At 46.8% G+C, this 70676-nt stretch overlaps 3 protein-coding genes and 1 long non-coding RNA gene across 6 annotated transcripts in view; 1 reads left to right on the top strand and 3 right to left on the bottom strand.

Annotated features, from left to right (window-relative positions):
* The window catches only part of LOC147255119 (uncharacterized), a 20214-nt gene extending 9059 nt beyond the window's left edge, over window positions 1–11155 (bottom strand). Inside the window, exons 1-3 of the mRNA XM_086216818.1 lie at window positions 10817–11155; window positions 6817–9313; window positions 2238–2431 (exon numbers count right to left, since the gene is read on the bottom strand). Of these exons, the coding sequence (XP_086072944.1) occupies window positions 2238–2431; window positions 6817–8842 (2220 nt within the window). The 5' untranslated portion in view covers window positions 8843–9313; window positions 10817–11155. The remainder of the gene's footprint in view (window positions 1–2237; window positions 2432–6816; window positions 9314–10816) is intronic.
* A 2017-nt stretch (window positions 11156–13172) lies between these two features.
* On the bottom strand, window positions 13173–46421 carry prx (periaxin). 2 transcript variants are annotated; one of them, XM_086216815.1, is made up of 9 exons: window positions 46237–46421; window positions 35792–35847; window positions 33539–33646; window positions 32118–32243; window positions 31314–31473; window positions 30483–30676; window positions 30019–30254; window positions 16599–29920; window positions 13173–15406 (listed from the first exon to the last, which is right to left on the bottom strand). In XM_086216815.1, the coding sequence occupies exons 4-9, from the start codon at window positions 32145–32147 to the stop codon at window positions 15126–15128; spliced, it is 14223 nt and encodes a 4740-aa protein (XP_086072941.1). In that variant the 5' UTR covers window positions 32148–32243; window positions 33539–33646; window positions 35792–35847; window positions 46237–46421; the 3' UTR covers window positions 13173–15125. The 2 variants fall into 2 exon arrangements, with proteins under 2 accessions (XP_086072941.1, XP_086072942.1); XM_086216816.1 differs by having other exon boundaries at window positions 15259–15500.
* Window positions 46422–56625: 10204 nt separating this feature from the next.
* pld3 (phospholipase D family member 3) lies at window positions 56626–66448 on the bottom strand. 2 transcript variants are annotated; one of them, XM_086216813.1, is made up of 12 exons: window positions 66269–66448; window positions 63216–63305; window positions 62159–62209; window positions 61857–62014; window positions 61155–61335; window positions 60959–61076; window positions 60475–60602; window positions 60055–60252; window positions 59541–59680; window positions 58853–59018; window positions 58650–58749; window positions 56626–58516 (listed from the first exon to the last, which is right to left on the bottom strand). In XM_086216813.1, exons 2-12 carry the CDS (start codon window positions 63240–63242, stop codon window positions 58329–58331), a joined length of 1455 nt encoding a protein of 484 aa, XP_086072939.1. In that variant the 5' UTR covers window positions 63243–63305; window positions 66269–66448; the 3' UTR covers window positions 56626–58328. The 2 variants fall into 2 exon arrangements, with proteins under 2 accessions (XP_086072939.1, XP_086072940.1); XM_086216814.1 differs by lacking the exon at window positions 66269–66448 and adding an exon at window positions 64563–64619.
* Window positions 66449–66554: 106 nt separating this feature from the next.
* LOC147255116 (uncharacterized) overlaps window positions 66555–70676 on the top strand; it is a 6160-nt gene continuing 2038 nt past the window's right edge. Inside the window, exons 1-2 of the long non-coding RNA XR_015118081.1 lie at window positions 66555–66792; window positions 68541–68635. This is a non-coding gene — a long non-coding RNA (uncharacterized LOC147255116). The remainder of the gene's footprint in view (window positions 66793–68540; window positions 68636–70676) is intronic.

Here is a 70676-nt window from a genome sequence, read left to right as displayed (position 1 = left end):
TTTGGAAAAAACATCCCCAGGACCTGAGACGGTTCAATTTTAGCTGAACAGGCATTCTGGGTGTCTTTGTTAAATCTAAGAGTCGCTCCCAGAGGTCGCACAGCGAAAATCCTTATTAACTCCAGGAACTCATGAGCAGCAGCCACATCCTGGTCCTCTGGGTGGCGACTACCCTGGTAAATACGGCCTGAACTTAACGTGGGTTATTAACTTAGTCCTTTGTTGTGTTTATTGGTTTGCTCAGGGAGCCTCAGGGGCCGGCCTGAGTCATCAGCACATCCATCTAAGCCTGCAGCCGGAGGTGAAGCAAGGACGGGGCAGCGGGTTGTCACCTGAGTTGCCTCAAAAAGCTTGAAGTGGATGGTTTGATTCCAACGCTCAGCATCTTCCCTCCGGAGATATCAAGTCGGAGCTGAGCTGCTAGTTAAGCCTGGAAACTGTTGTTTGTGAGACATAAATCTAGTTTTTAATCCGTCTAAGCTCTGGCGCAGACACAAGTGATATTAAAACCATCTCCAAGCCATATTTCTCTTTAACTAGATTCATGAGCAGTCTCGCTGCAGGTGTTGCTGGCATTTGGGGATTTTCAGATTTCTCAATATGGATGTAAACAATTTGGTCTGACTTGTATTGTAGGAAATTCTCTCAAACAAAGCTTGAGGAAGGAAAACTCTCGGAAAGTTTCCATCGAGTGGGGCCGTAAAACAGCCAGGTGATCTCGGGGGATTGACGGCTCTTAATCACCAAAGTGATGCATTTATACATTTTTGGATCATTAATTTTTCTTCATGAAGGCTGCAGTACATCATCTTTATAAAGCTGAACATCCCGCCCACTCTCACGAGCTCTCTCAGCGAGCTCAGCGCCGCCAGGTGAAGCTCTACACTGATGACGCACACTGTGGAGACGCTGCTCAGCATAGCTACTTCCTGTTAGCCCTACGCTAACATCGGCGCGGATGAATAATTCAGCTGAAGCTCTTCAAGATGTTCCAGATGTTTTAACAGCAAATGGATCGAATTCAGGCGGTGAAACGTTGCAGTGGCTCGTGCTGCTCTCAAAGATTCAGCCCCCGTGTTACAGCTGAGGCGGCAGCCATGGAGTCGACAGCAGTTTGTAGTGACGCTCACCACCAGAGGATGAAGACAGAAGTACTGCACTAAATCTTTTAAGTGATACTTCAATCAAAACGTGTATTTTACCTTTCAAGTACTCACTAATAGATGTTTTGAGCTCATAAAGATGTTTTTTTTCCCTTCTGCATTCCTTTTTGTGAATCTGGAGGTGGAAAAACCACCAGCCACACCTATTTAGCTCCAAGCTAATGGTGACTTATTGCTAATAACAGACAAAATGTCCTTAAACGTTTGTATAGAAGTTCTACAGCGCATCATCTGGTAGAATCCACACCTTCTTTACCAAACTGTACGCTCAATAACCTCCAAATACTCCGATCTGAGCTACGACGCGTGAACGAGCGAGTTCAAGGTCATTTTAGCTCAGAAGTGCGTTTAGCTTCAAGCTGAGTCTACGTAGCTGGCTCCTTCTCCAATCTGGAGCCACAAAGACAGCGGGGAAAAAAAACCTCTTTGTCACTCACCTGTCAGTGAGTACTTGAATGGTAAAATACACTTTTCTGGATGAAGTTTCACTTTAAACTTTTTCCAAACAACTCCTGCTCCAACAACGCAGCTCTCAGGAAGGTCGCACGGCGTCGTGTGCGATTCATTCATGGCGTAACACAAAATGACGACTAGACACCGACAACTCACAACCGTATATCACAGTCATTTGGAAATTTGGGGGTTTTTAGGTGATTTTTGCTCTGCTGGCGGGACCTGGTTCGCCCTCCTGTATTCGAAAATTGACGTCATATTGATTAAAATCATGTTTTTCGATTTCCTTCTCTCCTCATCTTCTGAGCCAACGTCCAGACTAACAGATATCAAAGTCCTTCGTTTTATTCACAATAAATCTGAAGGTCTTTCACTGAGGGGTCTGTTCAGCTTTCATCCATAGCCTGATGTTTGCGCCTAAAACCACGAGGAAAATGCATTTCCACGGCTGCAGCTTGTGATTGATGGATTGAGCCTCCTTCTCGTGTCAAAATCCTTTTTTTGTAGCGAAGCTCAAACATCAAACTGAACTCTGAGCAAACACATTGTTCTGTTTGGTGGCTTTGGCTGCAATCTGAAGAGATGTGAAATCACTAAAGCAGCTTTGAGAAACGGCCGTACCAGAGGCTGCTTCGCCGAGTCCCTCCTCTCCTCCTCGGCGCCGGCTGGCCACCACTGTCCCGCTGAGTCCCGCCCTTCATCTGACAAGTCCTGAGGAAAGGCTGCCCAGGTGTCGTCCGATTGGTGGAACGAGCTTTCCGTCCAGCTTGGTGTCCAGTTAGTCGACTCCCCAGCGACGCCGTGGTTTCCCAGTGCTGTTTCAAAGACACAGAGTTAGTTGGCGGCAGAGTCGAGGCCCCTGCAGAGGCCTTCTAGGCTGGAGGGACCACCAACCAACCCTGCAGGGCTGATATACAGCCTGGAGGCCAGTGCAGGAAGTCAAATGTCATTATTTTACACCATAAACCAGAACGCTGTTCTTGAAATGAGCTCAAGCTCACCAGGTTTATTCACTGAACTTTTTTCCCCCTGATATTTTAAAAACTACTTCCAGCAACCTCTAAACATCGGCCAACGAGTCCATTCATCAATTCAATCTGTTTTCAAGCAAAAATGGCAGAATTGTGTTGATTCCAGTTTCTCGTGTGTGAGGATTTGCTGGTTTTGTCTGTTTTGCATTGTAACTGGTATGGATTTGTTTTGGTCTTTCTGGTCAGAAGTTGCAGCCGAGTCTGGGAAACGAGGCTGGGAGTCGTTACGTCGTCAAACCACTGGTAGTTTCTCTTCAAAACAACAATATTAACTTTTGACAGACAGAGCAGAAGTGAGTGACCGATCAAACCCAAACTCCCTTTGGAAAGCTCTCATTTAAAAAGTTGTATGTTTGTGTTCTCCTGGTGCAACCTGACAAAACATGTCTGCCGCATTTGTTCAAACCAGCATCATGACTGCGGCACTATTTTGATCAGTTCATTGAGATTAAACCGACATAAACCGAAGCGGGAAGCTGCAGTCGTTCAGCTGTGAGACCCGGCGGGTGGCGTGGACCTCACACCGTCTCTGCCGCTGCTCACTGTGCATTTCTAGTGTTGACGATCCGCTCAAACCGTCTCAAACATCAAGCGGCTGATGGCGATCAACAGGTTGCTTCAATAACGGGGCTGCAAAGTTGATCAGCATCAAAATATCTCAATTTCCAAACAGCGGGAGGGCAGCTAATTAAACACGGCGGCGCTGCAGAGGCGTTCTGCTCCACAACATCCACTGCAGACTGTTTTGATGGAGAGCTGCACAAAAAACACACAATTCACATTTTAACAGGTTCTTTTCCTGACTGAGGAGAATGACGGTGGCACTGTTAACATTCCCTCTGATATCAACAAATCACTCAACATAATCAGTCCAAAATCAGTGAAATTCATTTCATTTTTTTTAAATCGCACAGCCCCCATGACCTTTGACCTCACGTTCGGCGTGAGTAGCTGCAGCTCTTCTCAAGATCATTAACACATTAAAGGCCTCACAAGTGTGAGCCCAGTCAGGGAGTACGAACGTCTGCTGCCTCCAGCGGTGCTGAGAGGCCACCTGCTGTGTCAGGCGTGCTGGACTCTCAGGACACTCCCCCTGACATCACGCAAACATCCTGGTGAACATTTGGTCCTCGGTTTGATGCCTGCTGCCTTCATGACTGTGTTATTCTTATGTTGCTGCCGGGAGCTTTAAAGTCCGAGCCCAGCGTTCCCCGTCCTCCCTCCGCTTCGCTCCACGTCACTGAATGATTAATACCACGCAGACGAATCCAGGTCAGACCAGACGAGAGCCTCATTTCCTCGGCAGGGCCAAGCGGTGCTAACCAGGCCACGGAGCAACTAGACATCCGGCGTCGCTCGCTCACTCCAGAGCTCCAGCTACGACTGATCATCATTTCAATTTGAGCCGGACTCTATTGTGAAAAATGCAACAACTCTTTTTTCCACAAGGCCTAAAAAGACAATAGAAACTGCTGAGAAGGTCAAACCAGTTAAAGGGCACACAAGCACGGACAAAGCACGACTGTGGCCAAACAAAGCCTCTGTCCAGACGTCTCCTTCATGGAGAAATTCGACAAACATGATACTTTTTCTCTGGTAAATGGCAGCAGCATTCCTCAGGATCACGGCGCCTTTTAGCTGCCTGGCTTTTTATTCTCCTACAGAAAACAGTTCAGTCACTGAATCAATCCACTCGCAGTTCCAGTGTACTACACAACCACAGCGGTCCAAATGAATACTGCAAACTCACTGAGTGCTACACTTGATTGTTAAATAATAAAAATAAAAACCTGCTTCTGGGACTTTCCTGTTACGACAAAAATCTAAATCTCAAGCAGTTTTGACCACATTCTTTACGGCTGTTCAGATCGACTTGTCCCTGAAATATTGTTGTACATCCTCCAAATGATATGAACGTTTGAGTCCTGCAGTACTGCGCTGCTGGACTGCTGCTATGTTTCAACATTATTTGCAGTTTTCCAGACGAACAGCAACATTTTCTGTTTTGCGGTACTGCATTCCACATTCAAGAGGTTCCAGGGCCGATGAAAATCAATCAAGGCATCCGCAGTTGCGCTTCATTAGCAGTTTTCATCCAAACTTATAATGAAGGCACATCCGGCATTCGTGGTCAAAATAAACAGCGGAAAGCACTGAAAACTCACAGAATGTTTTTGGCGGATAAACCGAGGGGATGTAAACAATGACTTATATTCTTCTTTGACCTCGTATTGGACACAACTGATAACCTAGGAACATCACGAGGGACCATACAGGCTGATGAGTGCAGCCTGGTGGAGCAGTGGTCCTCCCCGTGGCCCCCATCAAGAGGGTTGTGGGTGGAGCCCCTGCTGCAGCACGGGGTCTTTCTGTGTGAGTCTCCATGTTCTCCCTGTTCCTGCTGGGTTCTCTCTGGTACTCCAGCTTCCTCCACAGTCCAAAGACATCAAGAGGGACCAGGTTAATCCAGACTCTAAATTGACCGTAGGCGTGGCTGGGAGAGCCAATGGTTGTCTGTCTCTATGTGTTGGCCCTGCCATGGACTGGTGACCTGTCCAGGGGGAAGGCTGCTGGGATAGGCTCCACCCCCACCACCCTCAACAGGAGAAGCAGTAGAAGATGGAACGGATGCGAGCTGATTAACAGCGGCTGGCTCTCAGAGACGTCAACCCAGCTGCTTGTGTGTCTCCATCACTCTCGACTTCCTAACCCTCACTCACATCATCACCCACGGTCCATCGAGCTCTGGGGCTCCACTCACATTCGACATTTATGCTTTTTAAGCATTAATGTGTGTATTCTGAATTTGCCTCACCCTCACCTGGAGGGTTTTAGACATGTATGTTCAAGTGGCATTCAGGGTTTTGTTTCCATTGGTTTCCCAACCAGAAAATCTTCATCCATCCGTTTCGGTTTATTGGTTTACAGATTTACATTTGATCGAAGATGTCTGAGAGAACAAAGAGGTTTTTGGTGTCCCCCCTTACGTTACTATCGGTATTACGTTACCGAATTACAAGGGTTGTAGCCGTTTTTAGCTCGAATCAAAGTGTTGGTGGACTACGGAGTATATAGTAAGACAGAAGACATGGACTGTCCAGGACAACCTGCCTCAGGGTTCGTAAACCCATATTTCTGCTGGTGTTTGTAGTCAGTAGCTACGGGGTGCAATTAGCATCAAGCTAAGTAAATGTGGTTGACTCCTTCTGCATTCTGGAGCCAAAAAACAACAAAACAACAACCTACTTTTGAGGTGAAGTAGTGCTGTAAATGAATGGAAACCAATGAATGTCTGAACCAGCAGGAAATGAGCACTGAAATGTTTGGTGCCCAGCGGCAGCACTGCCACGTGAAACGGAACAAAGCGGAACTCAGCTTGAGCGCCGCTGCTTCACACGTCAGTCCAAAATCTCCCACAGGTGCTCAAATGAGACCTGGTGACTGCGAGGGGCGTAAGATGTCATCAGCCTCACCGAGCCGACCATTTCTGCACGGAAATATTTGTTATGTTTCTACACTGGATAATTTTTTCCTTTCATTTGTCACATGCCATGTGGGATTTCTAGACTACGCGCTACAACTGCTAGCTACTGACCCCTCACATTAGCTTGTGTACATTCCTTGTCACTGATGAGATCCACAGCGCCTCCACACCGACTTCAGCATCTCGTTTTTGTGTTTGCGCATTGAAATAAGCTGGTTAAGCTGGTGGGATCTTACCTTCGAACAGAGCTGACAGTGGTTCGACCCCGAGGGCTCATTTAGCAACACCAGCGTGCGCAGTAAACACGGCAGGTGCCAGTGCACATAGCATGGAGCCCTCAAAACAAATCCTACACAGGACATGAGTGTCTATGGTGTGTGAGAAACCAGATGTGTCGGTGTTCCATGTAAACACCACATCCCCGAGCCGGGATGAGCCTCCTAACCTGGATACCAAACCCTCCGGACACTCAGTCGGTGGGAGTCCTGGGCAACAAGGAGAATAACTGTGTCTGAATGCCTTTGAAGCGCTGAAATATTTGAGGCTCCTCGCTACTTCTGGAGGCCTTCAGTATCAAATTGACCTCCGGATCCTCAGTCACATGACTACAGTGACCAGAGAGGAAAACTTCCCACAGCTCCTGAAGGGTGAAAGAATGCCAGAAGGAAGAGAAAGCCACACTCACCAACACTCCCTCTGCTCCCACAAGGCACCGAGGCAGACATGGTGAAGCCCTCGCTCCAGGCCGGCTCGCCCTCTGCTTGTATGAACACTCCGAACTCATCCTCCCCCTCCCCCTCTTTCCTCCCCTCCTGACCCTGCGTCTCCAGCTCTCCCCCGTGCCTCCTTGCCCCTTCTCGGCCTCCTTCGTCTCTGATCCTCCCCTCCTCTGCCTCCACACAGGGCAGGCTGGTTTCCATGGTTCCCAGGGAGGGCAGGGAGGGGGCAGGATTAGCCAGGGAGAGTGCAAGGGAGGTGGAGGGATTAGCGCATGCAACATTAGTGACGTTAGCGCCGGCCACTCTATTCACACTCTTCTCGTCACAGGTGTCCCCACAGTCTTTGATGCTGCATCCGGACTCCTGTGGCCTGCAGGTGGCTGTTAGTCCACAACGGTCCTCCTCCACAGCAGCAGCACCACCATCACCACCTTTGCCATCAACACCGTCCAGATCACCGCCGGTTTCCTCAAGCTCCTCTCTCGTCTCTGCATTGTTTAGATCATGTTCACTCTTGTCCACGTTATCTGATGTGGCCCCTCCCCCTCTCTCAGGAGCTCTGTGTCTCAGACCTGGAGGGGAGGCGCCGCGCTCATCCTCCTGGTTGCTCTGGTCACAGTTTGCTTCATCCTCTCCCGCGTGCCCTGCACCTCCGTTCCCCTCCAGGTGAATGCAAGACTCGTGTTTATCTCCACAAGTGCTTCCCTCTACTGGAGAGGAGGACCTAGTGACTCGCTGCTCTAAGACACTGGACGCCACTGAGGATTCAGAGGGACTGACACTCCCTTCCTCCTCTTCACAATACACACTCTCCAGTTCAGCGTCTGACTCTTGATCATGATCAGAAAATCCATTTACCACTGATTCTGTACATGGACTCTCCGGGAGGCTGCGAGGGAAGCTTCCTGTGTCTATAATCCTGGAGTTTTCTTTCTCAGAGCTCTGAGTGGTTCGCCTCCCCGGCTCCTCATTGTTCGCAGCTTCTCTTTCTTCTTTTGATTCCAGGTTGGGGTTTGGTACAGGCAAAATAGATTTAAAATACTCCCCCTCATTCCTTTGCCACTCCTTTTTCATGCTCTTCATGTCACTGGTCGGGACGCCTCCTCCTCTGTCCTCATGCTCCTCCTGGCCTTCCCTTCTCTGCGCTCTCCTTCCACACTGGGTCTTAGGAGAATCACTGTGGCAGCATCTTGGACTTCTGCTTTCTCGTTCCTGTCTGGCTCTCCTGTCGTCCTGCTGCAGGCTGGGAGGTTGTTTACTGTCCAGGCCTCCTTTGTCTCCCTCTTCCTGTCTTTCTTCAGCAGGATCCTCCCCGCGTCCCCGCTGCCTCTCTCTGCTCACGCCTGCTTTCTCTCGGCCTGCTGCATTACCGGACTTCCTCCATCTCCGGCCTGATCGCACTCTAACCCGGTTTGCTCCGGTCTGCGCTTGCAGATCCGGCCCAGAGCCTCCTCCTGTCTTCCCTCTCAGCCATCCTCCGGCCACGCTGGAGGCTGCGCTGGTGGTCAGACCAGAACCGGGTTTAGCTGTTGAATACAAACAGCTTCCTTTCTCAGTCCTGAGAAAGAGACATTGGGTCTGCGTCTTCCCGTTACCCTCTGAGGTCTTCAGAGTGGCAACCGTTACCAACGCTCCAATCCCAGCCTGTCTGGCATCCACGCCCAAGGGAAGCCCGTACCCCATACGGCCCCACTCTCCAATCAGGCACACATCTGCAGGTCTAGGACAGGAAGTCCCCCGACTCGCAGGCGGGGTCATGGGTGCTTGCACTGCACCCAGTGGACCACCAGCCTTCCGGCGGTTCTTGGAGCACAGGGCCCAGGCTCGGAGGCCTCGGATCAGAGGCAAATCCCCCAGTTCTAGTCGGCTGGGGAAGGGCAGGGATGCTCTGGAACACTTGTGGAGCATCTCCCGGGTGGAGCCCGGCACATCCAGGCAGGGGTAGTTGTTGTTGTTATTCTGCTGCAGCATGTTGCTTACTGTTGGCCTCATCTAGAATTTATTGGCTTGACCTCGCGTGTCCTTTGAGAAGATGCCGTCAGTTCGGTGGTGGTGAATTCTCATTTATGTGCGGAAACACCGCAATTATCAAGGGTCTGTTGACAAATCAGTGTGTAGCAGCAACAAAGGTAGAAGGATCATAGCTGGAGAAAATACTCAGAGCGTTCTGGAGGAGTTCTTACCAGCGTCTCGAGGGAGAACTGGCTCCTGGTAACCTGGTGTAACAGCTCAGTCCACCAGAAGCAAAAACAACCCATCAGTTATCATCACGACAGCTTCTCATCTTTCCTAAAGTCGCTGATCCTCCCGACCGGCCCGGTCCGACCGCCAGCGCTGACGTAGGCGATGACAATGAGAAGCTGGTTTTCTTCCAGACTCGTGTTCGGTGATCCAGGGCCTCGCCGCCCTCCTGGTTGGCTGCACGCTGGCTACTGACGACTGACTCAGCCAACACCAAACAACCTGCAGGAGAGAAAAATGAAGAAAATGAGGACATGAGAGAGAATGTGAGCTTTTCATGGTGAAAGCTCAGAGATGCAACCATCCATGGTTGTTCAGTTCCGATCCAATTCAGAGACATTTTTCAGGTTCAGGTCTGAGTTTGATACATGTGCTGATTCTGATCCCAGAGTATTATCACTATTATTATCACTATCGTTGGCGTAGAGTTACATCATCAGGCCGTAAGCCACACATCACGGCATGAAAATACACACAAATGTATTAAAGAGATATTCCAAAGCCACGTATTTCTCTCAGCCTCCTCTGTGCTGTCACGGCTTCATAGGTGCACATCTTCGGAAGTCGGAGGCCAGCAGCTGCGCACAGACAGAGGTGGACCGTAACAAATACCAGTACTTTGTAACTGTAACTAATTACATTTTCCCTCTATCTTTTCATTTTTCTGACAGCTTTTTGCATTTACATCCTACATTTTACACCAACATCTGTACTTTTCCCTCTTACATTTTTTAAAAATTGTTTGGTTTTTGATGCATGAATGACAAAAATGACATGAAGGGACATCATAACAGAGCCAGAGATTTACGTGTGGCCGCAAAGACCTCGTTCACACGAGCGGCGCTCATGGATGTAGACGTCGGTTGGTCGCCACACATCAAGAACCACGAAGCCACCTGCAGTGTCTTCTCAGGAAGAGAGACGTTCTCAACCACATCATCTTCAGAGGCTTTGAATATCAACAACGAAAAAGTGAAAAAAGACTGATTTTGGGGTTCTTTTTGTACCAGAGCCTCTCTCTGTCTTTCTTTTGCACCTGCGCTTCTTCTTGTGCAGGGTCCATTTGAAGGCAACATCTGGACTGCAGACTCATCTCCTGCTACTTTCCAGAGTTCTCACAGTCAGGGCTCAAGTGATGGAACAAAGATTTCTAATCAGCTGCTGGGTTGATTCCTCCTCCGATCAGAAAGACAGAGGAGAGTCTGACATTCCTGGTCCCACATCCCCTCGGACCATCTCTGATTCTAGAGAAGCGACGGCAGCACGCCAACAACTCAACGGTCACCGGGTTAACGACTGAATTGGAGATGCAATCTGAATGTAAACCAGAAATGAGGAGTTAATTGTTTTTGTTTGCTGCTGAAGTGCAGAAACTACAGAGGAGAGGACAGCTAATCTGCCTGTGTGGGTGCGCGGCTGTCAAAGGTCGCGGATGATGTCTTCCTACACACCGAGGCCTCACCGAGTCCAGCATTTTGATGTCACGTCACATCAGGAGACTCGCTGTTTTAATGTTTGGAGCAAAGAAGAAACGCAGTTGACCATCAGGAGGGAGGCTGAGCGATCCTCCGCACTCAAGGCAAATAAAATCAAATAAAGGAGCCCTGAGCCTCCTCACAGCAGCGGGCTGGTGGAACCGAGCCACGTCGAACCGCCGCGCACCAGCAGAACCAGCGCACCTGCCGACAGTTCCTCAAAGACACGGAGAGGCGGCGATGATCTCACCTGCTTGTTGGCGTCTCAGACCGGGACAGAAGCTTCCCCTGTTGTCCCTCTACTCCGCTTGTGGTTCCAGCCTCCTTCAGAGGGACCACCGCATCCCTCCAGTCGGCCTTCGCTGATGCTGCGGGGCTGCAAATCAGTGGACGCTGCGTGTGGTCACCGCACCGTCAAACGGAGCCGAACAGCACAAAGGACGCTCCCTCAGTCCTGCCCCCGCCGCTCGCTCGGCCACTGCGCATCACCGCATCCACGTCGTGCGCCGCCGCATCTTACCGCAGTCGCCTCCGGTGGGTTCAGCGAGCAGGATGACGGAGAGCGAACTTGACTTGCAGCCCACTCACTAGTATGAGGAGTGATCCGTGCCCCGGAGAGCGGCGGAAAGCGGAAATACGGGGTATGGTTAATGCCACGTCACGCCAGGAACGGGTAGGTGGGGGGGCGCGATCATTTAATTCTATAAAACAAAGACCACTCCTGCTGAGAGAAATAAGTCCCTGAGCGTGGAAGATGGCGTGGACTCTGTGAGATCCGTCTCCCGCCTGCTTCCTCCTCCGGTTTCAGTTCAGCCACATGGAACTGGACCTCCTCTGCAGCGGAACCTGCTGACTGGAAAACTCCAGATCCTGAAATGACCCGTCAGTGGCAGAGATGACAAGATGAACAACCTCACCCCAGAGACACGGAGGACAGATCCGGTCCAGGTGGCTCTTAGTATGTCAGGAAGAAACATTTCCCCACAGTGAGTTGTCCTCCACAGTTGAATCTCATTGACGCTTCTTTAACAAACTGAGTGAACTGATATTTCAGGACTCAGGCGCAGGGCCTGGGGCCGGCTGGCTGCTCCCACCACTTTCACTACCCTGCTACAGTGTGACAGGGTTTACTCCTCATACACCTTAATCTTTCCTCACACACACACACACACACACACACACACACACACACACACACACACACACACACCCTCACCCTCATTGCCTACGTTGCACAGCATCATCAGTGTATACACACACACACACACACTCGCCCTCATTGCCTACGTTGCACAGCATCATCAGTGTATACACACACACACACACACACACACTCGCCCTCATTGCCCACGTTGCACAGCATCATCAGTGTACACACACACACACACACACACACACACACACACACACACACACACACACAGGGAAGATGTCATGCACATAGTTTATCTCATCCATGTGCTTCTCCATCTGAGACACGAATCAATCCGTCACTTCCAAAGTGAAGAAATAATCAATCTCAGTTTCTTTTTTTGGTGACTGATTCAGGCTCGCAGGTCTCTGTGCTTTTGCTTCAGCAGTGGGGTTTGTTTGTTTTTCTTGGTGACGAGGAGAAACTGAATGGCCTTAAGAGTTTTGTGAGCTTGTGTGTGTGTGTGTGTGTGCTTTATTGTTTGTTTAATTGGTTCTTTTGTTTTAAACGTTCACACTGTTCCACCAAAGTGTGTCATGGATCAATCCTAGCAAAGGTACATGTGTGTTGCACTCATACCCCCCCCCCCCCCCCCGCCAGCTGACGGTAGCCAGCTAGATCCAGTCCTGTTTCCTATCTTGATGATGTTCAGTGGTGTGTCAGTGCTAGGTTGAGGTCTGGTTAGGTTTAAGATCCATCCATTAAGGGTCGCGGGGGGTGGAGCCTATCCCAGCAGCCTTCCCCCTGGACAGGTCACCAGTCCATGGCAGGGCCAACACAGAGAGACAGACAACCATTGGCTCTCCCAGCCACGCCTACGGTCAATTTAGAGTCTGGATTAACCTGGTCCCTCTTGATGTCTTTGGACTGTGGAGGAAGCTGGAGTACCAGAGAGAACCCAGCAGGAACAGGGAGAACATGGAGACTCACACAGAAAGACCCCGTGCTGCAGCCGGGGCTCCACCCACAACCTTCTTGCTGGGGGGCCACAGTGAGGACCACTGCTCCACCGTGCCGCCCTCGTTAGAGTTAGGATTATTTTTAAAAAAACAACAAAAAAACAGGAAAAGGTCAAGGTTTGACTTCATTGGAGCAGAATTGCATTTTTTGCCAACCCAGAAGTTGGCATCATAACAGCTTCCCTCCACCATCCCTCCATTTTCCTGAGGTCGTGCTGTAGAGGGAACAGTTCAGCGGGAACCCTGAACTTCCCTTTCCCTGGATCTGCTTGGAGGCAATAAAAAATGATGTGACATTAAGTTTTTACTTTCTGCACAAACAATTTACTTAAAATGATGATCGCTGCAATTATGAGAGTTGAAGTGAGCGTTTAATGTCTGCGCTGAAAACCTCGAGGAACGAACTGCAGGTCAGAATGACACCAGGAAATAGGAACAATTTTTTTTGTGTGAATATGATTTATTTATTGAACATCTTAACCAACAGTCCCTCCAATGCAGCTTTGACAAAACACGTGGCACTGAAACCCTGATAAACTAAAGGAAACAGAAATCGATTAAACCAGAAAGGTCAAATTCTCTAAGCACAGATACTCCTCCTCGGTGGGTGTTCCCTTGACGTACTCTCATCGCAGCGTTTTAAAAACCTACTCCTCACCTGCCAGTGTTAAAATGGTTAATGGAAAGAAACTCAAGGGAGTGGATGTGTTAGGACTTCTCGATGTATGTAATCACACGTTTTCATTCCATCTACAAACCACAAAAACTCAACCAAGTCAAAATATAAATGTTCATCCTCAAATGCTTTGCATGCGCTTGAAATTCTGGTTAGGAAACATTCAATGTGTGAGATTTGTAAGTGGCAGGAAAGGTGACACCTGCAAAACTCTGGAGTAGCCACGGAGAGAGAAATACAGAAATGTAGAAATATAGAAAAAGTAATGAATTAAGGCGAAGGAACCAGTGAGCGTTTGCGTCCATGAACTCATCAAACTGTAGATCGTAGATTGTCTCTCAGCCCTCATGATGGGGGAACAACTTGTACTTTTTGGCCTCAAAATCTATTTCCCTCTGGGACTGCGTAGCAATCAGTGGCGTTCAAATGTAACTCTTAACGTCATGGCATCATAAACAGAGATGGAAATTTCTGCATTTGAGAATGAAAATTCTGTCAAGACATTGAAGTAAAATACCTTAAAAACAGCAAAAGGTATTTAATCTTGAAATGGATTTCACACTTTAAAAAAAAAATACAGGGTGACGGCATTCAGAAATGCCTCTATTGATCTGATGTTGATTTTTTTTAATGTACGTTTCTTATAATATCTTGAGAATATTTATATATTAAAGAGAACAATATCAGCCCATCAAAAAAAAAAAGAATATAACCAAAGGTGCCTTTGTCCTCTTGGTGATCAAAGCCTGCCACTCTAGCCAGCGTGTCATTGTAGCAGACTTGAGGTCAAATACTTTGTAGAGGTTAAATCCCCAAAAGGTTTGCAACTCAACACATTTCACAGCTGAATCTCAGTCAGGAACTTCAACCTGCAGCTTCAGCATGAGCGAGATATCAGAGAGGACACACGGAGGAGTAGTTTTCAGGCAGCGGACAGTAAAAACAGAGAAATAAATCTGATTAGCAGCAGTTCAGCCTAAATGTCTGAGGGCAACCTGTAACCAGAGAGTCGCAGGTTCGATTCCCACAGCAGGAAACCATAAAGAGTTTCCTTCATCAAGACTCTCTTCCTCTCGGTAACAGCACCTGCTAAATGCTTCAAGTACAAAACTAAATGGATGAAAATGAAAAAGCCCATAATCTCAAAAACAAAAAAAAGCGCACACTTTTTCTCCTAGACCCACAAAACCTGCGGAAAAAATAAACTCCTGAATATGAAAATAATATTACATTTTGTATTGAAGGGATACTGCACCTATATAGTGGTATTTACATTGATTTTACTCCGGTGTGTATTATAGTGGTTCAAGATTTTACTAATTATAAAATCACAATCCTTGATGCTGATGAAAAACAAAATTCCAGCGCAATTTGAACACAACAATAAATAATGAATGAATCTGACACGTTCACATTTAGAGTGAAGTCCCTCAAATCAAACAAAATCTGATAAATAATGAGGACTAAACTAACAAAACTCAAGAGCAGTAACAAAAATAGTCACATTTAAATGAAAAAAGAAATATATATTACTCTGCTGTCGCGATATTTGACGATAATGCTGGTTGATTGCTTTTCATCACATTCATACCTCACCTATCAAAATATAACACTGAAACTCTGACCCAGTGATTGCGGGCCCTGTTGCAGGCTCGACTTCACACTGCAACCTCTCCGAAGACAAACAAACAAACTAAACATGAAAAACGCTTAAGATGTCAATGCAGCATCTTCAGAAGTCTGACACCTTGGGAGTTGTTGCTGAAGTTGGCGATGATTCACTTGTTCGCGTTTCGGTGGTAACCACGTGTCGCGTGACCCTTGTGGTCTTGGTCACCATGGTGACAGATCCTTCCTCACAGGAGGAGACTTGCTGCTCTCTGGACATTTCCCGGCTGGTGAAGTCGAGCCCTGAGGTGTGGAGGCAGAACGACCCAGTGACATCTACCTCGCCTCCCACCTCTCCCTTCCGCAGGGCCTGGGGAGACCCCTCAGGCGTTATCTGGAGGAAACCTTGGAGGAAAGGAGGCCAAAAGAGGAAAGGAAGAGGAGGATAGGTGGGACAGTCAAGAGGGGAGAGTGTAAGAATGGAAGTCGGAAACTTAGTCTTTGGTAGCAGAAACAAAACAGGAAGTGATAAATCAAAAACCTTTAGAACCAAAAGTGGGCAAACACCAAATTTTCCCATTTCTAGTGAGTCTACCAAGATGTTTCTGCCTTGTCTGGTAAATGTCACACTGGTGTCAGAAGTAAAGTAACATTCTGACTTCCACACCAGCCAGGGGCTAGCTTAGCATTAGCTTCAGTGAGTTAGCTAGTGGGCAAGGATGGACAGCACCAGTGAGTGAAGGAGGAGGAGGAGGAGAAGGAGGGAAATGGTGAAGAGGAAGGAACACGAGAAGAAACAGATTATGTGACCAAGGAGTTCTGGAGAGTTCTGGAGGGAAGTTAGCGGCCCGAGCTGGCAGGCTCTGTGGTCTCTGTCATTGGTGCGACCAGGCTCAAGATGTAAACAAACATGGCGGTGCCCATGAAGCAACATCAGCTACTACATTAAGACTCCAATGAACTCAAATGGGTCAGACTAGTAGGTATTCCATGCCCAGTTTTTTTCTTTTTTGCTGTAGGGGGAAATACTGAAGTCAGGGTCAAAAATGAGAATATGGGTCACTGAGATAAAAAAAAACAACAACATGATTTGACAATCAGTCGATGACAGGAAACACTTGACCAATTAGATATGACTTTCTTGGTTGGGGACTTCCCTAATTAGTAGAAGTAGTCACACTTCAACTTGTCAACTAATGTTTTGTTGGTCAAATTACTGATGTGTTGAGTCAAATCCTTACGCCAAGTCAGGAAAGTAGTTCCATCTGATTTTAGAATCACATATATCTATCCAAAATTTTTGTGTCATAGTAAACGTTATGCGATGCTGTTGTGTTATGCACAACCCAAGGCAAAGACCATTTGCAGGATAAGAGTATTTGATGTCTTTTGATGGAGGTATACTAACCAGCCCACCACTACCTTTCATTGCTCTAAGCTAACTATTATTGTCCAGGAGTATTATTCGTTACAAGCAAGGAATTATGCAATTATTTTGATAAGTACTGCAGGAAATAAAATATTTTACATGGCCCTCTGAGTGTGTGACCTGTTTCATGTATCTCATGTCAGTTTGTGGAGATGATCTTTATCATACCTGTTGAGTGTGGCTTCAGGCTGACCTTGGGCACCTTGAACCAGGGGGAGGACTCTCTTTCCTCAGACACTCCTTTGCTCTCCACCTCACTCCACGTCTGAACCTTTTTTGCGCTGAACTCCATGGTAAATCCAGTGGGGGACTCTGAGCTGTCCCTGTCCAGCATATCTGTTCTGGCATGAGATGACACAACGTCCCTCGAGGACTCTCCACTGAAACCTGCAACCTGCATCTTGCTTGATTTTTCTTTAATCCCTTTTGCATCTCCAACCAGGCCCCCTGGCAACGAATCCTTTCCCAGTTTTGTACTCATTTCTGTGTTTTCCTCCCTTGCAACCATTTTTCCATATGGAGAAGTAAGCTCCACCTTTGGAACTTTGATCTGGCCACTGAATGTCCCTTTGTCGTCCTTTGAGCCCCTGTAAGGACTTACATCCTTTTCATAGTTGGAGCTTGAGCTTTTGTCCTTGACATCAGATGACCCTGATTTGCCTGGAGAGAATGATACTTTGGGCATGCCCATCTTCCCCTCCTCACCCTCTTTGTCTGTGCTCAAGGCAACAGATTTATCTTTGGACTTTCCAAAACTTGGCTTCATTTGGATTTTCGGCATCTTAACCCGAACATCCCTTGTTTCAGACTCATCTGTTGTCTCTTCTTGGAGGCCAGTGCACACAGCGGATTCATCTGTTTGTGGAGGATTTAATAATACAAAAACAGCTTTTTTCACTTTCGGCATTTTAGGACCCTCATACCGTATTTCTTGTCCATAGATATCCATTCTTCCTTCAGGAGAGGAAATGGAGGGTAACGGGACACCAAACTTGGGGATTTTTATTTCTTTGCCCTTCTCTTTTTTTTCATCGTCTTCATCCTGGGATGTACCAATATCAAATTCTATGTCTGGAATCCTAGGGACTTTGGTTGCTGTGCTGGATAACGACAGGCCACCTTCCCCCTCGGTTCCTAAGGTTGCTGAGCCAGGTTTGGTTTTCAAACTTGTATTTGGTAAATTAATGTCTGGAAGTGGGATTTTAATATGATCATTGTTCTCCGAATGTCCATTGTGAGCTGAGGTTGTGGGACCAGAGATTTCTGGTTTGCTAAAATCAGTTTCATGCTCCGCTGTTGTATCTCTGCCAGTTTTCTTCTTTGGCATACCAATCTTGAATTTCGTTCCTTTGACTTTTGGACCTTTTAGTTTGCTGTTAGTTCCTGCTGTTTTGAGGTCCAAGTCAGGGAGTTCAACTTTTTTCCCATCCTTCTTGCCCTCTCCTCGATGAAGTCCCATATCAAGCTCCAGTTCACCTTTTGGACCCCTGATATCTATTGTCGGCATCTTGAGTTTCAGACCTTTGTGGTCTCCCTCAACATGTAAATCTTCTTTCTCATGAGCTACTGTGTCCTGTTTGGGTTTATTGAGTGTCACATCAAAGCTCAGATCTTTGGATGTCGCTTGATTTTTCACTCCTACTTCAGTGGTAACATTTGATGCAGTTATATTCCCCTTTAGAAGTTCCATTTCTATAGCAGGTGCATTGATATCCTTACTGTCATCTTTAGGAAGTATAATATCAACCTTTGGCATTTTTATTTGTGGTGATATTATGGTTCCTCCCACTACCCCCACATCTACCTGTGGAGTGTCAATATTTTCCCTTCCTTTGGGAATTGATAAGTCAACATTGGGCATCCTGAACTGTCCTCCATCACTCCTAATATCTAGCTCTGGACCTTTGATTGATGGTTTTCCTTTAGGAAGAGAGAGACCAACTTTTGGCAACTTGAACTTTCCTCCTTCACCCTGAATTTCAACTTCAGGACCTGCAGTGTCTGCTTTAGGTAGGGAAATATCTATTGAGGGCATTGTCATATATGATACTTCAAATTTGCCCCCTTCCCCCTCTATCTCTATACCTGCTCCCTCAAGTCTACCAGGTTTTCCTTTGGGCAGTGAGATATCAAGATTTGGCATTTTCATGTGAGGCATTTTGAGCTTTCCTCCTTTTCCCCCTTCTAACTCAACTTCAGGACTTTCAATTTTCCCTTTGGGAAGGGAAACATCCAGTGAGGGCATGCCAATATGTGGCATCTTGAATTTCCCACCTTCGCCTTTGAGCTCCATCTCTGGTCCTTCAGTCTTTCCTTTGGGTAGAGAAAGATCAATGTCTGGCATTTTCATGTGTGGCATTTTGAATTTTCCTCCTTTGCCCCCTTCTACTTCAACTTCAGGACCTTCAATTTTCCCTTTGGGGAGGGAAACATCCAGTGAGGGCATGCCAATATGTGGCATCTTGAATTTCCCACCTTCGCCTTTGAGCTCCATCTCTGGTCCTTCAGTCTTTCCTTTGGGTAGAGAAAGATCAATGTCTGGCATTTTCATGTGTGGCATTTTGAATTTTCCTCCTTTGCCCCCTTCTACTTCAACTTCAGGACCTTCAATTTTCCCTTTGGGGAGGGAAACATCCAGTGAGGGCATGCCAATATGTGGCATCTTGAATTTCCCACCTTCACCTTTGAGTTCCACCTCTGGTCCTTCAATCTTTCCCTTAGACAGCGAAAGATCAATATCTGGCATTTTCATGTGTGGCATTTTGAATTTTCCTCCTTTGCCCCCTTCTACTTCAACTTCAGGACCTTCAATTTTCCCTTTGGGAAGGGAAACATCCAGTGAGGGCATACCAATATGTGGCATCTTGAATTTCCCACCTTCACCTTTGAGTTCCACCTCTGGTCCTTCAATCTTTCCCTTAGGCAGCGAAAGATCAATATCTGGCATTTTCATGTGTGGCATTTTGAATTTTCCTCCTTTGCCCCCCTGTACCTCAACTTCAGGACCTTCAATTTTCCCTTTGGGGAGGGAAACATCCAGTGAGGGCATACCAATATGTGGCATCTTGAATTTCCCACCTTCACCTTTGAGTTCCACCTCTGGTCCTTCAATCTTTCCCTTAGGCAGCGAAAGATCAATGTCTGGCATTTTCATGTGTGGCATTTTGAATTTTCCTCCTTTGCCCCCTTCTACTTCAACTTCAGGACCTTCAATTTTCCCTTTGGGGAGGGAAACATCCAGTGAGGGCATACCAATATGTGGCATCTTGAATTTCCCACCTTCGCCTTTGAGTTCCACCTCTGGTCCTTCAATCTTTCCCTTAGGCAGCGAAAGATCAATATCTGGCATTTTCATGTGTGGCATTTTGAATTTTCCTCCTTTGCCCCCTTCTACTTCAACTTCAGGACCTTCAATTTTCCCTTTGGGAAGGGAAACATCCAGTGAGGGCATACCAATATGTGGCATCTTGAATTTCCCACCTTCGCCTTTGAGTTCCACCTCTGGTCCTTCAATCTTTCCCTTAGGCAGCGAAAGATCAATATCTGGCATTTTCATGTGTGGCATTTTGAATTTTCCTCCTTTGCCCCCTTCTACTTCAACTTCAGGACCTTCAATTTTCCCTTTGGGGAGGGAAACATCCAGTGAGGGCATACCAATATGTGGCATCTTGAATTTCCCACCTTCGCCTTTGAGTTCCACCTCTGGTCCTTCAATCTTTCCCTTAGGCAGCGAAAGATCAATATCTGGCATTTTCATGTGTGGCATTTTGAATTTTCCTCCTTTGCCCCCCTGTACCTCAACTTCAGGACCTTCAATTTTCCCTTTGGGGAGGGAAACATCCAGTGAGGGCATGCCAATATGTGGCATCTTGAATTTCCCACCTTCACCTTTGAGTTCCACCTCTGGTCCTTCAATCTTTCCCTTAGGTAGAGAAAGATCAATATCTGGCATTTTCATGTGAGGCATTTTGAATTTTCCTCCTTTGCCCCCCTGTACCTCAACTTCAGGACCTTCAATTTTCCCTTTGGGGAGGGAAACATCCAGTGAGGGCATGTCAATATGTGGCATCTTGAATTTCCCACCTTCGCCTTTGAGTTCCACCTCTGGTCCTTCAAACTTTCCCTTTGGTAGAGAAAGATCAATGTCTGGCATTTTCATGTGAGGCATTTTCAATTTTCCTCCTTTGCCTCCCTCGACCTCCACTTCAAGACTTTCAATATTTCCTTTGGGGAGGGAAACATCCATTGAGGGCATGCCAATATGTGGCATCTTGAATTTCCCACCTTTGCCTTTGAGCTCCATCTCTGGTCCTTCAGTCTTTCCCATGGGTAGAGATATATCAATGTCTGGCATTTTCATGTGAGGCATTTTGAATTTTCCTCCTTTGCCCCCCTCTACTTCAACTTCAGGACCTTCAATTTTCCCTTTGGGAAGGGAAACATCCAGTGAGGGCATACGAATATGTGGCATCTTGAATTTCCCACCTTCGCCTTTGAGTTCAACCTCTGGTCCTTCAATCTTTCCCTTAGGCAGCGAAAGATCAATATCAGGCATTTTCATGTGTGGCATTTTGAATTTTCCTCCTTTGCCCCCCTGTACCTCAACTTCAGGACCTTCAATTTTCCCTTTGGGAAGGGAAACATCCAGTGAGGGCATGCCAATATGTGGCATCTTGAATTCCCCACCTTCGCCTTTGAGTTCCACCTCTGGTCCTTCAATCTTTCCCTTTGGCAGAGAAAGATCAATGTCTGGCATTTTTATGTGTGGCATTTTGAATTTTCCTCGTTTGCCCCCCTCTATCTCCACTTCAGGACCTTCAATTTTCCCTTTGGGGAGGGAAACATCCAGTGAGGGCATGCCAATATGTGGCATCTTGAATTTCCCACCTTCGCCTTTGAGTTCCACCTCTGGTCCTTCAATCTTTCCCTTAGGTAGAGAAAGATCAATGTCTGGCATTTTCATGTGAGGCATTTTGAATTTTCCTCCTTTGTCCCCCTCTACCTCAAATTCAGGACCTTCGAGTTTCCCTTTGGGGAGGGAAACATCCAGTGAGGGCATGCCAATATGTGGCATCTTGAATTTCCCACCTTCGCCTTTGAGTTCCACCTCTGGTCCTTCAATCTTTCCCTTTGGCAGAGAAAAATCAATGTCTGGCATTTTCATGTGTGGCATTTTGAATTTTCCTCCTTTGCCTCCCTCTATCTCCACTTCAGGACCTTCAATTTTCCCTTTGGGGAGGGAAACATCCAGTGACGGCATGCCAATATGTGGCATCTTGAATTTCCCACCTTCTCTTTTGAGTTCAATCTCTGGTCCTTCAGTCTTTCCCTTGGGTAGAGATATGTCAACATCTGGCATTTTCATGTGAGGCATTTTGAATTTTCCTCCTTTATCCCCCTCTACCTCAAATTCAGGACCTTCGATTTTCCCTTTGGGAAGGGAAACATCCAGTGAGGGCATGCCAATATGCGGCATCTTGAATTTCCCACCTTTGCCTTTGAGTTCCACCTCTGGTCCTTCAATCTTTCCCTTTGGCAGAGAAAGGTCAATGTCTGGCATTTTCATGTGAGGCATTTTGAATTTTCCTCCTTTGCCCCCCTGTACCTCAAATTCAGGACCTTCGATTTTCCCTTTGGGGAGAGAAACATCCAGTGAGGGCATGCCAATATGCGGCATCTTGAATTTCCCACCTTCACCTTTGAGTTCCACCTCTGGTCCTTCAATCTTTCCCTGAGGCAGCGAAAGATCAATGTCTGGCATTTTCATGTGTGGCATTTTGAATTTTCCTCCTTTGCCCCCCTCTATTTCCACTTCAGGACCTTCAATTTTGCCTTTGGGGAGGGAAACATCCAGTGAGGGCATACCAATATGTGGCATCTTGAATTTCCCACCTTCGCCTTTGAGTTCCACCTCTGGTCCTTCAATCTTTCCCTGAGGCAGCGAAAGATCAATGTCTGGCATTTTCATGTGTGGCATTTTGAATTTTCCTCCTTTGCCCCCCTCTATTTCCAATTCAGGACCTTCAATTTTGCCTTTGGGGAGGGAAACATCCAGTGAGGGCATACCAATATGTGGCATCTTGAATTTCCCACCTTCGCCTTTCAGTTCCACCTCTGGTCCTTCAATCTTTCCCTTAGGCAGAGAAAGATCAATGTCTGGCATTTTCATGTGAGGCATTTTGAATTTTCCTCCTTTGCCCCCCTGTACCTCAACTTCAGGACCTTCAATTTTCCCTTTGGGAAGGGAAACATCCAGTGAGGGCATGCCAATATGTGGCATCTTGAATTTCCCACCTTCGCCTTTGAGTTCCACCTCTGGTCCTTCAACCTTTCCCTTAGGCAGCGAAAGATCGATATCTGGCATTTTCATGTGTGGCATTTTGAATTTTCCTCCTTTGTCCCCCTGTACCTCAAATTCAGGACCTTCAATTTTCCCTTTGGGGAGGGAAACATCCAGTGAGGGCATGCCAATATGTGGCATCTTGAATTTCCCACCTTCACCTTTGAGTTCCACCTCTGGTCCTTCAATCTTTCCCTTAGGCAGAGAAAGATCAATGTCTGGCATTTTCATGTGAGGCATTTTGAATTTTCCTCCTTTGCCCCCCTGTACCTCAACTTCAGGACCTTCAATTTTCCCTTTGGGGAGGGAAACATCCAGTGAGGGCATGCCAATATGTGGCATCTTGAATTTCCCACTTTCGCCCTTGAGTTCCACCTCTGGTCCTTCAATCTTTCCCTTAGGCAGCGAAAGATCGATATCTGGCATTTTCATGTGTGGCATTTTGAATTTTCCTCCTTTGTCCCCCTCTACCTCAAATTCAGGACCTTCGATTTTCCCTTTGGGGAGGGAAACATCCAGTGAGGGCATGCCAATATGTGGCATCTTGAATTTCCCACCTTCGCCTTTGAGTTCAACCTCTGGTCCTTCAATCTTTCCCTTAGGCAGAGAAAGATCAATGTCTGGCATTTTCATGTGGGGCATTTTGAATTTTCCTCCTTTGCTCCCCTGTACCTCAACTTCAGGACCTTCAATTTTCCCTTTGGGAAGGGAAACATCCAGTGAGGGCATGCCAATATGTGGCATCCTAAATTTGCTTCCTTCTCTCTCATTGTTTGAATCAAGCTTTACTTTCGGAAGGGACATATCCAGGTCTACTTTGGGGATGGACACATCAATTGTTGGCATTTGGGGTATCTTGAGGTTTCCTTCATAGCCTCTGATATCAGCCTCTGAGACATCCACCTCTGCTTTGGGGAGAAGAACCTCTGTCTCTGGTGTTTTAGCGGCTGGCAGTGAAAGCTCAACAGAAGGCACCTTGACCTTGGCCTTACCTTCAAGTTCACCACTGAACTTTCCTATATCTTTTTCTTTCAAGCCAAATCCTGGCATGGAAAACTTGGGTAGTTTAATAGTGACATCAGGTGCATGGAAGCCACCTTTCCCTTCCAAATCAGCTTCCATTTTAACATCAACATCTCTGCTTGAAAGCTGACCCTTTGGTGATATTTTAAATTTGGGGAATTTCCCTTTGTATTTCACTTTATCATCTGGCATATCAATATTCACTTCTGGTTTTGGAATGGCAATTTCCCCCTTTTTCATTTTGACATCCACATCTGGAAGAGACACTGACACATCTGCATCTTTTTTGGATAATCTGAATGAGGGTATTTTGATTTTAGGTTTTTTCATCTTGACTTTTCCATCCCCATCGAACTCTACTGATGGGGCCCTTATCTCCCCCTCCACATGTGGTGGGGTGAGGGAAATGTCACCCTTAGGACCTTGCCCTGATATCTGCAAATCACCACTCTTGGACTTTCCACCAAATCTCGGAAGAGTGAAACTGGGAACTTTTAAGGAGATATTGGGTAGATCAAAACTGCCTCCTGAAGAGGGCCTGCCCCCCTCTGCTTTCAGAAGCTCAACCTCCACATCATCCCCTTTAGGTTTGGTCAGGCCAAAGTCTAGATCCACCTTTGGAGCTGAGATGTCAACTGTTGGTAGTTTGACAGTGGGAAGTTTAAGGGATCCACTTGGAGCTTCTACATAACCTGCCTCGACATCAACACCCTTAACTTTCAACTTGGTTGGTTTAACATCTCCTTTGAGTCCAGACATTTCCAGATTTCCAGATGCATGGGGACCACTGGTCTCCACATTGAGCTTTTTGTCCTTCACACCAGAGGGAAGGCTGAGGTCGAGATCAAATTTAGGGAAATTTATGTCAAGACTGGGGATTTGGAGCCCACCTCCCTTCTTAACAGATAGGTCTAGATCTCCCTCCACCTTTCCGACTGGCATCGCAATTGTTCCTCCTTTTATCTCTGGTCTTTCCACTCTTATATCACCCTCTGAGAGATCCAGGTTTGGAAGTGACACATCCACTTTGGGCATTTCAAATGTTCCTCCTTTCATCTCAGGTCCCTCAAGATTGAGGTTGGCCTCAGCTTTCCCTTTGGGGAGTGACAGGTCGATGTTTGGCATGTTGATGTTTCCTCCCTTGATATCAGGGCCTTCTATGTTGACCTCGGGTCCCTTAGCTTTCATTTTAGGAAGTGAGATATCAACTGAGGGCATATGGAACTTTCCTCCCCTGCCACCATGTGCATCAATTCCAATTTCCCCTTCTGCTTTTCCTTTGGGGAGTGAAATATCAATGTCTGGCATCTCAATCTTCCTCCCCTTTAGATCTGGTCCTTTTATTCTGATATCATCCTCAGGGACATTCACTTTTGGTAGAGTCACATTAAATTTAGGCATTTTGAATTTGCCTCCCTTTAACTCTGGACCCTCAACATCAAGGTCACCCTCAAGGTTCCCTTTTGGGAGGGAGATATCAACATTTGGCATTTCAAGCTTTCCTTTGATATCTGGTCCTTCCACATTTATATCAGTCTTTGGTAGATTCACATTTGGTAAAGAAACATCAAATGTAGGCATTTTGAACTTTGTTCCTTTCACCTCAGGGCCTTCAACATTTATGCCTCCTTCAATGCTTCCTTTGGGAAGCGAAACATCAGCAGTTGGTAAGTTGATCTTTCCACCTTTTATATCTGGACCCTCGAGGCTGATATCTACTTCTGGAGAAGTGACTTTGGGCAGAGAAGCATCAACTGATGGCAAGTTAAGTTTTCCACCTTTAATGTCAGGACATTCTATATCCACCTCAGGGCCCTTAGCTTTCATTTTAGGTAGAGAGATATCAACAGTAGGCATATGGAACTTTCCTCCTTTTCCAGCATGTCCCTCTACTTCAATTTGCCCTCCTGCTTTTCCTCTGGGAAGTGAAATATCAATGTCTGGCATTTCTACATTTCCCTCAATCTGTGGTCCTTCCACTTTGACATCTCCCCCTGGAAGATTCATCTTTGGAAGTGAAACATCAAATTTTGGAATCTTGCCTTTGCCTCCTTTAATTTCAGGACCCCTGATATTGAGATCAGCTTCAGCTTTCCCTTTGGGGAGTGACAGGTCGATGTTTGGCATGTTGATGTTTCCTCCCTTGATATCAGGGCCTTCTATGTTGACCTCGGGTCCCTTAGCTTTCATTTTAGGAAGTGAGATATCAACTGAGGGCATATGGAACTTTCCTCCCCTGCCACCATGTGCATCAATTCCAATTTCCCCTTCTGCTTTTCCTTTGGGGAGTGAAATATCAATGTCTGGCATCTCAATCTTCCTCCCCTTTAGATCTGGTCCTTTCATTTTGATATCATCCTCAGGGACATTCACTTTTGGTAGAGTCACATTAAATTTAGGCATTTTGAATTTGCCTCCCTTTAACTCTGGACCCTCAACATCAAGGTCACCCTCAAGGTTCCCTTTTGGGAGGGAGATATCAACATTTGGCATTTCAAGCTTTCCTTTGATATCTGGTCCTTCCACATTTATATCAGTCTTTGGTAGATTCACATTTGGTAAAGAAACATCAAATGTAGGCATTTTGAACTTTGTTCCTTTCACCTCAGGGCCTTCAACATTTATGCCTCCTTCAATGCTTCCTTTGGGAAGCGAAACATCAGCAGTTGGTAAGTTGATCTTTCCACCTTTTATATCTGGACCCTCGAGGCTGATATCTACTTCTGGAGAAGTGACTTTGGGCAGAGAAGCATCAACTGATGGCAAGTTAAGTTTTCCACCTTTAATGTCAGGACATTCTATATCCACCTCAGGGCCCTTAGCTTTCATTTTAGGTAGAGAGATATCAACAGTGGGCATATGGAACTTTCCTCCTTTTCCAGCAAGTCTTTCTACCTCAATTTCTCCTCTTCCTTTGGGAAGTGAAATATCAATGTCTGGCATCTCAATTTTCTTGCCCTTGATCTCAGGCCCTTTTAATTTGACATCTCCTTCTGGAAAATTCACTTTTGGTAATGAAAGGTCAAATTTTGGCATTTTCATTTTACCCCCTTTCACCTCAGGACATTCAACATTTATGTCAACATCACCTTTTGCTTTTGGAAGTGAAATGTCTACATTTGGAATATTAAAATTTCTACCTTTAACACCTGCACCCTCAAGGCTCACATCTATCTCTGGAGATTTGATTTTAGGCACTGAAACATCAAATGAAGGCATATTGACTTTTCCACCTTGAATTTCTGGTCCTTCAATATCTACATCAACCCCTCCCCCTATTTTTCCTTTGGGAAGTGAAACATCAACTGCTGGCACCTTTCCTTTCATCTCTGGTCCTTCCACTTTGACATTTGGAAGTGAAATGTCAAACTTTGGCACTGTGAATTTACCCATTTTCCCCTTGGGACCTTCAATGTTCATATCACCTTTGAGTTTTCCTTCAGGAAGTCCAAAATCACAGTCTGGTATTTCAATATTTCCATCTTTTCCAGAGTAGATGTCAATATTAATATCACCCTGTGATTTTCCTTTAGGAAGTGAGAGGTCAATTTTTGGCATGTCAAACTTTGCACCTTTAACTCTTGGCCCTTGAAAGTTAAAATTGCCTTCAGGGAATTTCACTGCAGGGACGGTTATGTCTGTAGACGGAAAAAATCCTTGGACACTGATATCACCTTCTAATGTTTTCTGAGGGGTCGATATGTCAATAGTTGGCATTTTAATTTCTCCACCTTTGAATTCTGGTCCCTCCATGTCGATGCCCTTTTGCTTTGATTTAATTTTAGGGAGAGAAACATCGATTGAGGGAATATGGAAATGTCCTCCTTTACGTTTACTTTCCATGTCACCTTTTAACTTCCCCTTTGGAAGAGAGATATCAAGAGAGGGTCCGTCAAGGCCAATATTTCCCTCAGGCGCCTTCATCTTTGGTAGTGATACATCAAATGTTGGCATTTTAAACTTGCCATCTTTTCCTGATGGTCCTTCAATATCTATTTTACCTTCTGCTTTTGCTTTTGGAAGAGAGATATCAATTGATTTGTCACCTACCTGTGATTTAATCTCTGGTAGGGTCACATCTAAAGAAGGCATGTGGAACTTTGCTCCTCCTTTCATGTCAGGTGCCTCGATATTAACCTCTCCCTCATTGGATTTCATCTTTGGCAGTGAGAGGTCAAAAGTAGGCATCTTGAACTTGCCTCTGTTGCCGCCACTACCCTGGATCTCCACACCATCCTCCACATTAGCCTTAGGAATTGACAAATCAACATTTGGAAGTTCGGGGCATTCTAGTTTTACCCCTCCTTCAGGTAGCTTCAGTTTTGGGAGAGAGATGTCTACCGAAGGTGTGTTGAATTTAGCTCCTTTTCCATCACTGCCATCAATGTTGAAATCTCCCTCCATCTTTCCTTGGGGAGCAGGGATATCAATGGAAGGCATCTTGAGCTTGCCACCTTTGATTTCAGGTCCCTCAAAAGAAATATCTCCCTCGGGCAGCTTCATTTTTGGAGGAGATATATCAATTGCCCCTCCTTTAATCTCAGGACCATTCAAGTCCACCTCAGCCCCAGTTGTCCCTATCTTGGGGAGTTTGACATCAAGTGAGGGCATTTTAAACTTCCCTCCTTTGCCAGATGGCCCCTCTAATTCAATACCACTCTTCATCTTTCCTTTTGGCAGAGAAATATCAAGAGAAGGCATCTTGACTCCACCCTCAAACTCAGGCCCCTCTAAGCTCACATGGCCCTCTGGCTGTTTCACATTTGGTAAAGAAACATCAAAAGTAGGCATTTTGAATTTCCCTCCCTTCCCAGTAGGCCTCTCTACCTCAAAGTCTCCTTCCAGTTTTCCTTTGGGTAGAGAAGGGTCAAAGGTTGGCATTTCAATTTCACCACCTTCCACACCTGGACCTTCAAAACTGACTACCACTGCATCTGTTTTCATTTTAGGGACAGAGATGTCAAGTGATGGTAATTTTCCTCCTCCTTCAATGTCCGGCATTGCTGCTTTGCCTTTGGGAAGAGTCAAGTCCACCTTGGGCAACTTGATGCCCCCTTTCACATCTTGTCCTTCTAAATGTACTTCTCCTTCAGGACACTTCGGTTTTGGTAGAGATATGTCAAAATTAGGCATTTTGAACTTCCCATCTCCGCCAATGTAATGATCCATATGCACATCTCCGCCTTCAGCTTTTACCTTTGGGGGAGAGATGTCAACTGCTGGAAGACTGAATTTCCCTCCTCTTGCCTCACCTACAATATTCACTTCAGGTGATCCCATCTTAGGTAATGAGATATCCACCTCGGGCATTGAGATTTTCGGTCCTTTAAAAGTGCCCTCCACCTCATCAGGAATTCTCCGTCCAGTGTCCAGTTCTAAGTTAACATCAGGCATAGAGATGTCGATGCCAGGCATTTGAATGGAGGGTTTCCCAGTTGTGTCATACTCAGGGATTGAGACTTCCATGTCAGAATTTTGCTTTAACTCTGGTAAAGAAATATCAACAGAAGGCATTTTAACAGTCCCTGAGATATCTCCCTCCATCTTTGGTTTGGTGATATGAGCCTCAGGGAGATGAATTTCCCTACCTCCTTTGATATCAGCTTTTGGAGGTGTCACTTTGATGTCACCATCTATTTCATCTGAATGGCGTGAGAGTCTAACTTTGGGTAGTTTCAGCTTTGGCATTCTGAGCTTTCCCTCTCCTTTTCCAGTGTCTACATCAACTTTTCCCTTAACTGCCTCTGCATCAACTCCTCCTTTGACTTCGATTTTAGGAGCCTTAATTTCTGCTTTCCCCTTCACATCAGGCAAAGATGCCTCAGCTTTTCCAGAAGGTAGTGCAAACTCCACATCAGGTGAATTCAGGTCAGCCCCCCCCTTCACCACATCCATATTGAATTCCACTGTGGGCGACTGGATGTTCACGTTGGGCTTCTTCAGCTCCACATTTGGGCCTGAGTGTGTGTGTTTGGTCATAGGAAAGCCAACTCCAAACTTGAGTCCTTTTCCTTTGGTTTTAGCTTTAGCTCCAGGTATCTCAGCTGGAGAGATATTCACCTGTCCCTCAAGCTGTTCAGTGTCCTCTTTTCCTCCAGTGTAACCCTTTGTCTTAATCCGTGGAAACCTGGGAAAAGATTACGAAACGGAGACGTTTAAAAAGTGGTAAAAGAACATGCACAATAAATGCAGACAAGACTGAAAAACATGACAAGCCAGGCCAACCTGATCTTCCTCTTTGCCTTCGCTGCAGCTCCTCCAGCTCCGTCAGATTCGACCCGACCACTCCTTCTCTGCTTGAACTTGGGAAGGGAAAACTCCACATCCACATCACTCATCTCCAGCCTGGGGGGTGTACCCTCTATCACCAGCTCCTCTCTGCGCTTCTCTTTCAGCCTTTTCAGACCAAAGCGGCCACCTCTCTTCTTCTTGGTCTTGAATGGTTTGGTGCCCTTCACACTCTGAGACACAAGAGTATCGGTTGTTAACATTGGAAGGCCTCCAATGTAGTTTGAGGTACTGCTATGATAACTGTAAGTGCACAGTGTAAATTGATACTTCTCTCAAAAAATGTTTGCCTTAAAGCTTAATTTCTGTTCATAACAAACAAAAATTGCTAGTTAATTACAAAACCCACTTTAGTTGGGAGACTACCACAAATACATGAAGAATATACCATAGCATCTTACCATTTTGGCCATCTTGGCTTTGGGACCTTTGACCTCCACACTTGGCACTCGAGGCCGCATGCTGACCTCTGCTCCGGGGAGGGTCCTCTTCACCAGGAAGCTGACCTTATATGGCTCTGCGCACTGAAGGATCTTGAGAGCGTCTTCATATTTCACGTTGTCAAAGTAGACCTTGGCACTCAGCAGCTGGTCACCTACCATGAAAACATGAACAAAGGTATCCAATCTTGGCCGTCATATCTTCCAAGCCAGTCAATCTAAATCAGGTTTTTTTATGTTCCATCCCTGTTGATTTGCATGCTTGTGACATAGAAAGAAAGTGAAGAATTACTCCTCTAAGAGCAACAATGGATGAGTCATTGCTTGAGGGGAAATGGTTGGAAGCGTTTTGTTGATATGAGATTTTATGGCCCTCTAGTGGTCAGAGCAGGACACTGCAACATAAATAATTTATGGATAACAATGTGAAATGTTATTGACATGAAAATACAGGTAATTTTAGTGTGATGATTCGTGTTGAAAATGACAACAACTGCTTTACAAATACTCTCATGAGTTTTCCTTTGGTAACAGTTCTTTAGGTCTGGAGCTCTTACTATCATGTCTGTCTGGAAATTGGCAGAGTTGAGTGACACCCAAAAGTATGCTAGCTAATCACTGGTTCTATAACAATTTTCAGAAAAAGTACACTTCTTGAAGTTTCTCTTTTTTTTATTATTAAGATAATTTTTTTGTCATACTGATGAACAAAAGAGCCGTGGCCCTAGCGCTTAAAGTCAGAGAGACGTCGAGGGTGTGAAGCATGTTTGCTAGGGCACGTGAGCGGCGTACCTTGCTGCAGACTGAGATGTTTAGCAGCCGGAGAGTCTTTGAGAACATCTTTAACAAAAATCCCTCGCTCTCCTCCACCCGTCACGCTGTAGCCGCTGGCTCCGGCCTCTGCCTCCGTCTCCACTACGATTTCCACCGGCTTAGAGGCTTCCTCCACACACTGACACACACACACACACACACACACACACACACACACACACACACACACACATATGTAAAAACCTTTGAAATGTCTCCATGAGACTTCAGGAACATCATCTGACCCAAGATTGAAAGAAAAAAGTTTTTTCTCTCAGTTGTGGTTTTGTTTCATTCATCCTGACCGACGCTGGGGATTTCCTCTGAGTGTCTGAATAATGTGTGACGAACTAAGTCAGACCATTGTGCAAAGTGCGTCATACAACTTCAGATGCAAAATCCTCATCCATAACATCAGAAAACCCTTTGCTGGGCCGGTGTCTCGCTTCTCCGCTGTGTTCTATCTCCTCTCACTTGCCTTGGTGAGTGCAAATGTACTGCGCTGTTCTGTTATTGTCACCTCATCATCTTTTCCAGCCCTTGACCAAGTGAAATAACCTGGAGATGACTCATGAATTCTCAACACAGACACTTCAGCAACCACGGAGCACTCAAGTGTACGTCTTTATCAATTCCCTTTTAATCCCGTTAATCATAAATTCATAAAAAACAAACAAACTATGCAATAATTCTTCTTTTTTTCAGGCCATTTATTGCTTAAAACCTTCCTCAATAAAGTTTTAGGCCGTAAAAATGACATGATCTCATCTGACTCCTGCTTACGGTCTGCTCATCCGTGGGTTCTTGATCCATCTCTGGTTGGGCCAGCTGGCAGGTGGACTCCCTCAGGTGACTTCGTTTCTGGCTCAGCACCTGCTTCAGTTCAGCATGGAGCTTCTCCTTCTGGACCTGCAGGAAGGGAGGCATCAACCACACAGGTACCAGTTTTACTTCTTTGCTGACGATGAACTAATAAAAAAATAGATAAACTTTTTAAAAACAATTCATAAGTAATTTGTTCTAATTGCTTGTAACTGGAATATGTTAAAATATAATCGATCAGACGCGTTTTCAGGTCATTAATGACAGACACGCCTGATATCTGCAGCTGGTTGCAGATCTGCAACATTCAGATGTTTTTTTTGTCAACCTTGCGTCCAGCTGGTACGCTCAAAGGCCGTGGCTGGCATCTGTGCTGAGCTGGGACAAATGAAAGCTTGTTGATGTGGCTGAGCTGGACTATTGTGGTCCACAATAGTCTGTATGGGTCTGGCGGCTGCTGGGGTCATGAGGTCAACCACAATGCTGAGTTCACTCCCCAAATAAATGACAGGAACAATGCAGCGCATAAATATTTCAACATTTTGTTATTTTTTTCTTATGTTTGCCTGCTGCCCTTTGGGTCAAGAGGTCAACACAGTCGATGGTCGGGTGCAGGAAATCTCAGCAGCAGCTTTTATGTGCAAGAATCATGCAGGTAGGTGAGTTACACCTGGCGAAGCCTTCACGGCCATGTTGTTGGTTCCTCAACCAGGTTCCAGAGTTCCCATCAAAACTCTGCTCCTGTTGGATTATTTTCCATCTTTTTTTTTTTCCAAGTAAAGACGTTGGTGTTCAGTTCAGATGTGAGATCGTAACAAAAGCGTCTACAACGTCGCTGATTTCAGAAACAGTCCAGACCGGCGCGAGAGACAGAGGTCGTCCACGCGGTCACTGAAGGACGGCTGCCACAAATGAGACCGCAGGATTCAAAGGAAGCAGAACAATCTGGGCTCTGTGCTCTGGCCTGCTAAATTGGACGTGAGCTGTTGGGAACTGCTGGTCTGATGGATGATGATTAACAACATGATTCTGAGATAAGAATAAAAAGAAACGTATTTTTTTGTGTTTGAGTTTGGGAATCACGGCTCTGGACCGTAGTGGGCTGACCGACTTTAGATTCCTAACAAGAAGAACCGGCACTTTTCATTTACTCTGGCCTCTCAGACTGAACTTCCAACAAACCCTCATTTTAAAAAAAAAAAAAGTCAGAAAATATGTTTTATAGTGCCACGTCCTTTTTTTAGGATCCATGGAATGTACGTTTTGATTCTTTTACTTTGTGTTGGCAGCACTGAGACGCTCTAATAATCAGGTATTTTTCAGTGTGTTCCTAAGAGTGTGTTTCACCGTCTGGTAGGTGTGTGTGTGTGTGTGTGTCTCACCACTCTCTCCGGGCTCTCCTGTTCGTCTGCAGAGCCGCTGTGGTGGGGGTTGCGTTGCGGGGCGGAGGGGGATCTGCTGGAGGGGGGGGACCGCCTCTTATCTTTTACCTGTGCAGAGTAGAAAACAGCGTTGAGTTTCTAAGCAACAGCAGATTTATGGTTGAGTCTTTGTTTTTATTTAGGTTGTAACTCAGCAGAGTGATGCAGGAATGAGCCCTAAAACCCAGATCCTGCACAAATTAGCATTGTTGAAATGATCTTCAGCTCATAGCCTGAGAGCAGGCCTGCGGTTGACGCAAGTGCACAATCATGTAAAGTTTGATATTAAAAACACATCAGTAAATCCCATACTTGGAATTATTTTTTTCTCAAACCACTGACATTTTTGGTTTTCAACCTCTGGCTGCTTGAGTGAAGCTGCTCCGCAGAGGGAAGCTAAAGACGAGGGGCTCAGTCAGGATTGTCTGCATGAACAAAGAGGGAAATGATAAAGCGGCGGGTTTGTACGCTGAGCCACGCTTCGCTACGATCATCCTCTTCCTTTGCAGTGAACGCTTCGTTGCCCGCCACAAATCTAAAACTGTTCTCCAAAACAAACTGAATGTCAGTCAGAGCACGGAGGTCATTTCTAAAACTGAAACCGTGAGATGAGCTGCTGAGCACCAGGAGGCAAAACACAGATGTACTTCTCCTCTGGTGGATCTGGATGCTCAGACACGTTCACATTTACGACCATTAAACCGCTTTTCATTTTATTTCTATTAAACCTGCTCTTGACTGAAGACATCCTCTGGAATTATTCAGATAGACTGAATCCAACTGAACTGGGTCCAGCTTGTTTTCCTTCTTAGCTCCGCTCATGCCGCTGCTGCCCAGAGCTTCCTCCTGTTCGTGCCTCAAACCCCTCATTTTAAGAAGCACCCCGTCGCGCTTGAGCGCCATCAGGATGTTGACACTTGAACCGGCAACCAGACTCCAATGAATGATGTCATATAAACTCCTGAAACTGACTCAAACCCATTCACTGAGACTGTACGACAATCTGTTTCGCTGTTTGCGTGTTTATATTGTTTTTGCTGTTCACATGTTCCCTTTTGGATGTTGCTGATGTTTATTTTTTTGATTTCCTGATGCGTGTACTGTTTCTGTTCATACGCTGGCTCATGTTTATATTGTAAATAGTTGATTCCTCCCCACTGTTGACTGTTTATTATGTTTGATGCTTTATTTGGTCAGTGTTTTTACCTCTGAAACACCAGGAATTCCTCTGACTGTTGGACTGCTAGCTTTATCTCATCTCACCTCATCTCATCTCATCATTTGGCAAGAGAACATGGCGGCACCTCAAAAACTATGTAAATCAATATGGATCCGCATTTTGTGCTGAACACACAAGTTCCCCGGTTCAGTGACGTCACACAGTGGGCGGTGTCTCGTGCCTTGTCACCAACACACTCGGCAGCAGGACACGGGTGTTCAAGTCCCGTCCAAATATGTGTTTCACAACATGAGTACGATTTTTAAACCTTAATAATGAGGATTTTTTTTTTATCTTACTTCTGTAATTTGACCAATAATATGTTGAAAAAAACGTTACCTTTGCCACAGAGTTTGGGTAAAGGCGCTAACGGGCTACCAGCGAGCTACACAACAGGCCCCTGCTGCCTGTGCAGCATTGGTGAGGACATCCCACACATCTGAGCGTCAAAAACCAGCCAAACAGGCCTCTCAAGCAAAATTTCGATCTTCTGCTGGAGTCGACATGAATGGACCTACAAGCAAGCATCAGTCGAACCCTTGTGTGATTGTTTGTGGGCTTGTAGAAAGAGCTACAGACTAGAACAACCGGCCGAGCTACACAACCTTGAGGGACAACACAGCGCAACCCTGATCCGGCGCCGGCGCAGGAACCAAACCGTACGGGACTGTGGGTCATTGTCGCATTGAAACTGTTCAGACTTAAATCCAATATTTCCTCGACAACAGGACAAAGAGTTTACACTAACAACCCTAAATTCTTGAGCAATTAGAGGGAATTTCATGAGCACATTTCCTCCTACACGCTCACCAGCAAAGCCACGGCCGCTGACCGGATGACCCTACTTTCCTTTTTTGTTCTCATAATTTCAATAGATATCCTGCCGTGACGATGGGATGTTGAGAAGTCGAGGTCATCGCACGCTTCCCCAAAGACAATCAGGCTGTTTCATTGTTTTTATGGTCAGACGTGAGAGGAGGAGTGTGCTGACTTACAGCTGGATCTCTGGTCTGGCTGAAAACATGGCCGTCCTCTTGGTCTCTGTCAGAGTCTGAAACAGATGACACGACTCAGGTTATGTGGCTGTTACAGTCATTCACTGCTTTTTTCACATTTTATTCATGAAGCAGAAAAAAGAAAAATGCAATTACGTGGATCATCTTTTACTTTTTCTTTGTCAGAGTGACGAATAAGAATTGAATAAAACACCATCATCAATAAAATTAGCATCTTTACAGAAATCTTGAGCTCAAACAACAAGACACACAAGGCAGAAAGAGAAAATTCCCTTCATAAGTAAGACAAGACTTTTACTCAGTTCTTAAATATGCAGAATTATTATTTTTGTTTCTATATATTTTTTGGCTCTTTGGTCAATTGGCAGCTTTCCTGGTTGTGTTGCTACTCTGTAATTCATCAAAACCTTTAAAAAGCTTAAAGAAATGGTCACAAGTTTTATTAATATGATCATGAATTACAATAAAACTAATCTGAATGGATGAGATGGCCTCCACTTTTGTTGCAGATGTTTGTTTCTGCAGGAAAAAGAATCTAAACGTGTGCCGTTTGTTCCGAGCGCGCGCGTTTTTGAAGAATACGTCCTGCAAAGGAAGAGAGAATTAAACCATTTCAGAGACGCCGTCTAAGGTGAACGAAGCAGAGCGTGACACCAGGCTGTGACGGGACTGGCAGGAATGCACAGGATCACGTAACAGCCGATCAATACATCACGGGAGGTGCAGCGCTGTGAGGCTGCAGGGCCCTGAGATTCTCTCCACGTTCTCGGTCGGAGCCAAACTCTCCGGTAAGACAGACATTTTCATGATGACCAGAAAGGTAAATGACATCCCAAAGTAATCTGTGTAGTAATTTGTAAGTACATTAAGATTTTCTCTGCATAATAAAGAGAAATCTCTGAAAATAACCATCAAAAGAGTAATCAGAGAATCCAGAGCAGCTGTTTAGAGCAGCATCGACCGGTCCAGACCTCCAGTCTTCACCTGAACCCTGTCAGCCTGTTCAAGCCACGCCAAGAACCAGCAGTGCCGGAGCGGAAGGCCGCTGCCTGGGTGAAGAAGCTCCTCACATTCTTTTCATTCTCTCCTCAGTCACAACGCGCACATGTGACCACTCGCCGTGTGTTTGTGTGCCGGTGGAAGAACAGAGCTGTGGTTTCTCATGAAGCACAAATTTCTTCATTGATAATTGGTGTCTGCAGCACGCAGAAGGAGCCACTCACATGTATCTAAGCTGAACCTAACGGCAGAAAAAACTCTCCAAAAGTTTACATCCAATCAAAGTCTTGAACGTGGTACAGCGGTGAGGAAGGATGATGCGCTGGAGAGTTTTTAAACTGTTGCATTTGGACATCTGTCTGTTAGCTGCCAGCTATAAAACACGTGGCTGGCTCTTCCTACATTCTGGGGTTACACACAAGTGACCCAAAGGAGAAATAACTTCATGGTGACCTCGAGACTCCTACGTTTGATTACTTGAAAGGCAAAATACACTTCGTGGCTGAAGCACAGCTTTAACACCCCCCCCCCAAGTCCTGTAAACGGGGAACTGAGGGTTAGAAAACTTTGTTCCACTGAGAACAAAGTTGTGGGGCTGTAAATGAGCAACTACTACACCACTGCGCTTCAGCTGAGTGTGTAAATCTGCTCAGTTGCTCTCAGTCCATCAGAAGCACAACTCCCTTCGTCTGGGAATCACCCCCCCCCCCAAGCTATCCCATTCCATGCAGTCCTGCCTTCATGTGATCACTTTTTTAACTGCCTTCGCATAGCGATGTGTGTGTATTTGTGTGTGCCCACCTGTGTGTGAATGTGCGTTTGCGGGACGTGTCAAGTGTCAGAGGGAATGCCGTGGCTGTTTGGGTGGGTTGGAGGTATCTGGTGTCTGGCATAGCACACATTCAGTGCTGCCCAGCCGTCAGCGGCCGGCTCACAGAGGGTCAGAAAGAGGCGTTAAGGGAAGAAGTTCTGAAGAGCCCCAGAATGCTACATGGCGGGATGAGCTTGGCGAAGACACCAGGAACACCCAAAATTCAACCAATCAACTCTCACTATTCAGAGTTTCCCTCTCAGGAGCAGGTGTCAACACCTTTTGCATGTCTCCGTCCTCACAGGAGCGTAAACGTTCCCACCCTGACCCGGTGCTGTGACGCCTCCCTGCAGGTCGAGGGCCTGGAGCTGATTTCTCATGGCGGATTATTGTTGAAACATTTAAAATATGGACAAATAAATGGTCCATCCATCCATCCATCCATCCATCCATTCCTCCATGTTCCCCCTCTTCTCCTGTTGAGGGTGGTGGGGGTGGAGCCTATCCCAGCAGCCTTCCCCCTGGACAGGTCACCAGTCCATGGCAGGGCCAACACATAGAGACAGACAACCATTGGCTCTCCCAGCCACGCCTACGGTCAATTTAGAGTCTGGATTAACCTGGTCCCTCTTGATGTCTTTGGACTGTGGAGGAAGCTGGAGTACCAGAGAGAACCCAGCAGGAACAGGGAGAACATGGAGACTCACCCAGAAAGACCCCGTGCTCCAGCCGGGGCTCCACCCACAACCTTCTTGCTGGGGGGCCACAGTGAGGACCACTGCTCCACCTTGCCGCTCAAATAGATTGTCAGAATGTTAATTTTTTCTTTCTTTACCTCATCATTTCATTTCTTGAGGTTGTAATCTAATGTTAGCATTTGGAGTCTGTGGGTATTTTGAGCTTGAGACTCCTGATTCAGTCAAAGTCACCCTGCACAGTGACCTTCCTGCTGTGCTCCTTCCCTAGAGGGAATCACCGCCATCCCGGATACCGCGGGCATCAACGCTGCTAATCTGTCTGTCACTCAGCCGGATTACACAGAACTACCAGGCTGACTTTCATGAACTTCGGTGCTGCATGAAACAAAGACCAACATGTTGCATTTCGGTCCAGACGTTGGGTTTTTGACAAAATTACGAGATGTTGCATTTTCAAAGGAATGTTCGGCGGCACTTCCTGAGTGGAATTAAACTGTCCTGAGTTGAACAACTTCCAAGTCGTATATTCGAGGGTGGAGCAACTCAGCATGTTCTGTAGTCCACGTTGCAGTATCACACACCTCAACGATATTCAGCGCGGCTTCATTATGTAACAGAGGGAGAGGTCTGCATCTCTCCATGACGTTTTCCCACAGTGGTCACGACATCGTCAGCAGAAACGGATGAGAGAGGAGACTTCTGGACTGTTGGTCACCACAGATCTTATTTCCTGCAGAATCTCTTCAAAAGACAGACATCAGCTGCAACACGTTGCAGTGTAAATGGCTTGTAAGACGTTTCATTTAGTGAGTGTTCAAAAACTGGTCACATCTCTTGAGATGATCCGGTTGTCAGCAGACAACAGCTCTAAACCGCAGCTCTGTGGGACAGACAGACAGACAGCAGCAGGTGGAGGCGGCACGCCCTGGACGGAGCGGAGGAATGGAGGGATGGTGGAGCGGGAGGAGAAGATTTGAAATGCCTCACATCTCAGTCTTATTATAGATTAGACTCACATCTGCAGGCTGCCACACGTCTGACGACGACCCAATCAGTGTGGACCTTCACCCTCCCGGAGGCGCGGGGAGTGAAGCGGGAACATGTGGCCGCCGCTGTTGTTAAGCGCTAACACCATTATTACGTAGTTCTGATCGTTCTGGTTGGTTTCAGTTGATTTTGGCGAAATCTGGTGCTTGATGGACCGACGGGGACCCACTGAGTTGAGCTGCAGATTCCTGGATGGATGCTCCCACTGGGCCTCGCTCATGGATCGCTAACACACACGCATTTGTCCTCACACACTACAGGACTCTGCAATCCTCTTTGCATGCCCTCTCATTGTAAAAATGAGCCGCTACGAAAGCCACCAGGCTCCAGCTCCTGAATTAAGGAACCACAAAGTCCTTTGATGTGTGAGAGCAAATGATGGCACCGACAACTTTTCATGTGTAAAGGCTGTTATGTTTCGTGCGGATTTGAAAACGAGGCAAATTCCAGCATGTCAGTCAGGGGCCCTTTAAGAGGTGCGGAGCGTTCAAGAGAAACCGGCTGAGCTCTGTGACATCACAACTCTCTGCACTTACGCCACCAAAAATGGCCACAAAATTTAGGCTTGACGCCCCACTCAGTCCTCCTTCACACAACAGCAGAAAAGTCACGAGAAATCCTACACGGATCCGTCATCGGTCTTTTCCACATCAGGATGCGGAAAGAGCCAGCCAAGTGGATTTAGCGTGAAGCTCATGGCGACTGACAGCCAACAACAGCAAGACTATCTGTGCATTTGTGGACTACTTATCAAATTGATGGATAAAGAAGATGTGGATTTTACAGGACGATGCTCTTAAGAGTTTGTAAATGGACATTTGTGGACAGTTTAGCTGCTGTTAGCCGTCAGTCTCCATTAGCGCCAAGCTAAATATACGTAGCTGGCTCTTTCTATATTCTGGCATCACAAATTTATGCAGGAAGGAGAAACATCTCCCTGAGTTCATACTTGTGAGGTAAAATACACTTTTTGAGTGGAGTGGAAAAAAAATCAGTCAACAAATGTCCATCACCGGCCTTTTCCCAGTGAGGACGTTGTACAACATCGCAACAATCAAAGTATGACATTCTCTTTGAGACGGCGCTGTCTTGGCCCAACAGTCTTGTTTTTGTTGTTGTGCGCTGACTTGCTGAGGTGAAACGTCGCTGCAGCTCTGATCATGTGGTTCTGAAGCCGGTCGGAGCCTTCAAGAGATGAACAATTTGACAGCAGGTTGTCTCGGTAACGCCGGCGACCGCGCTGAGAACACAACCCTGCCCTTCAGGAAGAGTCCCCTGACACGATGAGAGATTAGCATTTGTTTGTGGAGGGAGGCTTTATCCACCGTGGCCAGATAGAGGAAAAGGTTTTCTCCACGCTTACACTGACATAAGAACACACACACACTCGCACGCACACTGGAGGAAATGCTGCAACAGAATTTCACAATTGGAGGCAGCATGACTGCATGATGTGAGCCTTATTGGATCTAATTTTAGGACAATCACAAGACCAGAGGAGGGAGACGGTTTCTATTCTACGCACCAGATGTCAAGCAAGATTGACTCTTAAAACAGGAGCTGAAAATTAGAGACCGGCATGAGTGGTCCCTCCCACACACACACACACACACACACACACACACACACACACACATCTATACATAAATTACAGGAAAAGATATCCGTCGTTTATTTTCTCTTGGACCGTTTGAATGGAAAGACAGTGTTGTTGCACTGGTGCCAGTGGGGGCACGCCCACATTTGCTCAGTTCAAAATGGAAAAACTGGAATAATGCCTGATTTCTTTCCATCTTTCTGGTATTTTCTTGTCACAAATAGAAACGGAATGATTTCTGAATATGATGCCTGTTGATGTTGTCCATCATTCTGCCGGTCAGTGTCCGTCAGGCCATCGTGCAGCGTCCAAAATAAACACCCACCAAGTGCCAACTTTTCTGTTTGGTGAGGAAATCACGGAGGGTGATCTGCTAAGTGTTAGGACCAAAATAGTGATGTCATAAAATATCTGTCACGACCACATCTAAACCAACCCGCTGCGGCGCTCTGGGTGCGTCTGATCAGATCCAGGTTCCTTTTGTTCTCATCATCTGCACTTGAGAGAAGCAGCTGCTTTGTTTCACTGTAAAACCAAACCAGCCGGGACTCTGTCATACTTTGTCAAGCCACAGCAGTACAGCAACGGACCTCGTGGTGCTTTCGGAGGACCTGGTAAACATCTAAATGTAAAGAGAATGTGAGACGCCAGTCCGCTAAACTTAAAGGACAATTCCGGCGCGAAACAAAACTAAGGTTCCACTGGGTTTTTTTTTTATTAATTGTCACAAACGTGAAATTGCTAAACAACGAACCACGCGAGATTCCACGAGACTTTTCCGTTCAAGATGCAGAGCGTTTGACATTTGACTGGCGATGCCTCGTTTCCCAAGATGGCCGCCGCCTGCAGAAGCCATGTGCTTTCCTTATAAACTTGTCCTTTTAATTAACTTTCTGCACACTTTAGAAGTTCTCAGTGCTTGGGTTTACGTGTAGAGGCTCCACTCGTAGCACCACCGGGCATTTTGCTATTTTGAGTGGATGTTATTGTTAGGATTTGTCCGTTCACCCGATGCCCCTGCAACCTGCACTGGGAGCCAACTAGCAGTACGGGCCAAAACCGGGTTACATTTGGATGCTGTAAAAACAAAATCCCTGCAATCATTGGAAACCCTAACAATACACCGACACACCTCAGGTTTGTCCTGCAAATTCGCAGCCTGATGTAGCGCGAGCGGCCGGGGGGAGAACTAACACGCACTATTCCCATGAGCTAAAACAGCATCGCAACTTCATCATAACAGCTGACAATATATAAGATAAAGATAAACCAAGTGCATTTAGCGAGACCATCAAGGTCCCACTTCTTCAACAGATGAGCCCGGGCTCCTCCTCGGCTGTTGCTGCTTCCCTCTGCCAGGTGGTGCTGCTGAGCGATGCGCAGACAGAGGAACAAACAAAAGGCAAGAAAATGTGACCTCCACGTTGGAGGTTTCATCAGCAGTGTGGAAGCTTCTCTGTCAAACAGATGAGGCACCATGTTTTCATCACAACGTCTCCTTGGCAACCGTCTGTTCTGATGCTGCACAAGATCCTCGAAGAGACCAAGTAAATCCCGCACAGGTCCCAGCAGGGAGCCAGGCAGGAGAGACAAAGAGAGCCAAAACTGGAAACAACTGTCAAGCGTGTGTGTGTGTGTGTGTGTGTGTGTGTTTGTGTGTGTGTGTGTGTGTGTGTGTGTGTGTGTGAGTCTGTGCGTGCGTGCGTGATGATTCACGCATCTCTTTCATTTGCAGGAGAATAAAGCTACACCCATCACCACAACATCAATAATATCCCGATCAGCTGCTTTTACCGTCAGACGTTTGCGGGGCTGTCAGGATTTACAAAGACACCTATGGAGGTCAGCTCTGGCTCGTGTGATGGCGAGTCTGAGAGAACAGCCCTGGGTCAGAGTCTTGGTCGAGGGGGGACATCTGGGCCAAACATTGATTTTATCATCCACCTTTTGCATGTCCTTGACAAACAAAGCCTGTTTTCTGGCAGTGAAACAAATGTGACCTTCACGCAGTCTCAACACATCAACACATCTGGACACCGCTGGCGCCATCAGCTTTACTACCAGTGAGTTGTCTAACAACAGACTTACAATTATAAAAGGACTTACAGACGACGCCACAGGTTCACGCCCAGCCTCAGGTCAAGGCCTGGGGGTCAGACCAGCTCTTGACCTTACAGAAGAACTATGAGACCAAGAAAGCTAAGAAAAGGACGCCAGATTTAAATTCCTGCTCAATGCCACTCGGACCTTCTGGGATCTCTGTTTCCCAAGAAGATCTCACTCTCTTGAATCCATGAAGATCTTTTTTTCTCCCCCTGCAGCCGGGCCTCTTGATGAATCCAGAATTCTGACCCCGTGAGCCTCATTCCTGTTGCTGGAGCCGATGGAGGCCGAGGATGAACAACAGTGAAACTGAAACATCTGACCGCACACTCTCCAAGCAACATCCAGCACAACCCGAGTCTGCTCTACATCGCCAAATACTCCACAAGCTTCCTCGTGAATTCACGACATCAAATAGTGAATAACTGAAATGAATCGATTCCGTTTTTTGAGGGGGGGGTTATCATCATGGTCACGTGTTTCCTCGTCACCTCCAACAGACAATAAGAGGGAATGAAGGCTTGAATTCCAAGCTAAGCTGAAAGACTTGAATGCTACAAACAGCAGGGACCTGAGGGACCTGAGGGACCTGAGGGGACAAACCGGGACACTTGGGCATCCAAACAGATCATTTTAGGAACCACTGTTGCCGGGAGACACTTGAAGAGATAAAAGCATCCACCAAATTCCTCAATGTCCCAACCGTTCAAGATCAGTGAGACAGATCCCAGCAAGACGCACCCACAGGCCTCTGCACAGGAAGTGCCTCCGTGTAAACAGGAAACTGTGATATTTTTCCTCAAGTTTGGCCCACAGTGAGACAAACACACAGCCCAAGTCCTAGCTGTGGTCCCCCTGTGAAGGGGTGAGGTGTAGTTTAATAGCGTCTGTATGTAAATGGCGTGTTGGCCCACAGGTTTGTTTACGCCAGGCTTCCTTCCTGACTGAAGCTATGGGCTCTCTGTGTACGCCGCGGGAAGTGCCCCCTTATGCGTATGTCAAACAGTGTTTCCTCATGAGGTCTCCCTCCCGAGCTACCCAATCAACTCTTGACCCTACTTCCCTGTCTAAAATTAACCCCACCCACAACCACCTCCATCCCCAGTCTGCCGCCAGGAAACAGCTATCATTATCCATCGTTTACATGTCATCATTCACCCTCCGCTCATGGAGACAGCAACTATTTTTATGCTTTCATGCTGTCTTCATAGAACTGCTAAGACTTCAAATATAACAAAACAATACAACAACTTTACTAAAAGGTTTATTTGCGGCGTCAGACTCCTGGGACAGCCTGTCCACATGGAATTAGACGAGGGTCCAGTTACTGGCCTTCATTTAGATTCCGGTTCATTCCAGCAGGAGTGACAGCGGTTTGGCAGCCAAGACATCAACAACTTTGACCACCATGTGAATGTCACATATCAAAACTTGCTCTGATGTTGCACCAGGAAACATTTGGAACTGATCTGATGGAAAATCCCTGTCAGGGATGCTAAACATTTCAAGGAACTTTTTGGGGAAATATGAATATTCTGAGCTGGACAAGAAGGTAGAGACCATAAGGGAGCTGGGAGACCTGCTAGTTAGCTTAGCACAATGAAAGGTAGCACATGGGCATCAGGGACGCTGGAGGAAGAATCAGAAGAATCAGAAATGTTCTTAGACACCAGCGATGGTGCTGGACAGTGTTGCCCACCTGAGACACCGGGTCAGTCCCACGGTTCAACGTCATCAGAACGCACTCAGAAGTACCGGTATTGCTCAATTACTCTTTTCCAAATTCTGTCGTTCCCATTCGCTTTTTTTTTAATGCAATCCTTCAAAATACGACAAGTGTTGCAGCAGTTGAGCAAACACGCACGGCGCGGTGCTCATGTAGCAGGATCGTTTGCAGTTTGGTCGATGCATAGATCGCCCGTCACACCCCTCGATCCCTCGGCCTCCGTGCCCACATTGGGCTGACACACCAGGGCGGAGGGCAGGCGGCTGTGCACTGGCTCGGGGGTAAACAGATCTTATGACTGTCACACTGCAGCTGTCGCTAGCGTGTAACATTAAGACAGGGGCTATGTGGAAGGCCTGCATACTGCAGCTCTGCATGAAGGCTGGAACCAGAATCTCAATATTCAAATGTGTAGTTTTTGATTCAAACGCAGTAAAACAGACCGCTGTTGTTGCTCCACATGGATATAAACACTTTAACATAAGAGTACATCAATAACCGTTAGTTAATGCTTAGTAAACATTAGCAAACGATAACCTGACTGGAAGCAAACGGCTAACTAAGCACGACTAATGAGGAACCAATCTGCTTTGATGATTTTAACATCTTGATGGTGTTCCATTTATCATTTTATTGGATTTATTTTGACGTTCCAGGCATCAGACAGCGTGGAACATACTGTTATGGTCTGGTTCTAACGGAACCGTCTGCATTCATCTTTTTTTTATGACTTCTATATCGCAATACTGCTAATTTGAATAGAATATAATAGTGCCCGCCCCTATTTGACTTATTTCTTTATTATTCTACTGATGTCAGGCCCTTTGAGCTGCATTTACGTGAAAGGTTTCATATAATAGTTAATTAATATTATTGTCATCATGTTTGTTAGCATAGCAGAACATTACCATTGTTAGTTAACTTACTATTGTTTGATAAGATTAAAACTGATGTACCACACATTTCTGACCGGAACAAACGGTTCTACGGCCGCTGGCTCTTCTGCGGGTCTGAGCAAATGTCTGGTGTGAGGTGTCACGACTGAGCCCTCGTCTGAGGGGTGACACGCCACTCTGAGCACACTTAGGGTGAACCTGAGTGTTTGTAAGCTGCTCCTGGCATGCTGGCGTAAACACAAGCTGCAGCTGTCTCACTGAAACCATCTCTGCGTTTAAACAGCGCGCTATTGTTGTGCTCTCCACTGTCAGCAATGTGGAGCCTGCAAGCCCCTGTATTAACTGTTCTTAACGGCTCTCGGCGGCTCCCAAACCGCCACGTGACGAGAGGACATCTCGGAAAACAGCTCACTAAAGTAACACAGAACGGCAAAGGCGCTGAAGACGAAGCAGTCCTGCCGCTGGTCTTCACTCCACTCTCCCAGCACCAGACAGATAGCAGCAGTGCCATCAGGAGGGACTCCTCCACCTCCTCCATCCAGCCTACCTTGACCCTGCGCCTCAGCGAGCCTCCTCCAGCCGTTCAGAGGTGACCAGCTTCAATCTCAGCCTCTCTCTCCTCACTTGTTGCCGTCGGTACTCTCAACAGTTTCCCCCTCTCTGTTAATAACTTTTGCCCCCTGTCACCAGCCAGCCTGTTGCTCCCCTCACTGAAGCCTCAGGCCTGGCCGGGGCCCATGGCATCTCCAGAAGGGACTGGACCAGCTGCCTGATTGGCCACAGGGCAGAGAGATGCCCCCATATTAGGGCAGCAAGAGGCGGGGGCTGCGATAAAGGAGGGAGGAGAAGAAGATAACAAAGATTGTAACATAGTGGACTGTCTGTCTTCCTGGATGTCTGCTGCACATCTCCACAACAAAACGTGACAGTTTGATGAAATCATCAGAACCTGTCTTACTAACACAGAGCTGTGAGAGTAGACGCATCTCAGAGTTGCATCTATCCACTCCTGACTTATCTGATGGGATTTATGGCCTTTTTTAACACCTGATTTGCTTGACTACTAAACTAAAAAGGCTGTTTGGACTGCCGTCCTCTCTGCCAGGACAAGTTTAAAGGCCGCTCGAAACGAAAGGAAGTGCTTTCTCTCCTTCAAGTACTTATAAATATGAGTTTTTTTTCCCTTCCTGCATTTCTTCATTGTTACTCCGTAACGCAGAAAGAGCCAGCCACGCATAGTTAGCTTGAAGCTAATGCTGACTTTGATGGCCTGTGACAACAAAACTGTTTAGGTGCATTTTCTGGTTCAAGCCCCACTTTGTCCATCCAGCTGTGCTCTCAGTAAACCACACATTCTGATCATAAAGATGCTGTTCTGACGGCAGCAGCTTCGCCGGATGATTTCTGAAGTAATTGAAGTGAACGGAGGGATCCGGCTACATCAGCAGAATCTGACACATCGAACACAGGCTGTAAAAACAAAGCTCAAAGGTCAGACTTTCTACTCGGGATAATGGTCCTCCTCGTCTATACGAGCTCAATGCCGCTGAGTTTGCATGAATCTCCAAAGTGACTGACCCGCTTGTACGCTTTGATGTTCCCTTTATGGGACGGTCTCCAAAACCTGTAAAGTACTCAGTCCGTAGTGGTTCACGTCGTAAGGGTTTGCTGGTGCGTTCGATTGCTGAACCGAGCGCTTTGCCTCCGATCCAACAGAAACTAAAAAAGAGGCGAGGGGTCCTCAAATGCCTCGGTGAACTTTCCCATCAGTGACAAGAGTTTATTTTTATCCGAATCAGCTGAAAATAGGAACTGCAGGGCTTGGACGGTGTTTTGGAGAAAGCGTGACGCTTCCTTTCTGAAGTGCAGCTGCTCTGTGCCAGCGTGTGTGTGTGTGTGTGTGTGTGTGTGTGTGTCCTCTTTTCAATCTGTGCATGTATTTACAAAAGATTTGTAGTAAAGCAGTTGTCTGCCCCCCCCCCCCCCCCCCCAACCCCAACATGCCAACTCCAAACCACAAATCACTTCAACCCAAAATATCGGAAACGGGACACTTTGACTGTTGTGGCTAAATTCTCTCTTCCTCTTTAGTGGGGGGGGGGGGGGGGGGGGGCAGATGTCACTCAGTGATATCTTGTTCAAGGATGCAGCAGAAGGCCGGATGCGGGTCATCGACCCGGGGAGCACCTTGGACCAGATCCAGGCTCCTGGGTGCAAACACTAACGCCGCCATTTCTTCTCAGATAAAGAACTTTCTTTTCTGAGTCGCTTTTCCTCACTTGAATGAAAGCAAATAATCACACAAATCTAACGATGTTAAACCTGACAAAAGGCTGGACACAGTCACCAGTCTCATCAAATACTGGGTGGCTCACTGAATGTCACGTGACTAAATGCTGTAATGAAAACGGCTTCATCAGTCAAACTCCAGTCATGGCTCCGCCCTCCCTCAAGCCGTCCTCTGCCCTGCTCCCGGCCCCCAGAAACCAAAGTGTCCAACCAAATCCGGTTTACAGGAGGAACAAAATAATGTTGTTTCCTGTCATATGACGTGCCCCCCCAACACACACACGCACACACACACACACACACACGCACGCACGCACGCACGCACACACACACACACACACACACACACACACACACACACACACTACCCCTGGATCCCCTCTGATTTAAAACCACTATGAGAGGCTGGAGCCCTGAGCCTTGAGCCAAATCTTGTTGCCTTGTTGCTTTGAGGGAAACGACGAGTCAGAAGCTTCACGGCTGAGGGTCAGAATTCCTTGAGACCTTCGTGGTTTTAGGGAGCAGATCAGCTCGGGGTCTCGTCTTGTTCTGGCGTCACAGCTTCACGCCGGTCAGCAGGGTGTGCAGCTGCGTTTGGGACGGAGGAGCAGGTGAAGCCCCCTCAGGTGTTTATGACATATCACTTTCACAAAACTCAGAAACTCAAAGCGCCAACCCCCCCCCCACCATGCTGACCCACAGCGCTACAGGCTGATCCTGCCAGTGAGCCAGGCAGAGGTGGTGCTAGTGGGAGGGGGTGACGGGTGCTGTCAGCGCAGATCAGGCAGCCAGCACTGTGTCAGCTAACATGGTCATTGTTGCACAAAGCCGGGGTTTAAATACGGGGGAGGCCCGGGTCTGAAGGGCTCGGCTGGAGGGTGAGAGACAGAGGGACACTGATGTTCGTGTTTTCTCATGAACTGGTGGATTATTTGCTTCCATAATGGTCAGCGTAAGGTTTTCACCTGGCCTTTACTGGTGATGGGGAAGGTCAGCATAGACGATTAGCAGAGGGCAATGGAGGAACGAGTGCTGGAGGAGCTGGGAGGTGCTGACGGGTGAGGAGGGTGAGGGAGGATGTTGGCATCGGGCACCGCGTCCCATCAGACCCCAGCTATGCCCTCGTCAGCGCTTAAATGAGCCAGGAAATTAGAGCAGCCGCCGTCTGTTTTTGTGTGTGTGTGTGTGTGTGTGAGTGTGTGTGTGTTTCAGTAAAAAACTGGCCTGAGAAGCAGAATCTGAGAGGACCGCCACCAAGTGAAACAAAGACTCACTTTTTAACTTTCACTTGATATCATTCGTCTGAATTCTTACCATGGATGCTCCTTCATGTCTTATTTTGTAGTAAAGCAGGTTCAGGGACTTTCTTTTTTGTACAAAAAAGAGATTTATAAATACCAGACATCAGTAAAGCTTTCTGATCTGAAACAGCTGGGTGGCATTAACTGCAATTAGAAGTTGCCATGGTAACCATAAATGCTGAGCTTCCTCTGAATTCAACCAACAAACACCTCACAAACTCTGGCTAGACACATATCTAAATCTATATCTATAGATATATAGATATAGATTTATATGTTATTTATTTGTGGTTTTATAAATGTTGCAACTTCAGCTAGTTCAGTAAAACTAGCTTTTCTCAAAATAATACCATCTAAAAAAATCCAGAAATCAGTAAAATCCTTTGATCCAGAAATCAGTAAAATCCACTTCACGATCTTTGGTTTTAAAGTAAATCACCAGTTTCAAAGTCATGAATATCACAGTAAAACACACACACACACACACACACACACACACACACACACACACACACACACACACACACACACACACACACACACACACACACACACACACACTTGCCGTGGCTGTGTCCTGACTTGTGACTGGTCGACCTCTCAGTGTGTCAAACTGACCTCTGGGTGTGTGAGGATGTGTATTTGTACTGGCCTCAGGTTTACTGCAGTAGTACACAGTATTTGGGACTTGGAGGCCTCTGAAGTTGGAGAGTGTAGCCACTTCACCCCCCCCCCCCCCCCACACACACACACACATCCCTCCACCCTTCACCCTTCACCCAAAAGAAGCACTTTGCCTTTCAAATACTCACAAATGTGCCGAGCTCTCAAGGATGTGTTGTCACTGCTGCATCACTTTCTTGTGACCCCAGAGCGCAGAAAGAGCCAGGCACGTAGATTTAGCTTTAAGCTAACAGCACCTGACAGCTAACAACAACAAAAACTGATTTAACCCGTAACACTGCCGCCTCACTGTGAGTGAGCGTCAGCTGAGGCGTCACCAGCTTCATGCTAATGTTGCACATTCATGCCGCCGCTCAGGCAAGAATACAAACTGCTATAAAAACCCTGACTAGAGACAGTTTCCAAACACGGCAGATAATTTTTTCCAAAGAATGCTCTTAAAACCTGAATGATTCTGGCAATTTTCTGTCTTAAACCTAAAATACTTGATCAGGAAAAGCCAACTGGAAGGTGCTGTTCATGTGACTCCAATAAGGTTCGGATTATTGTCTCTTTGTTGGAATAATAGTGTGTAATTGTGCATCAACGTCTCTCAGTTGTCTACGTCCAATAATCCAACATGACATAACTGATTGAGTACGAACTCCAAACTGCCCTCAGTTTCCCAGCAGGACTTGCATTAGGGAGCCGAGACCCACAGAGACCTGCTGAACGCTAGTTAGCTTAGCACAACGCACGGAAGTGGATGGGCAGGTTAGCATACCTCCGTCCACTCCGCTTCCACATCCTCCTCTGAGTGGATTCAGGGTCTTGGTTGATCCAGCAGTAAACCTCCTCCTCCTCTCTGACAAAGTTGCTCTTGGAGTTTTGAGGTGATGGAGGTATGCTAACCTACCCATCCCCTACCATTCATTGTGCTAAGCTAACTAGCATGGGTCTCAACTCTGTAAAGCAGCACAGAGGAGGGAAGAGCCACTATCTTCCTCTCTGACTGCGAGGATGACGGACAGTAACTATTTCCAGGAATGCTGGTGCGTTTCTGTAAGAGACCTGGTGCTGTTTTATTTCCCACGAAGGAACAAACCATGCACACTTTCTCTGACAAAAAACATGAATAATGAGAGGAAGAACAATGATTGTAAGGTCTTAGCCTTCACATTTACAAAAATATGTATTCAAATCATTGTGGAGGACACGAGCGGCAGCCTGGTGGGACTCGGGTTTGACTCGTCTCTCTTCACATCCTCAAGTCTCTACCTGCGTCCTCACTGCAGGTCACGTCGGCAAAAACTAAAAACTGTGTCACTGCTGCCTCTCCATGAAGCTGCTTCAAAAGGCTTCACCCAGCAGCGGTGGGGTGAAGCTAGGAGTCAGTTGTTACCAGCTCATCTTGGACCGTTTTACCTTTGTTTGTTTTTAAAAACAGAAATCATAACTCCTCAACCTTCAACCAAAGTCGCACTTAAATCTGATGTCATCATGAGTCATAATCTGCACACAGAACACTGCGCTACGTAAAGTTTGAGTTTCTTTTAGAAGGATGCTGATCCAGACCGATAGCCAAACAAAGTTATTCATCCTGACCTGCATCGGAGGAAGGTGTCCAGGTGACTCTGAATATTCCACGGAGACACTCACACATGGTTTGCAGGAGGAAGCCAGCGGAGGAAACACACCAATAGAGCAGCCCACACACGGGGCCTTGGAGCTGGGAGAGCTGGGCGTCAGAGCTGCGAGAAGCAGGTGGGTGCTGGAGGTGATCCGGGGGTCCGCTTGACAGTTTTGGCCCATACAAGAGCTGCACTGTCAGTGTGGATTCCCAATAGAGAGAAAGACAAGAGTGTGAGAGGGTGGAGGGGGTCCTAGGGTTAGGAGAGATGGATGGATGGATGGGTGGATGGGTGGATGGAAGGATGGATGGAAGGATGGATGGATGGATGGACTGAGATGAGGGTGGAGAGATGGATTGTCAAAGAGACAGCAAGATAGAAGACAAGTGTGCGTACATATCAACTTATGGACCACTGACCTTTCTTTTTCTTCAACAAACCACCAAAAGAGTGAGGGATAAACTTAATGCATGTGTGTGTGTGTGTGTGTGTGTGTGTGTGTGTGTGTGTGTGTGTGTGTGTGTGTGTGTGTGTGTGATGGTGCGGCGACAGCAGCGAGACAGGACAGAATAGGGGTGTATTAGCACTAGTGGACAGTCAGCAGTTTGCGGCGTCCCTCTATAAAGCCCTGCTCCATTGTCTGCAGCCCAGGAGGCTTTAGCTGAGGCCTTGTTACTGGGCTTAGAGGGGCTGGGCGCTGGATACCAGTCAGACACAACCACACACAACAAGCCTCTTTGTACAGCAGTTAATTACCGAGTGTTCATAAACACTCATCATCAAACATCTTTCTCTTTTTTTTTTTCCATTTACAGTGAAACTAACAACGCGTCAGTCTGTCTCTTGATAGAATCCAGAACCCTCAGACACAAGACTAGCAGGAGTCCATTGCTGTGGTGGGGGGTAAATCTAGGGAGGTATCTCCTGGAGCTAATCACTCACCTCAGACTGCACGTTAAACCGTTCACCCTAAAACCAGGAAGCTGTGATCACGAGCGGTCACAGGAAACACATTTTGACATGTTAACCATTCAGAGGCGCGAACTACAGTGACTCAGGTGTCGTTGACCTTGTGACAAATGCTGCTCAATATTTTTTAGTCTGTTGAATTGTCAGGTCCCAAGTGTCATGTATCCCTCGACCTTCTCAGCATGAGCTGAGCCTGAACGCGTTTGGGCCCTGGAGGCTCAGCGGCGGGTGGGAAGGAGGCTAAACACACCGAGCTGCAGCGTGAGACATCACGACCACGCAAAAACTACAAGGCTGCTCGTGGTCAAACATGGCGGAGGAGCCGTTACATGGGAGAGAAGGAAGGGGGAACATGAGCCTTGGGCCTGAGTCGCTTGTCTGTCAGTGAGCGACTCACATCAGCTTGGCGGAGGGACGTTTGCTTGCTCTCATTATTGCCACAGAGACCCAATCCAGTATGTTTGCTGTGTCGATGGTAGGATAATCACAGTTCCTGCTGCAGTCGACTGTGACGCTGAGGATTCCTGCTGCTGCGTTATAGAAGCTAAAGCTGACGGGCTCGTCCGCTGCCGTCGTCACGCCTTTGTTGTGTCTCCTGCTGTCACCGTCTAATCAGAGGAAGGACAGTCGTCAGCACGATCCCTCGTCATCTCCTCAGCCTCCGCGGCTCATCCCCTCTGATGGTATTTCATGCTGTGTTAAAGTTTTATGTTGCAGGTAGTTTTACTGGAGACACTTGTGCTTCATGTTCAGCTCAGGCTGGATTCTCACGTCCCACAATCTTGCACCACATGATCGGCGCGTCATTTAGTGTTTTGTTCCAATTAAGACGATGGAGATTGTGGAGATACTGCAGCTGCACGTTCTTTTTTTTTCTTAGTACTTTGACTTTTATGAGTGAACAGAGGTTTACAGTGCATGAAGAAACATGGAGAAACAACTTCAGTGTCACACCCAGTCCTAAAATGCACTTGCAGACTTTTACTTGTTTATTTTCAGCCTTGTCTTGGTTGGATAGGCTGCCTGCATCAGGCTGAGGAGGCCAGCAAACTGACATCTGACAGCATCAACGTAGACAGGGTTTATTTGGTGAATTAGTGTGTCCAGTTTCGGACTCTCAGCACTCAGCAGACAAAACCGGCCTTTTGTAAGTACTTCAAAGTTAAAATACACTTCATGGGTCAAGTACTGGAATGATTGACTTCTGGACTTCAACTAACTTGACAATCCTACACACTTAAGCTGCTTTTGCCTTCTTCGCCTCAAAAGTTGTCCCCAGTGTGTCTCCACGGTCAAGACCGCTGTGAGATCTGCTCATGTAAACGGCCAACAGCAGCGGTTGTGTTCCATCAGGGTGTTGGACTTCATTTGTTCCTGCTCTCCGTCATCACATCAGCAGTCGCGTCCTCACAAATTTGCCTCCCAGCAGCTTCAGGATCAGCTTAGAGGGTAAAGTAGCGTAGCAACATCAACCTGTTAGAAGCTTGAAGGTCTGAGTGTGAGTGGGACAACCTGTATGAGCTCCTCTGACTCACTTCTGTTACACCCAGCTTTAGAGTGAGTGAGTGTGTGTGTGTGTGTGTGTGTGTGTGTGTGTGATGGCTCCATCCGCAATGACTCAGCTCTCAACTACTCTGCACTATGTGGGGATTAATTGAGGATTGTGGGAGACAAACTTTGACTCTAAGGAGAAAACCAAAACGATCTTCACCACCCACAGCCCCGATGGAACCTGATTGGTCCGTCTCTGCAGGGAACAAATCACAACTTTGTTAAAGGTTAAGCTGTTTTTGTGCAAATCTCCTAGTTTTTCCTCTCAAATGATTCAGATTTCTATGCTTGTGAAAGAAAAAAGACATTTGCTTGAGATATTAATTCTGAGTTTTTGGATGAAGTATTTGTAAAATTAACAAATAAATAAAAATCAGTCATGTTTGATGCAACATTGTGTGTGTGTGTGTGTGTGTGTGTGTGCTTGCAAATGTCGACTGATCTCACTGAATGTATGTGACGTGGTGGTTGTTGAAACACAGTGGGGGACACCGAGCAGCTGAGCGGCGTTCAAGCTAGTAGCTTCCATGCTAATGGTGCCGCCCAACCAACAACAGCAGCAAAACTGCCCCAACCTGCATGTTGGGCGACACAAACACACAAACCGATGGACTCACCGTTACTCGATCAACGGAGGGCACTGCCTCGGCTTTTAATGTTCGCTACAAAAGTTAATTTGTGACAACACAAAAGCAGTACTTCACTCAAAAAGTGTATTTTACCTTAACACAGCATTACTCCTGAGTGACCCCGGCCAACATGGTCACACAGGGTGGCAGGGCGCAGTGGATCACCGTGGAGTTAGCATCCTTATGTAGCACGGCTAGCCACAGCCTCAGCACCTCTGTATTAAAATAAGGTCGTCTGTGCGGGTTGCGTGTAGTGCTGTGTGACATTTTGTTGCCATAATTTAGAATTGTGCACGCACGCATGCACGCGCGCACACACACACGCCATTGTTTTTCTCTCTTGGATACTCGTAACACTAAGGTTACTCCTCTAGTAATCCAACACAATTCAACTCTCACGAGATTGCAGGGTGAGACTTCGACGCACGCCACCCCAGGAAGTTGTCAGACTATCACGATAACAGTCGAAGTCTTCCGGTGGGAATAATGTGCTCTTAGTGGGTGCACTTTGACAGAAGCCAGTTGCCCCGCTGGACTACACACTCGCTGCTCTGGCCCTGCTCGCCACTGCAGGGGCTTTCTATCACTCAGACTGAAAAATATGAAAACAGGGCCGGGGAAAAAAGTGCATTTCCCCTTTAAGAAGGCCAGAAACTAAACAAAATAAACAAGGACACAGAAATACAGTTTTCTGTCACTTGCTTTGTTGACTTGCTTTGCAGTTGTTCCGCTCATATCCCAACTAGCACTCGCACATAAACTTTGAGTATTCTGCTTTTGTAATGAGCATGTAACACTCGGGCGCCGCTAAAGAGAAACTGAAATTGTGGCGTGTAACTGGAGTACGACCACGTGTAGGTTGCGAGATGAGATCAGAAGAACCAGGCTACCGGAGGAAAAAGACCTGGGAATGAAGCAGAAACTCTTCAGGTGCACTCAGAGAGGCTCAGTGGAAGATTCAATAAATCCCTGTATGTAGAGAACCTCTTTCTCTCTCACTCTCACAAACACACACACACACACACACACACTGTGGGACAGATGGGGTGGCGGGGTCACTGAAGTGCTTTGGATGGTTAACATGGAGACAGAAATAACCTCCTGGGTTGGGCGCTGCTGCATTCCACAGCCCTCGAAGACACTAAATAGTTTACACACTGGGAAGTGACATCTTGGAGAAATTCCAGAGGACGTGAGTGAGTGAGTGAGTGAGTGAGTGAGTGAGTGAGCGAGCGAGCGTGTGTGTATGCGTGTTTCCAGCTCAAATACAAACTTCTGAATGTAATTCTACCGAGGGGCGATAAAGAGGACCTTTTTAATCTTTAAACTAAGCAGGCGATTCCTCTTATTGGACAGGTGTGTGTGTGTGTGTGTGTGTGTGTGCGCGCGGCCTCCCCTACCACACCTGGATGATTAATCCACTCCTGCATCAGCAGAGCAAATGGTAAAGCCTGAAGGTGAGACCACATCAGTGGCTGTGTGTTCACTGCAGTCCCAGCTGGCGTCCCTCACGTCCTGGCTCAGAGACGCTGTTTATTAGACTCACGGTAGCCAGTTTGTTTAAAATTAATTTCTCTCGGGGTTGTAAACGTGTAACGTCAGATTTCTAGGTTTAATTTGACCGCTATTTGTAAGCCCCCCCCCCCCCCCGCCGCCCCTGTCCCTTGGAGTTTATCAAGGACACCACGAGCCACTTGAAACCCTGAGGACCATTAACAAGAGAGACATGAGAGACGGGGAGCAGCAGGCCGACAGAGTAAAGACGTACCAACACTGCCCACGAGTGGTAGAAATACGCTACTGCAACTGTTACATTTAAAATTGCTACATGGGCTTCCATTTCCAGTCGTGCGTTCCATAGTGAAGGTATGACTCACAGTATCGGCACTCTCACCGTCTTTATTAATATACATTTTTATAGCCAACAGGTGAAACATGAGATGATTTTTACCACACAATCACGACGCTGCCTCCAAAAGTGCTCAATGTGCGAAGGCTCCGAGACAGAAACCCCTGAATTTAGAGCAGAAATAAACGTTGTCGACTCATCTTAATTAGCTGCAATTTATTTTTCCAAGTATCATTTGCATTTTAGTGAGGTCAGATGGGCTCGGCCAGGTTTGATTCAGACATTTATTCGGAGTGGCTACGTGACAAAGAGGTGAGGGGGAAATGACGTGACAACTGTTCCAGAGCAGAGAGTATACTGACATTTGTAAACACAATTATTTGGACTGTTGCCATAACAACCATCACTTCCCTAATTAGTATCACTCACTCCACACAGTGGAAATTCCATTAGTTCATGTTCATTTATTGCTGCCGCAAACACGCAGCCAATGACGTCGTTTTAGAGCGGTCATGAAGACTGAGCAGGTTCTATAGAAGAGGAACCACACACACACCGGACTGAGCAGCAGATTCCAGCAAGTAAGGAAACAATCAAACTTTCTCCCTGAGGCGAACTTGGGAGAAGAAACTCCCACTGATGCTCCTGACAATGGATAACCCGAATACAACAAGCTTGGTCTGTGAAAGTGGAAAGTTAAAAGTGAATTCAATCCTTAAAATAAGAAGTTATCGTCCCCCGAACAGGAGAACATTGAGACCTTCCTCCCCTCCGTGCTGCATTAGGCAGCTGAGGGCCACGCTAGTTAGCTTAGCACAATGACAGGAAGCGGATGGGAAGTGTTAGCATACTTCTGTCAAAAGTCATCAAATAGAACTGCCTACATTAATGGAACCAGGGTCGGGTCGACATTTTGTTATGAAATAACAATGGCAATGAAGTAGCTTCAGGCTCAGGCCCTAATTATGCTATACTGTCATTTCAGGGTTGGACCCACAGGCAGAACGACTGTCCAGACAGAACCGTCAATCATCTCTGTCTTTCACCCCAACTGCTCAAGGCAGATGTCTTTGTTGCTTGGCGCTATACGACTGAAACCAACATTACCTTTTAAGGTTAAATCATAACTTTGAAACAAAGCTGAACATCTGCTGACGGCTGGGAGAGCGACTGCAGCGACTGATCATGGCCGACTGTCAGAGAGGATGAGGAGGATTAATACTGGACAAACCAACATCCTGAATCTGATCCAGTTGATGCTAACACTCCCCCCCACTACTGTTCATTATGCTAAGCTAAGTGGCCATATTCATATCCAGGACATATCCTTGTCCGGCTCCGGAGAACAAATAAGCGTATTTTCCCAAAAAGCTGTGGTGCTCTGAGAGTTTCTGATTTAGTTGAACAGTGAGGGTGCAGACTGTAACTCACCCTCCTAATCTGATGGACGTCGCTGCAAACCCAGTGTGCTACAAAACTTCCTCCCCACACCAGCAGTTTGACTCCTGCCATTTTGGAAAGAAACAGCAGTAGGAAAGTATAAACATGCATCACTGGAGGTGCTGGGCAGTTCTTTTCTGTTCAGCACTGAAGCTTCGATCACTCAAGTTTACCGGAAGTCGACTACGTTTGGAGGCGTGAGCTCCACTGGGAGCTCTCCTCCACTGGGAAATGTAAGAAAACTGGAGAACCAAAAACAAAACGGAGTCCTGCGATATGTGCTGAACAGGGCTGTCACGTTGATCTGGACGAACCAACTAACAGATGCTGTTGAGGTTGGTGTGCTGGGTGAGTGGAGTGCTGTAGGTGGAGCTCCAGTCCCTCTCAAACACATCCACCAGCTGCGATTGGACGGTGGGCTCCAGAGACGGAGATGCAGTCTGGTTGACCACCAACGCTGAGCCGGCTGTGCTTACAAAGTAGTCACCTGACCAGTTTGACGTTCCTGAGGACAGAAAAGCACTTGGATTCACCAAATTCTTAAAAATGGTGATTGGTCATGTAATAAAGTTGGACCACATGTTTGTATCCAGACTGTGTGTGTGTGTGTGTGTGTGTGTGTGTGTGTGTGGTCGTACCTATGTAAGCGACCTTGTCGGTCACCATGTACTTGTTGTGGTTGACTCTGGCGTAGGGAATCTCCTTCTGCTTGGGGGTGGCAGGAACCACAAACAACCTCTGCAGACGAGGCACGAGTGGTCATTCGTAGTAAAAGTAATTTCAACGAGGAGAGTACAGAGAAGTACTACTATTGCTGCTAGTACAGAGAAATACTACTTACCACTTGGATGTCTAGTTTGCTCTTGGTGTCGTAAACTGAAGCCAGAGACTTCAGGAAGGGGAACATGACGGGCTGAGTGCTGGCCCAGCAACTGATCAGCAGGCGCACTCTGACCCGCTTCTCATACGCCACTCGCCTCAGCTGGGTGTCAATGTCGGCCCAGTACCTGCAGAGGGCGCCACATGCTGAGTACGTGGAACCATCACGCACACTCACTGTAGAGCAGTTCTTTACCACTTTATTCAGGGTTCACACACATTTCTACCAGTACATTTCCATGATTTTGAGGTAAGACTCATGACAAGACATTCTCACGACATCACCGCCTGGTTAGCTAACGCTAGCATGTTGTTGCTAACGCTAGCATGTTGTTGGTGTATTTGACACAAAGTGTAGAACCGAAATACTTCCACACGCTGCTCCTCTGACATTTAGGTGCCGTGACTGGAGGCTGAGAACGTTGCTGCAAGCTATTATCCTCCGTTTTTGTGACAAAACAACATCAGCTTAGTTTAGTGAAAAGTCAGAGGTGTGTTCAGGTCAAGCTGATGGGGGCTATAGAGCGCCGTCTGCTGGATAACAAGGGAAGAACCTCAAAAGTAGTTTTCTAACGTTGAACATTGTTCTGACTGTTGCCGCCAACGCTGCTGGACCAGAGCGGGCAATCACATTCCCCTCTCAGCCGTACCTTTTAGGGTGCGAGAACTCCATGGTGGGAAGGTAGTTCATGACGGCGATGTAGATGAAGCTCTCGGCGTCCTCCATCACGCTGAGGATGGACTGGAGGTCTGGGGTCCTGCCGGCTGCACAGAAGGACGGAGGGGAGCTCTGAGGGAACCCGAGAGACATTTTCAAGAAATTATTCCTTCATTTTAGCAACAAATTAACAGAGTTCGTAGACATTTTAGCACAGTTTTTCAACACTTTTGGGGAAACCTTGTATCGCCATACATTCTCTGAAATGTCTGTTCGCACATAAAACCGATCCATGTCAATATTTTCCAGTGTATATTTATCCTTGTGAAACGCTGCATTGTTTTATACAACATAAAAGTATTCAAGTAAATCAGCAGAGAGAGATTTTTCTCAGTTGTTCTTAACTAAATGAGATACTTGGATATTCATGTATTTCTCAAGCAAATTTCCGTGACTTTTCCAAAATGTCCTGATTTGATTTGTGTACTCACGCCCCCCTGACTCACCGACAGGTAAACTCTGGATGGAGTGTTGTTGAGCGACAGCTGGAGCGGAGTGGCCATGTTGTAGAGGGTGGAGAAGCTGGACGGCCAAGGTGATGGGATGGACTGACTCTCCCCCAGGAACCAGTAGGCTTCAAAGATCTTCCCCAGGTCTGCTGCCAAGCAGCTGCAGTTGTAGACCACCGCTCCCAGCTCCTTCACCTGGACCACACACAGACGACCTCTTGAAGGAAGACGCCAACACTTTTCTGTCCACCTCCCCAGAGCCGGACAAAAAGACAGGGACGCTGCCCTCCTCATGTGCTGTATTTGGGAGCTGAGACCTGCGCGAGTTAGCTTAGCACAGCAAATGGTAACGGACAGAGTGTAGAACGTAGCGTCACGATGGGGCTTCTACTCACGAACACAAGTGTGTGACCGTACCTGCGTGAGGGACCTCCAGTCCATGTTGGCGCTGCCGATGTAAATGTGTTTCTTGTCCACCACCCAGAACTTTGTGTGGAGGACACCTGAGGTCAGCGCTCTCATGTTGACGGTCCTGATGTCCGCCCCTGAGACACACATGAAGGAGTCATTATCTGCTCCAGCTGCTGAGACTCGGAGAGTAAAGAAGTTTCCACTGGAGAGGAGACGTGTGTGAACTCTGACGGACTTGAAGTCGGAATCCAGAAGATGCAGACTGAATGGCAGCAAGTGTTCCTGAGGTCTTCATTAATGCTTTCAATCAGACATTTTTTACTTTTGAAAAAACAAACAAACTTTGCTTGCTGCCTTTAACGTGAGCAACACAGACAGTAAATGGGAACACTGCTCCAAAGCTGCACCGTGACGAGAGAGGCAAATATCTGCTGTGAGCGTCAGAGTGTCGCTGAGGTGCTGCAGAGACGGAGAACGAGCAGAGGCCCACCTGAGTTGTTGAGCAGTCGGAGGTCATCCTGCGGTTTGCCCTCCTGTGGCGTGTTGACCGCAATTCGAACAGACAACTTGCCTGAAACCTCAGCTAGTTTCTTCAGTACCGTCTCACCCTGAGGGGATGACAGACTTTCATTCAAGCTCTTCAAAGTAACCCGGCTACCTAGAAACCCGTCTCAGTCCCAGCTGACCTGATAGGCTGTCGGCTCATGAGTGCCGGTGTCCTTGTTGGTGAGCGTCCAATAGAAGGAGGCGATGTCCAGACTGCTGCGAGCCTCGTCCATCAGATCCAGCCAAGCCTGGTAGATGGAGGGGTGGCTGGTGCTGGAGTTGAACTCCAGGCCCTCGGGGATGCTCTCCACCAGGAGGATCCTGACCCGGCCAGAGACAGGACATCATCATGAAGCCTAACAACGGCCTTGAGCTCACACCACAAAACCTGCTGTCCAAACTGAGTAAAGCGGCGATGATGAAAAAAACAAATGTCTTGATGAGCTCAAGACTTGTGAGAAGTTGAAAGAAAACTTTTTGGATGAAGTATTACTCTGAAAGTACTCTTGGTTCTGCCATTTTTGTGTGAATCTTCATTTGTTCATGTCAAGTTCAGGTTCCTTCACAATAAGAGCCAAAGTTAGACGGTCTCTGCAACAATCGGCAGATGAGCTATGAACTCTGACATGCATCCAACACTAACATCAACCGTTGGTCAAATACACAGGGTGGTGTGTGTGTGTGTGTGTGTGTGTGTGGGGGGGTATTCCATCAATGCAGCTAAAATGACGACTGATCTCAGCCCATGAGACATGCACAGCGTCACAGTGACGTTCCCCCTTTAGTTCCAGTTGCCATTTGAGCAGGATCTTGTGTCCATGTTGGCTCGGGTGTTTGCTTACTTGCAGGGGTCAGAGCAGGACTCAGCCTGGGGGGGTCGGAGCCTGCTGCTCGGGGTCAGGTGCGTGGGGGCAGCTCTGGGGGTCAGGAGGTTGTAGAGGGCCGTGGCTGCCAGCAGCAGACAAGCTATGGTGGCCAGAGCCATCACACAGCGGGAGTACTAGAGAGGAGGAGGAGGAGGAGGAGGAGGGGGAGGAGGACGAAGGAGGAGGAGGAGGAGGAGGAGGTCTTTCTCACTTCTTTATTTCTGAGCTGAAGTCTTTAAAGTTGTCGTTAAAGAGTTGTTCTGTGTGCTGTCACGTACCACTTGTCTTTTCCTGTCGGATTCTTGTCGGCTCCATTCAATGTCCAACAACTACAAAGATCAGTCGACCACATGAAAATCTTTTCTTTCAAAAACAAAGTAAGTATTTCTGTGCTAGAAGGAGTCCAGCAAATCCCAACAGTGTTGACCTGCAATACTGAAAATGAGATTATTTCATGTCTGTGGTTCCCGGAATCCCTCAGCTTCCTCTGGTCCAACGCAGCCTTACATAACCCAATCATGTTTGTGTTATTCCCACAAATTCAATGAGAGGCACCGGCCGTGTGACATCAAATATTTTCTCCCAAATATAACAGCAGACAATCACGCAATAGGCATGATTCACAGCCGAGGGTGACCGAGGACGACCTGCTCCTTCTACCTCAGATCATCACGCTAAATCTGTTAAACAGCACAGACAGACAGTCAGAGGAGGCGGCAGCAGCCCTCTACCACTGCTGTGACTCCAGGTACAATTACCACTGAATACTACTGGTACTCTTATCAAAACCATTCTTCGTATTTGCCAGGACAAACAAGCTGTTGACAAAAAAGGGCCTGTTGTCCCCTCTGGAAACACAATCATTGTATATTTCTTCTTTTTAAGTAAAAAGGTTTGCCGGGGGGGTGGAGCCTATCCCAGCAGCCTTCCCCCTGGACAGGTCACCAGTCCATGGCAGGGCCAACACATAGAGACAGACAACCATTGGCTCTCCCAGCCACGCCTACGGTCAATTTAGAGTCTGGATTAACCTGGTCCCTCTTGATGTCTTTGGACTGTGGAGGAAGCTGGAGTACCAGAGAGAACCCAGCAGGAACAGGGAGAACATGGAGACTCACCCAGAAAGACCCCGTGCTGCAGCCGGGGCTCCACCCACAACCTTCTTGCTGGGGGGCCCCAGTGAGGACCACTGCTCCACCAGGCCGCTCAAATAGATTGTCAGAATGTTCATTTTTTCTTTCTTTACCTCATCATTTCATTTCTTGAGGTTGTAATCTAATGTTAGCATTTGGAGTCTGCGGGTATTTTGAGCTTGAGACTCCTGATTCAGCGTACCTGGTTGTAGAGGACCTCCGTCTTCATGTTTGCAGGCAACGTGACTCTGGTTGGGTGGATGAGAGTCTGGTCAGCTCAGGTCAGGTGATGCTGCCACACCAAACAAGAACAAAGTTGACTTCTGTTAGCTTCTGATGTGAGAACGTTTGCAGACTTGGCAAACTGACTTGAGTCTTCAGCCGGGCTCCTCCTCTCAGCGCTCACCTCATTTTTACCAAATTAGCAACTAAATGTGACAGTTGAAACACTTGGAATCTGCAAAATGAGAAATTTGCTGCCCCCCCCCCACACACACACTCCATTGTCTCGTCTCTGCAGAGGTGACAAAGAGAAGGTTCGAGATGTTTTAAAAATATGTTGTGGCACAAAGGCGGGCCTCCATGATGGGGGGCTCAGAACAGTTTTTCGGGCGGGGGGGGGGGGGGCGGGGGCGGAGGACTCAGTGAAGTGGAAATGAGACAAACTTCACTACAACAAATTCTAACTTGAGCCTGGAACGAATTTAAATATGAAGTAAAACATTTACTGAAATCGGAGGTCTCGTGATTCAGGTTTGACTGATCTTTCAGAGGAAGTGGAGACGGCGGAGGCCAGAAAGCTGACAGTTGCAGAGTGACTCAGCAGGGGGGGGACAAGCAGAAACGTGCACTGGCTTCGTCAACACGTCATTGCAACATGTCCAGTGTTTTACGTTGCGAATCATAGTTCCCCTGAACTGAGTGAGGAACACGATCCTATGGGGAAGAGAGAAGCCGTGCACGCCGCCGCAGGCTGCATTCGAGCTTCGGAGGACTCACAAGACTTTGACCCTTCGAGGTTGGCCTGCGCGCTCCTTTAAGTCACTCCGAGGGAAGTGAAAGGTTTACAGAGATTCATGGTTGTGACCACCTCACAGTGCAGCAGCGGTTCACCGTTCAAACCCAGCCGAGGGTTCGTGTTTTAGACTGAAGCCTGATTTATGCTTCTGCGTCGTGGCGACGCCGTACCTACGCCGTCAACGCAGACCCCTACGCCGTACCTACGCCGTCAACGCAGACCCCTACGCCGTACCTACGCCGTCAAAGCAGACCCCTACGCCGTACCTACGCCGTCAACGCAGACCCCTACGCCGTACCTACGCCGTCAACGCAGACCCCTACGCCGTAGCCCGACGTGCACCTCCAAAAAATCCTGAACGCGTAGTGACGTGAACGTCAACGGGCAGTGATTGGTCCGCTCACACGACGTTTCCGGTTCAGCACAACAACACCACCATTTTTAAATTTTCTGTGGTGAGAGCAACACGCAAAAATAAAAATGGACCAAGCCGAAGAATGAGTTATCGAGGAGGTTCGCAAGCATGACCACCTTTCCAACTTCCATTGTTGTCTCTGTCTCTGACCCATGTGCTATGACCGGAAGAAAACTAAGGAATTCGACAAGAGTCCCCCAAAACCATACGAAGATAAAGCCACACCCCTCTAGTGGCTTGGCGGTGAATTACAGAGCAACGCGTTCTCTCGACGCAGAACTATAAATGCACAATGACAACGTAGGGGCTACGGCGTCGGTACCGCGTCGCCACGACGCAGAAGCATAAATCAGGCTTGAGTCCTTCAACGACAGCTGATCTTCCCTCAAGTTCAGAATGAGCAAATATCTCTTGCTGCCGCCGCCCTCGCTTTCGTCCCAGAGACGAGGCCTGACGCTCTTCAGATCAGAAAACAGTTTTCTTCAACAAAACCTCCAGGCTCATCCACCGCTGAGGCGCAGTTGAGAGCTCAGAGTTCTACCAGGGGAGACGTGTCGTTCCACACCCAGCAGGTTCTCACTGCTCTACTTGGACACTTCTCCACTTTCGTTATCATTGCCAGACCGGCGTCTGTCCTCACAGCGCCTCGCTCCTCCACCCCGAGGGCTCCACGGGCCCCCGCGTCACAACCCCGGTGACTCGAAGGGTTCGAAAGAACAATAAAACAGAGGGGACGGAAGAAACACTCGGCTCACATCAGAACTGTGGCAGGCTGACCCGAGCGACACTCAAGTCCAGAAAGAAGGAATAGAAAGACAATCTGACCGCAACTGAAACGCGGGGATTTGTCATCATGAGGTTGAAACAAACCTCTGAACAGAATTAATAGAAAATAAAAGCCAACACCAGAAAGTGAAACAGTCCACCTCTGACACTGTTTTCTTTTATGAAGGACATTTGATCGCTGGTCTGGCATGCGGCTAATTGACTTGTGCCGCTGAATAATAATAATAATAATAATAATAATAATAATAATAACTTCAGAAGTTTGCTTACAACAGGAAAACTGCTTCGGTGCCACCAAGTACTACCAGATCCTTCCTCAGCAGTACAAAATGTCAACACCTGAGGAGTAAACGCCAAAGTCTAAATGGACTGAGACGTCAAACTTGAGGGGTTGAAGCAGAAAACTGACGTTGGTTTGGGTAACTTGCTGCATGTCTTCATGCTGTTCTTTGAATTTCAGTGGATCGTTTCATCCATGCTTGTTCCCATCAGTCTGACTCTGATGTAAGAGCTTTAATTTCTCTCCCTTCACTGATTCTGATTGGTCCAAAAAGAACAAACTTCATAACTCAAGCACCAGCAGCAAAACAACAACATTAAACGAGCGTCCGTCACGCATTTGAAGCGTCTGCTGGTGGAGGATGTCTCCCCTCGGGGTGCTTCTGTCACTGACCGACGTTCTTCAGTTCTTCTCGAACTATTTTTCAATTTATTTACAGAATAATAAGATTATTTGTTGAAAAGGAAAATGAAGGCAGCAGAATTTATCTAAGGAAACTTCGTGAGTTTCAGATGAGCCAACAGAGAGAAGGCTATAAAATGAACAGGTGACGAGAGACACTTTCATTCAGTACTTTAAGAACAAATTAGCTGAAGAAGTAATTGAGCTGCGTTGACAACGTCACGGAACAGTAAAAACAGCTGGGGTTGAGCTTCACATCTGTTTGCCATAGATTTGCTGACCGCGCAGAAAACATAAACAACAAGAAGAGTTCAGTTTCAAACTATTTTCTTTTTTTCTGCGGCGCGGACCCACCTTGTCGCGCGGCCAGGTTCATGAAATCCCTCGCGGCTGCGCGGACGTCTCTACATGTCACACTGGCGCGTGAGTCTGAGTTTTCATCACGAAGTTTAAGAGAAATAAAACACAAAGAGCCGAGTCCCTCCAAACAGCCCTACTTGGTTTCAGCTGGTACAGGGAGAGGCGTGCATGTGATGAAAGCTGGAACGCTCATTGGAGGACAGGTGCCCACATGACGCGGAAGTTCTCCCCGTCACGCAGTTCTCGCCTTTTACCGCGAGAGGTCATTGTGGGCCCCTCGACTGTTTTCTCCCCCGTACATTCACACACATTTAGGCCCCGAAAAGCGCTTCTGCCACGCTAAAGTTGAACAAAACCGACATATTTTGCCAGAAAACGTCCCTGTGAATGATATTTAGAAGGACATTCAGCCCACGTGTCGTTTTACGGACAGGCCAAAAAAGTCAGGCTCTTATCGAGTCTAGATAAGATATCTAGACTTCCGGGAAGAACATCTCAAGCTCCTTCCGGGTGCACAGGTAAAATAAAGAAAAAAGAAAAACAATGGGAAAGTAAAGTTATAATTTTCATGGAGGCATGAAGTACAGCTGTGGATGTATTAGCAACATAAATAACCATAAAGAAGGGCGAACATCGCCACGATAGCATTAGCAACATTAGCCTGCCGTTGAAAAGCGGTCGCCTAGAGGGAACCGCCTCCCTCAGGTTTGTGTAACCGATCCAGGCTCGCCTGGGGGGGCAGGGAGACAGTGTGTCCTCATTATAAACTGTAACGCTGGAAACCTTCTAAATACCTCATTCAAGCTTTTTTCACTCTTAATAGCCCAGGATTCGCTAAAAAGACGAAATGATTCACATCTTAACCTCGCAGAATTGAAGTTACACAGTTTTTTAAATGGTAAGGGACTTAAAGCTCCAGTGCAATGAGTTAGGTTCACATGTATTTTAATACATTATAACTTAATAATGTAAAAGAAACCATTACGTTTGTGATTTGGCGTCTGTGCCTGTGGCCTTCTGTAAAATAGGAAACGCCATAGCGAGTCACCTCAGGCCAATGGGGGGCTTTAATGGACCCATGGGGAGCTTTAATGGACCCATGGGGAGCTTGAATGAGCTGGTTTCATCCACAGTCCACATTCTAAAGACAAAGACTTGCAGCTGAAATCCGACGAATGCAGCTGCTGGTTAATTCTACCTGAGCTGCTGCTTCGGGGTGATGAAGGTCTGAAAGTTTCATCACTTGTTATCACAACTTTGTGGACCAGTAAGGCCTGAAATGGTTTATAGATGATATTTGTGTACATTTTCCTCTAACCTGAGTATGTTGCTGTCATGTATGATTTATTGGAGTCACAGAGAGATTCAAGAGTCTTTATGGTCCCCTAGGGGCAATTTGTTGCACTGCAAATAGTGCAAGGACAGGAAACCAACAACCAACAACAACACATCCAGTCACTACAATATATGGCTATAAATCCAGGTATTTGTATTTGTCTATATTCATTTTGATCCCTTTATATTTTCATAAACAATAGCACTGTTCGATTATTTATGACTGAGCCTTCATCATTAAAAACAACAGTTATGTCTCCCTGAAGCACAAACCAGTGTGTGAATACAATGTTGGTGTGGAAATACAGTCAATTAAAGTGAGTGTATCTCGATGTCATATTTCACACAGATGATTATTAAGTCTTTGCCAGTGTTCTGGTGCATCAGCTGTACCTTAGCTTGCTGCTAGCTTTGCGTGACAAGATTAGATTGTTGTTCAGTGGATACTCTTGAGGTGAGTGTAAGGTAGGCTCTGCCAGAGCAACCGTCAGTCATCCATGTCCCTGTGCTGCCACCTGCTGGTCAGGGGTGAAGTGACAAAGACTTAAAGAGTGCGAGTTTGCATCATTGTTATTATGAATTTGGGGGGAAAAAAAGAGGTGAAATTAGACACTAGAAGTTTGACATAAGCTGCCATACATCAGCCTTAGGAATCCAGCTTTATGGCTACAATTCAATCATAGTGGAACAAGATAAGAGCCACTTGTAACCCTGAACGTCCCAGTTCAGTCACAAGTAGAAGAGAAGACCACAAGCCTGTGTGTGCATTTGTATCACTCCACTGTCAACCTCTGGAGACAGCGTAGCGCCACCCAGTGACACGTGTAGACAACATATGCTGCGTTACAGGAGCAACTTTAGCGGTGAAGCATGTCTGGTGTGTGTTACCCCAAACATATCATCCATGATACATCGTGTTCTCTCCCTTTAGCGACTGAGAAGATTCAACTTCAGCCTGCCAGAAATACAAGGAACTGAGTCAACATCCTTCAGATGTCTTCAGACTCCACAGCTGCAGGCTAAAAGGTGAGACATAATGATTAAGAAGTAGATCTGAATTTTCAGTCCTGGAAGGAACTGTTACCTATTACCCATACTAACCAAAAAGGCCTGTAAGATACGTACATTTGCAGTTTTGTTTTGTTTTTTTGTCTACATGTAGAGAATGTAGCAGTTTAAGAGAGAACACAGAAGTGTAACCCACTTCCCAGCTCAGCTCCACACACAAACCAGTCAATTCTGGGACCAATTTACCCTCTCTGGAAACGGCCACGGGTCTGTTCAGCAGCTTTGAAGCAGAACTGAAGCTGTAGTTGGGTAATTTATCAACAAGGGGCGCTATAGTGCAAGCCCAGATGAAGGGATCTCTGAGCACCAGACATGGGTGAGGGGTGATTGGCTGGCTGAGAGCATAATAGAAGGGAGAGTGTGTTATATTTCCCGCAGCAGCTCAACATACAGAGTGCCGGGGCTGGAATGTGCTTGTATAAAAGGAACGTTTTTCCTTTTGTTGGTCCAGAATGCTGCCGTTTGATAAGAGACTGTGGCAGACTGAAAGAATTCCAAGATATCACACATAGAATGTACACACACTTCTACTTATTAGGCTTCTATCAATCAGGCTGTGGATGTGTGGAGAAGTGTCCCAGACTGGTTTATGTTTTTACAACTGAGGCAGAGTAAAGTTGAGGTTATAAAGTCGAACTTCCTGATACGTGTTGTGAAATTGACACTGCTTATGTTGATGGATATTTCTTGCTACTTCAGCTGAGCGACGGTCTTGACTTTTATTTTTCAAACGATATGATACACGTGAGAGCAGAGTCAGACTTGTTTTGACAGCAGGACACCAAACCTTTTTCTGGTAATGATGCAAAATCAGTCAGTCTCCAAGTTGCGTCAGTGCTGTTGGAGGTCAGGAGTGGGTTGATAAACGCACGCCTGCATCTGTGAGTCACCCATCGTCTTCCTCATGTGCCTCCTCTGCTCTTTACTAGCAACGCTTCCTGATTTTTTTAATCTCATTGTAACCTCGCATTACTTTCCCCCTTTGCATTATGGGAAACGGAAGCTCTTCTTGACATGGTGTTGCTATGTAGCGTGACGTCAGTGGCCAGCAGAGGTCATAGCAGCCATGTCATAGCCTGTCATTGATGAATACGGTGTTGAACTCAGAAGTCAGTTGTGTTTCTGTGTCCAGATGTTGCTCCAACATTGAAGATAAACCCCTTATAAATCAGAACCAGGTCTTCTTGAAAACTCCTCACAAATGAAAAGCAACAAATGATTAAATGATCCATTCTTGTGGCTCGCAGTGGAGAAAATGTGCCTTTATTTATCATTTCCATCCATCCCTCCATGTTCTCCCTCTTCTCCTGTTCAGGGTGGTGGGGGTGGAGCCTATCCCAGCAGCCTTCCCCCTGGACAGGTCACCAGTCCATGGTAGGGCCAACACATAGAGACAGACAACCATTGGCTCTCCCAGCCACGCCTACGGTCAATTTAGAGTCTGGATTAACCTGGTCCCTCTTGATGTCTTTGGACTGTGGAGGAAGCTGGAGTACCAGAGAGAACCCAGCAGGAACAGGTAGAACATGGAGACTCACCCAGAAAGACCCCGTGCTGCAGCTGGGGCTCCACCCACAACCTTCTTGCTGGGGGGCCACAGTGAGGACCACTGCTCCACCGGGCTGCTCTATTTATCAATGCTTCAGAATTAATATACAGAAGAAACACAGTAGGATTTCTCACAGCTATTGCAGGATATTAAGAAGTTCCCTTAAAATGATTAGAAAAATGCATCCAAAAACGAAAACTAAAAGTCATCAGCATAAACAAGCAGCAGCTTGCACTCTAATCTGTACGTCCCAGAAGACAGCACCCCGCTGGGTTCCCAATGTCCGCTCCAGTTCAACAGAAGAATATTTGCAGTTACTCTTTCTTACTGAGCACAATAAGCACAGCTGCCATACCATCACAGGGCAAGTACAAGTACAAATAGAAGCCCTTCACTCAACAGTAACACACTGAAATATAACTGCCATAACACACACACACGTGCGCCATG

This window comes from Aulostomus chinensis, chromosome 10 (genome assembly GCF_037954235.1).
Source record: "Aulostomus chinensis isolate RoL2024-O1b breed Wild chromosome 10, RoL_Achi_v1.0, whole genome shotgun sequence".
Lineage (NCBI taxonomy): Eukaryota > Metazoa > Chordata > Actinopteri > Syngnathiformes > Aulostomidae > Aulostomus > Aulostomus chinensis.
This window is presented reverse-complemented; position numbering and strand designations above follow the sequence as displayed.

Coding starts and splice junctions, on each gene's coding strand:
- pld3 (XM_086216813.1), bottom strand. CDS start 63,242: ATGAAGACGGAGGTCCTCTACAACCAG. Junction 61,077..61,154: donor ATGAGCCGACAGCCTATCAG/GTCAGCTGGGAC, acceptor TCATCCCCTCAG/GGTGAGACGGTACTGAAGAA. Junction 59,681..60,054: donor CATCCAGAGTTTACCTGTCG/GTGAGTCAGGGG, acceptor GGGTTCCCTCAG/AGCTCCCCTCCGTCCTTCTG.
- prx (XM_086216815.1), bottom strand. CDS start 32,147: ATGGATCAAGAACCCACGGATGAGCAGACC. Junction 31,474..32,117: donor AACCCACGGATGAGCAGACC/GTAAGCAGGAGT, acceptor TGTGTGTGTCAG/TGTGTGGAGGAAGCCTCTAA. Junction 15,407..16,598: donor CCTGAAGCCACACTCAACAG/GTATGATAAAGA, acceptor CTTTCCTCCAAG/GTTTCCTCCAGATAACGCCT.